This window comes from Paramisgurnus dabryanus, chromosome 3 (genome assembly GCF_030506205.2).
Source record: "Paramisgurnus dabryanus chromosome 3, PD_genome_1.1, whole genome shotgun sequence".
NCBI classification, from domain to species: Eukaryota; Metazoa; Chordata; class Actinopteri; order Cypriniformes; family Cobitidae; genus Paramisgurnus; species Paramisgurnus dabryanus.
Window position 1 is genome coordinate 41,541,916 of NC_133339.1, and position 72,089 is coordinate 41,614,004.

At 35.5% G+C, this 72,089-nt stretch overlaps 2 long non-coding RNA genes across 2 annotated transcripts; both read left to right on the plus strand.

The window, feature by feature from the left end:
• Positions 1 to 1,209: 1,209 nt before the first annotated feature.
• Positions 1,210 to 59,692, plus strand: LOC135744991 (uncharacterized). The gene is made up of 4 exons (XR_010530912.2): positions 1,210 to 1,500; positions 49,104 to 49,262; positions 55,301 to 55,395; positions 59,478 to 59,692. It is a non-coding gene; the product is annotated as an uncharacterized lncRNA (long non-coding RNA).
• Positions 44,572 to 47,467, plus strand: LOC135744958 (uncharacterized). The gene is made up of 5 exons (XR_010530895.2): positions 44,572 to 45,675; positions 45,996 to 46,088; positions 46,229 to 46,349; positions 46,430 to 46,545; positions 46,685 to 47,467. It is a non-coding gene; the product is annotated as an uncharacterized lncRNA (long non-coding RNA).
• Positions 59,693 to 72,089: the final 12,397 nt, after the last annotated feature.

Sequence of the window (72,089 nt, forward strand, 5' to 3'; positions counted from 1 at the left end):
ATGCTTCTACTGTACATGTACAAAAGCTATGTAGCCTGAATCTAAACTATTCCTTTGAAATAACAAACCTTCTCCTGTACAGAAAATAAGGACAAGCTACTGGAATGTTTACATCAGATAGAGTTAGAGAGGAAGCAGAAAGAGGAGTGCAAGCTGACTGAAAAGAGAGCAGTTAAAAGGAAGCAAATATTTAGTCCAGAAAATAGTCCAACATCAAGTCCATAAAAGAGACCTAAAAAAGTACATTTTAACTTCCGGATAATATCTATTTATCATTATATTTGTTTGACAATTGCATGCTACTGAAGTTATCAAACTTTATATTTTGTCTCTTAATTAGGTGGGAAAACCACAAAAAGACACACTGTTGTTTAATAAAATACAGGAAAAAAAACAATACAATAAATGATATGAGAAGGGAGATCAAGGCCCTCAGAACAGAGAATCAGGAGCCTTAAGGCCCTGAACTTTAAACTAGCATTTTTTCTTTAATTTTAAGATATGTATTACAGAGTTTTTTAAACATTCAATCAGGGGCATCACTAGGCCCTTTTTAGGGGGGCTTCAGCCCCCCTAAAATTCTGCCCAGCCCCCCTAAAAAAATATTTGATTCATTAATTTGTGATTGCTTCAGTCCCCTATCTATAAAACTCTTTAGAAAAGGCGGCATGCTGCATCAAGTTTCGGCTCCTCCCCTGATCTGAGTCAGCATGGATTTAGCCCGCAGGGGGGCCGAGCAGAGCGAACATCAGGAGTACAGGGTGTGTGCAGGGCGGACTGGCGGCTGTTCTGACCTGCCGGCAGCTCAGGTTGACATGTGAAATAATATGATAAGAATAAATGATGACGGACCTCTTAAAGGGGTCATATGATGAAAATGTTAGCATTGCCACTTTGTAGGTGTGAGCAAAAATAGGTCATTGAAATTTGGCTTTCATTATGATGTCATAAGGATATCTTATTAGAATAATACCGCCTCCTTAATCTGAACTCTCCAACCACTGCACTGCCGTTTAGTGCAGAGAGAAAGAGAGAGAAAAGAAGGACTTGACAGCACAATTGAGTTTGAATTACAACAAATCACCATCATTGTGATCAGTGTTTGCACTTCATCCGCTCATTTGCATTTTAAAAAACACACCCAAAACGACACATTTTTGGACTTGACAGCACAATAGAGTTTCAATTACAACAAATCACCATCATTGTGATCAGTGTTTGCACTTCATCCGCTCATTTGCATTTTAAAAAACACACCCAAAACGACACATTTTTGCTCAAACCTACAAAGTGGCAATGCTAACATTTTCATCATATGACCCCTTTAAAATCTACGAGTCATTAAATCGCGGTGCGAAAATGCCACCACATGACCTAATGGCGGCAACCCGCTGCCTTTTTGGCTTTAACTAACAAATATGCAGCGCAAAGGAGAAGCAGAGAGAGAGACAGACGCAAGATGTTGCAAAATCACAGAAATATTCGCCAAGAAGGGAGCAGGTCAGTCAAGTTACCATTAAAAGCACACATCTACATATTGCTGATTGGCGTGATGCATTGCTTTATATACAGTGAGATAATTTCACCGGGTGATTGTGAAGTTTATCCTTTTATAAAACTTGTTTTTTGTGGAAAAACTGGATCAAAAGTGCAAATCAAGCTTTTTATGGCCATTTGACCTTAAATTTGCAGTTCTTTAAAATATATATTTTTTTAAATCTAATAATATAAGTAAAGTATAGATTGTTAAATAGCCTATGTTTGTTTCATTTAAAATATTAACATTTCAACATTTGAACTTCTTCCTTTAAAAAAGTGTATGCCAACTGTATTTGTCTGTGGTATGGTAGTATACATTATGTATTCCTAGTAAGTTTTTGAGGGTTTACCTTACAGACATAGGGGCTGTTTCCCAGACAGGGCTTAAGTCTAGTTCAAGACTAAAATGCCTGTTTGAGTTTTAGTTCTTAACTAAAAGTAGCTTGGACTAACATATCTTAAAAACACCAGTCACATTGTTTTGTCTCAAGATGCACACCTGTAATATTTTTGTAAGGTATGTTTGTAAAAACTACATAAACATCCTAATATAACTAAGGCCTAGTCCTGCATTAATCTAAACCCTGTCCTGAAAACCACATCATACTGCATCTTCCCAACTCACTTTTAAGGTATATCACTTGTTGGTCAGTCCCCATTTCTATATTTTAGATCTGTATAAATTTGTTCCCAGATTAACACAGCGGCTATATCAATTAATAATATTAACCTATAAGATAAAATGACAGTAAAACAGTAAAAACAGTAAAATGATATGTTTGTTCTGGAAACGTGTGTCGTGTATTTGCACAGTGAATAATGAATCAGGAAGTCTTCATTGTAAAAAAATTCTCCATTCCCAACTGAATATTTTCTAGTCCCATATATGAAACACAGGGAATACAATGGAATAGTGGATTGCAATAAGGTTAGTAGTATACAACCCTAATAGTCAAATAATATTTTTTTTATCATACCTAAAATGAAAATCCTAGAATCGCCCCTGCATTCGATTCTATTTATTCAACATTAGAGATTATTAACAGATTTGAAGAGGCGCTACCTAAAAGCAGTGTAAACAAGCATGCTGCACCAACCAGCAACATAACAGTTGCGGTTTGTACACAGCAAAATCCCCGGTGTTAAATAAACACTGCTTGGTGTATATATAATCCACTCCCAGATGGGTGTGTAAAAAGACTGGTGTTAAAATTTAACACTGAAGCAGTGTTGAAGTTAATGAGATAATGAATTGATGATTAAGACATTAATGGTGAACACCTGCTGGTCATTCTGTGTCAAATTAACTAAATTTTCCTGGATTTTTTTCTGGAGAAAGTAATACTAAAATTATGAAGAAAGACAAAATGCAATAGATGAATACAGCGAAATCCCCATTATTAAATGAACATTGTTGGGTGTACAGCAAAATCCCCAGTGTTAAATTAACACTGCTCGGTGTTTATATAATCCACACCAAGATTGGTGTTAAAAAAACACTAAATCAGTGTTAAAGTTAATAAGATAATGAAGTGATTGAGTCATTAAAAGTGAACACCTGCTGGTCATTCCGTGTCAAATCAACTCAATTTTGGAACTGTTCCTGTCTTAAATATTTTATTTTGTTGACTCTTTTTCTGGAGAAAGTAATACTAAAATGTTGAAGAAAGCCAAATTATTAAATGCAATAGACAAAATGACTAGAGTTCAATGAACACTATCATCATCTCTGTTAGAAAACTAAAATTACAACTTGCTTGCAGAGTTACATGGATGATAGGTTTAACTTCTAAAGAAATCTGGTTAATAAAGTAAGTCACCATTGGTCCGATTAATGTTTCCTTTAGTTGGGTACTTGGGTCTTGAAGTTTAGTATTAGTTTCTTCTACTAATTGTGGCAGTGTGTTATAAAACACATCTGTTAAAGCAGAGGAAGATGAGAGAAATGTAGTCTATTACTGTTGCTATGTTAATTATTATGAAAGTATAAGTCTAGGGATTCAATGACATCATAAAAAAAGTAATCACTGAATATTAGTGTTTAATTTATGTTCTGCAAACCCTGTGAGGCTCCCATGAAATCCAACAGCGTTGTAAAAGTCCACATACCCTGAAGAGTTAAATATTGTTTACCCAAATCTAATCTGTGGTATTCTTCTTCTTCTTTGAGCTTATTGGCGGCTAGCATTCTTAAAAGAGCATTACCGCCATCTACTGTGGGCATTGGATCAGAGACACTATAATCCTTCCCCCAGACCATTCAGGACTCAAGCATTCGATGTTGCTGCGTGTTCCAGCTCCTCCATCTACAGCTCAAGTCCGTCACAGTCCAGAGAGGATTAATAATAATAATAATAATAATATCTATATTCTATTTATTAAATTAGTACTATTTCAGAAATCAATTAATAAACTAATCCCTTCCTCTAGATCCAGAAGCTTCTTTAGATCTGTGGTATTAGTCAGACACACTGAGACATGAACAATCAGCCTATAAAACACAATCATGGTGACAATCAACAACAAAGCTTCATGTCGCAATGCATGCTGGGTACCAAACTCAATCATACATCCCATCATGCATTGCAACATGACAAAAATTTAGCAACTTTCTTACCATTAACTGTCACCATTGTTGAGATTTGTATCCGAAATCATGAAGTCTCTCTTAAGCAAAAAACAACAACAACACACTAAAGCATTACGGCAGTCTTATTCAATACAATGTCATTTGCGGAGAGCTTTTTTATATGCCTGTTTCTTCATAATTAATTTGTGATCAAATGTTTTAATGATTTGTGGAGTAGAATATAATAAAAATAAACTGAGTTGGTCTGGAAGGTTTTCCCTCTTCATGAAGCAATGAACAAGTGGTCTTACTAAAACACCGTTGTTATTGCTAAAAGAGGAGAGTTAGATAAGTGAAAGTCGACGACGACGACGCATTACGGCAGTAGTCTGGGTGCGGTAACGGGAAGATCGGTCTGGCGTTTTTCCGTTGAGGAGCTACTATGCTAGACCAAATGCTGTTCGAACCAATCAAATTGTTGATGTTGATGTTTTTGCCGTCCTTCCTATTCGACAAAAGTTGGTCGCAACTGAAATGGGTAACGTTATCACGGCGATGCAACTCAGCGTGCACGACGAGATGGATATTATTAGCGATCGTTGCCAGCTTCTTTTCGGAAGCTCGGAATCGTAGTTGCTGAATAAGTGGAGGGACATACTAGGCTCTAATATTTTCAAGCCAACGTAATGGGTATCGTCGTGGATGAAGTGCACCTAACGTACAAATGGTAAGAGATAGTCTTACTCCTTGACTAAGTAAATACTTCATGTTGTGATATAAACGAAATGTTGTAAACATAATAGGTGTTGATGTACATTCGCTAACTCAGTATAATCACAATGTTAGTGTCATTGTAGCGAAATAACTAGCAGTTCGATCAGGCTGCAAAGACGTAATTTCAACATACGTCACACTCCGTTGCTCTGATTGGTCGTAGGTCTATCCAATTGAGTGCAGAGGCATTTTTCAGTTGAGACACGTTTCATAATTATAGCTCAATGGAGCGGTATCAGACTCAAATTCTGACTAGAATGAAGTATGACAACGTCAGGCTATTACGGCAGCCTTATTCAATACAATGTCATTTGCGTAGAGCTTTTTTATATGCCTGTTTCTTCATAATTAATTTGTGATCAAATGTTTCAATGATTTGTAGAGTGGAATATAATAAAAAAAACTGAGAAGGTCTGGAAGTTTTTCACTCTACATGAAGCAATGAACAAGTGATCTTACTAAAACATTATTGCTATTGCTAAAAGAGGAGAGTTAGATCAGTGAAAGTCTTCTTCTTCTTCTTGTATGATTTGCGGCAGTTTAGACACTGCTATGGTGTATTACTGCCCTCCACAGTTCATCTGAAGAACTTTTCCTCACAGTTTATATCCTTGAGTAAAGACCGGTGTGGAGTAAAAAATTTATTAAAGCCTTTGCTGTTACATAATCCATATTTCCAAGAATCGTTTTTAAAGATAAAGATGATATTCCTGAATCCATCAGCTCAGAAAACATGCGAGTTCTTGCATCATGAAGATTTTCACATTCCATTACTACATGTTTCACAGTTTCTAATTCTCCACACTCACATCTACCATCAGGATGTTTGCCTACTCTTGCCAGCCCAAAATTCAGTGCACAATGTCCCAGTCTTAATCTAGTGATTACCACACGATCCCTCCTCTCTAATCTTGTGTTTGGTGTGTGCATTAATGTGGGTTGTTTTGAGAAAAAGTGTCTGCCTTTATTTCCCTTTTCCCATTCTTTCTGCCATAATTCCTTTATTTTTTCCCGTATAATAGTTTTACACTCTATTCTTCCATACATCACTTTCAGGTCAACTTCGCTCTTATATGTGGCCTTTTTTGCCATCTCATCAGCTTCTTCATTTCCATGAATCCCCACATGTGCAGGTATCCATATAAAACCCACTGTATTTCCCTTTTTTATCACCCGATTTATTGCTAGCAGAACTTCAATAACTAAATATGGTCTAGCCTCACTTTTCCTGCTCTTAATGGTCATTAGAGCTGCAGTAGAATCTGAGCATATCACATTTCTCCCAGGTCTTTGTCGTTCCATCCATTCAAGGGCCCACAAAATTGCTACTAATTCTGTAGTTAAAACCGACATGTTATCTGATAATCGAAGACCTTGTTTAACACATAATTGGGGAATACTTATCCCTATTGCTGTTTTTCCATCAATTGGGTTCACAGAGCCATCAGTATATATTTGCTCACATTGTGTCCAATTTCTTTTAAGATGATCATAAACCGTAGCTACTATATCACCACTGTCTTCTTTTACCTGTTCCAGCATGGTAAAATCAAATGTAGGCTCAGGTAAGATCCATAATGGGACTGGTGACCAACATACTGCTGGTCCTATCATGTAGCTTTTCAAACCCATTTCATGAGCTTTCTTATCGACAAAATTAATCATATTCCCCTTCCCAGTGCCGGTCCTAGATGCTGGGGGGCCCTAAGCAAAGCTTTGTGTGGGGCCCTCTGTCAGTGCATTCAGACCCTTATAGCATAGCACACATACATCTCGGAGACGTCTATTTGATGTCTGCGTTTACATCTGCAAGATGTCTTATTTAAATTGTTTTCTAATCTGCAATACGTCTGTGAGACGTCTCCTAAAAGATGTCATATAGACATATTGAAGATGTCTGCAAGACGTTTTTGATTTAGAATGTATGTAAAGCAGCTCTTTTCCTTTATAAGATGTTTTTACACACCAGATGTATTCCAGATCTCCAGATCTTTACCAGACATCTCACAGACGTACCTGTGCTATCTGGGTAAAACCCAGTCAATGTTGCTGTTAGTTAGTTGTTAACTAACCACATAGTGTATTATCTTATAGCTGTATAATATTCCCATATGCACATTACTTTGAAACCCTGACTGATAAACTTGCTGATTATAACATGAAACATGTATTTGCTGATAAGTTGTTTTGATTTAAAATGTGTTGTGAGAAGCACTAAAAAATTTACCTGATCTAAATGAATGTAATGAATCAAATTAAATTACATATAAATACATACTGTTAATACACAGGGGTTAAATTGGGATTTGTTATGTGGGGGGGGGCTCTGTGGGGAGGGGTACTTCGAGGGGTAACATGTTTAATACTGATGACAGCAAAGCCACTGGTGTGTTTCAATGACATTCTGGACCTCTGATAGGATTTGATAAGTTTCAGCTTTAAAAGAGCATTTCACCCGTAGAAACATTAATCTTTATTGAAAGTGTTATATTTGTAGTCGAAATGTAACATACATTTAGAATTTGGTGCCTATTTGACAGAGAAAAGGGGTGTTTGTAGTCTCATTCCCTCAACAAAGACATTGCACTTCCTTCTTTCAATGATGCAAAATGATGATTTTTACATCATTGAAAGAAGGATGTGCAACACTGAAATCTGTATTTCTCCAGTCTCAGCGGCAACTGAGGAAATGATGCATGACCATTCAAAAACATGACTGGAGTTCTAACTATACAAAGCTTAATGCAAATGGGTGAAGTGTCCCTTTAAAGCTGTCACAGAGGTTGACCCCAAATATTTTAAAAATAGTGTCTGATTTTAAATATTGCAAATCTATGAGTTTGACACCCTATATCCATTTGTTGCACATGTCATTATGCACAACTGATCAAACTTTAAAGGAAGTTAAAAGAATCAATCTCCTTGAATAATTCTAGGCATAAGATGCCCAAAAAGACTCAATTAACAAGATAAGGTACAACACACAGTACTGTATCAGCAACATGTCTTAGAAATTAGCCATAGAGATTCCCTATGCTGGTCAGCAGCTACAATCATATAGTTAGGTTTGATTTGTGTAATCAAAATACATTATTTTATTATCTATACAATGAGTTATATCCAGTGTTATCCAGTTAACATACTGTAATTAAACGAGTGACATATACTTTAATCCTTTACAAATTTCAAGTCTTCTATTAAGTTTTCTCGACGTGGGCACCATTCTTACCTCTCTCTCTCTCTCTCTCTCTCTCTCTCTCTCTCTCTCTCTCTCTCTCTCTCTCTCTCTCTCTCTCTCTCTCTCTCTCTCTCTCTCTCTCTCTCTCTCTCTCTCTCTCTCTCTCTCTCTCTCTCTCTCTCTCTCTCTCGTCAAATTATCCTGCACGAGAGCGCGTTCTTGAAGTTCAAAGGAAAAAGCACGTGTTTTCGCGGCAATTGTGTCACCCAATTCGCGTCATTTGAATCGCCCCATGCTAAGACGCGTGTCTTTACATTGACTTAATCTGCTCGCGCAAATCCTTTATCTTGTTCCCTTGCTTCACGTTTTTTTCCCTTTATTCTGCTCCAGACGGATAGCTTTGTCTTTGTTTTAAATCAATGGTGGGCATATAATATGCGCATCGTTACCAAATCACTCTTCTGCGTCATGCACTCGGCCGTTTCTAAATTTGAAGGCTGCAACCTCCGGATCATGTCGCATATGCGCGCTGCATACGTCATCAAGCCTGATTTATTTAAGTTAAATAAGCATTTCATTTGCAAGTCATAAGCATAATATAACAATTAACCATTAACTAAGAATAATAGTCAACATTATAATTGTTAATATTCTAAAATACGTTTTTATGACGCATATGCAGCCTACAAATGTGACCTCTGAAGGCTGCAGCCTTCGAATTGAGAAACTGCCTGCATGTTGTCCGAGTACATATCAGTGATTTAAGAAATCATTAAGTATTTTTAAAAACCCGCACAAATTCGGAAGTTTGCAAATTATTTAAATTATAGCGTCTTGTTTTCATTAAACATAATAATAATTTTTCTTTGATATAATGGTTTTAAATAATTCTGAGATCAAGGGGGCCCTCTAGTGGTGCGGGGCCCTATGCAAATTGCGTACTTTGCGTATAGGAAAGACCGGCACTGCCCCTTCCTATCTCTTCCCCCACAACTCTGAAACTCCCAGTGTTCCTCTAGTAGACTTTTGGCTGGATTTTTACAATTAAAACTTCTAAGCTTAGTCCAATAGTTCAGAGATAATTAAATTCTCCTTAACTCTAAGTTAGTCTCCTCCATTTCAACTAGAAGTGCATTAATTGGCGTTGTTCTCATTGCCCCACTACAAATTCTTAGAGCCTTAGCTTGGACCACCTCCAATTTCTTTAAAACTGATGGTGCTGCTGCCCCGTATATCATGCCTCCATAATCAATATTTGACCTAATTATTCCCCGATAAATCATCATTAATGTATCTCTATCCCCACCCCAATCTCTTCCTACTAAGCATCTTAAGATATTAATAACCTTCTCACATCTTTTAACTATTTGATCTATATACACCCTCCATGTCATTCTCTCCTCAAACCATACTCCCAAAAATTTAAATGATTTGACCCTTTCAATAGGTGTATTATATATCTTCAGTACCTGTTCTAATTTTTCTCTTTTAAAACCGAATACTACATATTTAGATTTTAACACTGATATTTTAAAACCCCATTCCTCTGCCCAAGTCTCTACTGTATTAATTGCCTGCTGTATTTGTTTATATATATACCTAATGTTTCTCCCTCTCTTCCATATTGCCCCATCATCTGCAAATAACGACAAACCAAAGCTCCCTTCCAACTTACAAAAAATGTCATTAATCATCACATTAAATAATACTGGGCTAATTACACTACCCTGAGGGGTTCCATTGATCACCTTTTCCTCACTGGACAACGTTCCATTAACTTTTACTTGAATAGTACGATCCCTCATAAAATTATTTATCCAATTTAACATCCTACCTCTAATCCCTGCATCATGCAACTTAATCACTAAGCCCTCCTTCCATACCATGTCATACGCTTTTTCAATATCCAAAAAAACTCCCACAACTGATTCCTTATTTGCTATAGCTCTTTTAATATCCATATCCAACAGTAACACAGAATCCATTGTGGATCTACCAATTCTAAAGCCGCTTTGATAAGTAGTGAAATACTCCTGCTTTTCCAATATATATACCAACCTATCAGTAACCATTCGTTCCATCGTCTTACATAACACCGATGTAAGAGCAATTGGTCGGCAAGAACTCGGTTCTCCTGCATTTTTACCAGGTTTCAATATCGGTATAATTATTGCATGCTTCCATTCCCTTGGCAATATTCCATACTCCCATATACAATTCATTAACTTTAACATTTCTTCCAATGCTGACTCATCCAAGTTACGCAAAATCTGACATCCTATCCCATCTCTCCCAGGTGCTGTGTCTTTTCCCCTTTGGATAGCTTGCTTCAGTTCTTCAATAGAAAAGAAAGCATTCCCTGCATTTATATTATCTATGTTATACTCTAATTTAAATTTATCATTCTTCAATTTCTCCTCTCTTTTCTTTTTACTATCCGGACTCAAATTCTTTGAACTATGTATTTCCTTAAATACCTTAACCAACATCTCTGCTTTATCCTTCACTGTAAAAAATTGTGCCGTTAAAAAACAGTAATCAACTGGCAGCTTGGTTGCCAGCAAGATAATGTTATTTTACGGTTCTGCCTCTGTTAAAATACAGTTCTACTTCGTTAATTTACAGCTCCCCTATTTTAACAGTATGTTAATGTTATAATGCCCTGAAAGCAACTCATTTCATTTAGGAAACCAATTGCAGGATCCATTCAAGTTTATAAATATATATATATATTTATATGGTGGTGTTAGTATTATGAACTTAATACATTTGAGTCCATTGAACACAAATATTACTTCTAAAATTGAACTGCAAACATTTAAACTTTCACACAAATCTCATGTAGTTCACCATAAGCAAACTACAAAGTTACTGCTTAAAAATAAAACAACAGGCAGCATAACATCAATGATCTACTGCCCATCCTTGACCTAAACAACCACACTACTCTTCAGCACAATGGTAACCCAAAAACTGAGCCAAATCCTGACAAAACAAAACATTAAACACTAACCGATCTCTCACATTATCATCTTGTGTAAATCCCCTGATCAGTTTTTAATTTCACATGATTTAAAAAACAAAATACAAGGACTTTTCTCTAATGTCTGTGTAAAATTAACATATTTCTGTATGCAAATTTGACTGTTAGGTTTTCTGTTTTTTAACAGCACATTCTGTTAAATAACAGTAATCAACTGGCAGCTTGGTTGCCAGCAAGATAATGTTTTTTTACGGTCTCCTTCGGACTGTTAAAAAACATTAGCATTCTGTGTTTTTATATCTTACATATTTAACCCTTTAAACCCCATCGCAAAATTCTTGGTGTCAAAAGAACACTGCTTAATGTGTCCACACTACAAAGAGTAAAAGACACAGAGCCAATGTTGAAGTGAATGAGATAATGAAGTGATGATTGAGTGATTAATGATGAACAGCTGCTGTTAACAAACACAATCACTGAATGAAAGATGAACAAGAACCGAATTAAAGAGAAAACAAGCAGAACTCAACTTACAGACTTAGAAGAGACTCAGACTTACTCAGATTTCCTAAGATCTCACAAGAAGATCATCAAACAACTCCACAAACAGCATTAACATCTTCACTTATTACAAACCAGTTAGATTTTATTTTATATGTACATTAGCTCTTACTGAGAAGTAAATCATAATGTGTGGTTTCCTGAACAGGTATTATCTTAAACCAGGAATAGTTTAATTAGGAAATATAACAAGTTTTAACAAACATGCCTAACTAAAAACATTACTTGTGCATTTTCAGGCGAAACAAAGGGCACTGATGTATTTTAAGATATGTCAGTGCAAGTTGTTTTGAGTTTGGACAGCTCTAGTCTATAGTCTAATAGTCTAATCACTAAATAATAGTTACCATTCTTGTGATCAGCGGTTGCTTTAGTAGGACTCTTGATCCTTGGGTTTGCTATTTGGTGTTATATTTATTCATGCTTATCAATGTGATTTGAAAGACATTGAATATGGCAAAAAAGTATAAATAAATTACTGTCACTGACTAATGACAGTTAGGGTGTTTGTCTCATGAGTCAAAAGTTATTTACTGATTTATACAGAAGCTCATAAGTGATTAGATGGGTGTCAAGCCCATATAGTAGTCTTATAATGTGACAGCAACCGAGTGTTGATGTAGCCAGAGGAATTTTAAAAACATTTGGATTAAATGAAATAAAAATGCAAGCAAAATTCATACACAGACATCAAGAATCAGGCTATGAATCTCAACAATGGTGACTATCAAATGAAAAGCTTCATGCTGCAATGCATGCTAGGTATCTGCATAGTACAAAACTCATTAGGCCGATGAACTGTTTTTCCATTTTCTTTTGTCACCCTAGTTGAGAATCGTAGGCTGATTCTTGATGTTTGTGAGTGTCATCTGAGAACTGGTTTCAAGTTTGCAAAAATCCATTTGTAGACAACTCTGTCAAGCTATCAGATTAGTGGACTAATAATAATTCTTATGATTCTGATTCAAATATGTAAATACTTAGTCATAAACATTCCTAAGTATTATTAATTGTTATGATTCAGCTCCATGAATCTGGTAAAATAAACTACTGATCTACAATCACTCATCCAACCTCACGAGACTCTATCATCTCTTGGGTTTCTTTGCCATAACAAACATGCATCATAAAGACACAGTTATAGCAACCTGACTGTAAACCAAGTCAAGAGCCCAACTAATGAAAACAGTGATCACAATAATGGTGACTTTAAAGAAATTGCTTGTAAAGTCTAGTAAACACCTGTTTGTTCTCAGTAAGAACTTTTGTAAATGTATAACAGAAATCAAGTCAAAGTGGTTTCTAAGTGAAGATGGTAATGGTGTTTGTGGAAATGTTTAATTCTCCTCTGGTGATATATGGAGAGATTTAATGTGTTGTGTTATTTTCAGTTGATGTTCATCTAAGTCTTTGTGTCTGTAAGTGTTTCTGCTCATCTCTTCTCTTTTTTTATTTCTCTTTTCTTTAGTGATTCTGTTTATTAGCAGCAGGTGTCAATCATTAACGCTTCAGTATCTGAACTCACTGACTTGATTTCAGGTGGATCATTAGGAAACTTATGTAGGGAATAGTGAATAAGGGTGTATGGTGTGATTTGGGACACAGTCTTAAACGGTGGACTCTCAGGGCTGTAAATTCACATTATTCTGAGAACTGTTTTTTTACAGAATGCAGAATTTAACAGTATACTTCTGTTTTTGTTAAAAAACAGAATCATACTGTTAAATTTGGCTGTTTTTTAACAGCAATTTTTTACAGTGTTGCTATTAATTGCTTCCTTCCCCTCACACTGTAAAACTGGCACTTTTATTGACCTGTATATTCCTGACATCCTGTGTATTAGCGACCATATTTTCCTAATATTTGTTTCCATTCCTAAGGAACTACAAAACGTGCGCCAACTCTCCCTCTTTGCCTCTTTTATGATTTTTCTAGCTTTTGCCCTTAATTTCTTATATAAAATTGCTTGTCTTTCTATTGGGTTTTTCCTCAGTCTTCGATATGCCTTATTTCTATCTCGAACAGCAGTAGTACATGCTTCATTCCACCAGGGCACAATCTGACGTTCTTTTGGTAGTTCTGCTCTTGGAATAAACTCATCTGCAGCCATTATTATATTGTCACAAAATGACCTATTCCACGTATCTAATTCTTTTTGAGACACGTTATGTACGATTTCCTGAGTCCTTTCTTTGAATTCATCCCACCTTGCTTTTGAATAATTATACTTCTTTGGACTGTATCCTTGTTCCTTAATTAATTTTCTCCCAATCCTACTTAAAATTGGAACATGATCACTTCCAATAGTATACCGATCCATTATATCCCATTCTCCCACTATGGCAAGTTCAGGGGAAGTAAAGGTTAAATCTATACATGAAGTTAAATCGCTACTTGTTCGAAACCAAGTTGGTCTTCCATCATTCAACACTACCAACCCAAATTTATCAATAAAATCTTCCAGGACTATTCCATTTCTGTCTCGCGTTCTACTCCCCCAAATTCCATTGTGTGCATTAAAATCTCCTGTCCAGATCACTGACTCCTCAACTTTAGTCATTATTCCTTCCAATATTTCTTCCTCTAACTGCAATCCTGGGTTATAATAATTAATTATAGAAATCTTTCCCTGCTCTGTCCATACTATAACAACTACACATTCAAGCTTTATGCTTATCTCTACTCTTCTATATTGCAAGTTATTTTTTATGAAAGTTACACATCCGCCTCCTACCCTATTTATTCGATCTGCTCTACAACTCACATACCCTGGAATAACAAAATCTAAACAAGGTTTAAGCCATGACTCCTGGACACAAATTACATCAGGTTTTTCGGCAAATGCATCAATAAATCTTTTGAATTCTTGTCCATTGGCTACTAGGCTTCTAGCATTCCATTGCAGGACATAAAACATAAGATACCAGACTATACAAATCAATATATACTTAACTATCCATCTCATCCTCAGTAGTCACATACTCCTCATCTCCCTTGTCTGTCCCCTGTCTTATATAATCCTGCTGACTCCCTGATAGTCCTTCATGCATGAATCTATAAAGCATCTCTGGTTGAATATCCTTAATCTTAAGAAATTTATCTGCTACTGCAATCACTTCTCTTGCAACATCTGATTTATTCCTTGCTGACTCTTTAATTCTCCACACTGCTTCTGAAAAAAATGCCAAAAATGCTTTCTTTTTAATCATTATATAATCTTCTGGGACTTTTAAACACCCTTTTTGTGGCTTTACCGGTTCTGTAGCTTGCCCACTATCACTTGCACCCTCCATCCTTCTCACTGCTTCTGCATATGACACCTTGTTCTCATCTCTTATTTTCTGCACTTTCATAGCTTTTTCATGAGAGGGGCACCCTTTAAATGCAGCCACGTGGTTTCCCTCACAATTACAGCATTTAATCTGATTTGTACAATCTTTTATGTCATGATCTTCACAACATTTTCCACATCTGCGTTTACCTCTACATATTGCTGCTATGTGCCCAAACCTCTGACATTTGTAGCATCTCAGAGGAGGTCTTTCATACTTCCTAACTCTAAAACACAAATAGCCTAACATGACTTTCTCTGGTAAGTCTTTTCCCATAAATGTCAATAATACAGCAGAACTTTCTCTACCTTCTCCTCTTTGATTCTTTCCCATGCGGGTAGCTTTAATCACCTTGCCTCCTTTCAAATTGCTTTTCAATTCTTCCTCTGACATTTCGTAAGACACATTATAAATAACTCCTTTTGTTCCATTTGATCCAGGGATAAAGCCCTCTACACTTTTACCACTAATCTGCTTCACTTTACATGCTTTAGTTTGTTGTTCAGCTGTTTTACACATTATCATCAACATACCATTCGCTAAAGTCTTAGCTTGCTTGATATCTCCAACCTCCCGTTTCAAAGCACTTGAAATTTTCAATGGACTAATAGTTCCAAAACCCCCACTGTCATCTCTCACTTTAAACAACACTTTGTACTCTTCTTCATTTTGTTGATAGTCCACTTTCCTACTCTTAACGTTTCTATCCATATCACTGTCAGTTTCTTGATTTATTTTACGAATTCTCTTCCCCTTACTACTTTTTACCCGTTCCCATTCCCCTTGGTCTTTACTACCCTCCCCCCCACTCCCACCTGACATGGGCTGGCGTCTGAGTTTGGCAAACAATCCGACTTAGCTTATCGTCTCTGTCCACCTCAGTTGAAACTTCCTTTTTCCACACCAGTAATATTCTTGCTTTTCCTCCACTCTCCTTAGAACGTTTAATCGCGCGACTGGAACCCGCCAAGAACGATCCTCGCGCGTTTACCCACACCTACCATCAGTGAAAGTCAAGGGACAAATGCCTAACTAAATGAAACACTAATCACAGTAATGGTGACTTCAAATGAACTCATAACAAACACAAACTTAAGATTTAATGTGATACATTTTGTGATAAATGTCTATTTGACTTGTGAGAAATCACATCAGAAAGAAGATTTGTCTACTAAATCACGTGTGTGGATGCTGGAAAAGTTGAGCACTTGTATTTTGTTCTGACAGCTGTTTAGAAGTTAAACTTATCCATTTAGAAAATAACTCTGCAAGTTATCATTTTATTTTTCAAACAGAGATGCTGATAGAGAGGCAACGTGAAAGATTGCAGCTTTTGGAGGCATACACCCAACAGTATTCATCTATTGCATTTAATAATTTGTCTTTCTTTATTATTTTAGTATTTTCCCCAGAAAACGAGTCATCAAAATAAAAATGTAGAGACAGGAAAATGTCCAAAATGTAATTGATTTGAATGACCACCAGGTGTTCACCATTAATGTCTTAATCATCACTTCATTATCTCATTAACTTTAACACTGATTCAGAGTTATATTTTTAACACCAGTCTTTTTTAACACCGATCTTGGTGTGGATTATATAAACACCAAATAGTGTTGATTTAACACTGGTAGAGTTAATTTAACACTGGGGATTTTCCTGTGTACCTAAAATAATCAGTGTGATATAAATTAATTATAAGATGACATAATTGAAATAACGGTAATTAAACAAAGCTAACACTTAATATTCAATAAGAAGAAAAATCATTGGCACTATACCTTTTCTAGAAGTGTTCTGCTGTTGCTGTTTGTTCCAAGACCTTTTTGTTGTTTTGTGCGCATGCACAAATGGCGATCAGATAAACCTCGGAATGTTGCACAGTAACATAACCAAGAGTTTTTTTACCAGTAGTTGACCAGATAGCTAATAAAAAATGCAATAAATAACTTTTTATTAGATTTTTGTAATTGTTTTGCCAATAAATAAATACATAAATAAGGATATAATTGCAGAAGTACAGGTGTAATATTCTTTTTTAAATATTATCACAAGAGCATAAGAATAGAAGCACAATTACAACACACGCACGCACACACACGGACACAAACACACACCAAGAACAAGTTCCAAAAACGTTTTCTCTCGTCATTATGAGAACCACAGCGATTTACAGAAAGCTGCGAAAACAGAGAGCAATTCAGTTCGCATGAAAAGGCAAACAACGATAGCAAATGCCTTTGCAGCTAAACTTCCAACGTCAAGTGCAAGAGCCACCGCAATAACGAGAGACATCGGCATTTTTATTGCTGCTGATATGAGGCCATTTTCTGTGGTGGAAAATCTGGGATTTCGGCGGCTCATCCGCACACTGGAACCAAAGTACGCCATTCCGTCGCGCACACATTTTACTCGCACGGTGGTCCCTACCCTCTACAACGAGTGCAAGGTGAACGTTGTACAGACACTTAAAGATGCAGAAACCATTGCCTTAACAACTGATGGCTGGACTTCTAGGTGTACCCAGAGCTATATCACAATTACAGCCCACACGATCAACAGTAAATGGGAAATGGTAAATTTTGTACTGCAGACTCGCCCACATTACGAATCCCACACAGGAGCGAACATCGCTGAAGTTTTACAAGCAGCTGTCACTGACTGGAATCTTAGAAAGCCAAACCACGCCATCGCTATTGTGACAGCTAATGCGCGTAGTATGGATGTGGCTGTGCGCGAGGCAGGATTTGAGCCCCACATCAAATGCTTTGCACATACAATAAACCTTGCTACCCAGGCTGGCCTCGGTGTTGCGCGCGTAGCTCGTTTGCTCGGGCGGGTGAGACGTGTAACTGCTTTTTTCCACTGGAGTTCTACGGCTGCCGCGTCATTGACGTCTAAGCAGAAGCTGCTAGAACTGCCACAACACAAATTAATAATGGACGTCACTACGTGATGGAACTCAACTTTGGATATGCTCGTTCGTTACCTGGAGCAGCAAGCTGCCATAGCAGCAGCGCTCACCGGCCCAGAGGTAAGACAGCATGCCCGTAACATTGATACACTGGATACCTGCGACATCGTGAATGCTGAAGACCTTGTAAAGCTTCTGAATCCTTTAAAGACAGCTACCACAGTCTTGTGTGAAGAGAAGACTCCCACAGTTTCTCTCATTGTACCATTAAAGAACATGATTGAACAAAGCATGGCACCAAATGACAGTGATTCCCCCACTGTGACTGACGTCAAGAGAGCAATCCTCACTAATATTTCAGGGAGATACAGTACAGTGGGGATGTATATAACTACCTGCTAGAAAGCACAGCGCTGGACCCGAGATTCCAGACTTTACCTCAGCTAGACCATGACCAGCGCAGGGCTGTCTTCCAGAGTATAAAGAAAAGGATTGAACAGTTGCTGCAAAATCAGGTGAAATTATTTTTAATTGCTTTTCTCCTTTTTGTGTGTGTGAGAAATGTTTTCTTTCTTGAACATTTAAATTACCCAAGTTTGTGTGTGTGTGTGTGTGTGTGTGTGTGTGTGTGTGCGTGCGCGTGTGTGTGCGCGTGTGTGTGTGTGTTGAAAGGGAGAGGGGGACTGCTTTGCTGCTTATTAAGGTTAAGCCAGTGTTTCTTTTGTTCAAAGCCCACAAATGAGACATCAGCTCACTGTTCCACACACTGGAGAGATGGGGCTCTTGGAGCTGAGGGTGGACCTGAGTCAGAAGAGACAGAACCTGCTACCAAGAAGACTGCACTTGAGGATCTGCTAGGGGATGCTTTCTCTAAGACAGAACAGTCCAGCAAAGGGATTGAGAGGGAAATTGAACTTTACAGAAGAGAGCCATCTATCTCACTCAGTTGTTGCCCCTTAAGTGGTGGAGAGAAAACAGCTCCAAATATCCTTTGCTGTCTCCACTTGTCAAAGCATATTTTTCCATCCCTGCTACCTCTGTTCCAAGTGAACGTGTCTTTTCAACTGCAGGAGACATAGTTACTGCCCAGAGGTCACTATTGTTGCCAGAAAATGTTGATATGCTAATATTCTTAAAAAAGAACATGTCCTTATCCTAGGCTGTTTTGTGTATTTAAAGGAGTAGTTCACCCAAAAATGGTCCCCATTGACTTGACCATAGTAATATTTTTCCTACTATGAGAAGTCAGTGGGTCCCATTTTAAGAGTGGACTACTCCTTTAATCTTGTAGCTGTTTTTCATGCTTGAAGAAACAAATGTTCAGTATTTCTTTGCACTTTAAGTTTTAACACAGCCCTACTGGTTACAGTATGGTTGCTGATATTTGTGCAGGTATATTTGTTATTTATTTTTATTTATTCTGTTTACAATTTTTGTTGCACTTTAAGTTTTAATACAGCACTACTGGTTAGAGCTGAAGATCTTTGCCCGAACCCGACGGGACCCGTCGGGACCCGACGGGCTCGGGCGGGTTCGGGCTTCCTTTCTAACATTTTACACGGGCTCGGGGCGGGCTCGGGCTTGCGCTCCGGCTTTGTGAGGTAAATGAGCGGTCAAGTTCAATCAGTAGCGCAGGATTGCGCTGAATTCATTTACAGTGGATTGGATTTAATGATTTTCCTCATCAAAAACATGTAGCCTAATCTTGGTGAGTAGGTTTTTCAATGTATAACTAAATATGAATCGAGTCTTAAATACATAATTTAGACAGAGGATATAGACTAATGTTGGCAGTAATGGAGAGAAGTGCCGACGCAAATCCCGCGGAGCCTTTCTCTTAATTTCGTTATTGCCAAATACCCATCTTAATTCAGAATGTATTATCTTCATTTAATTGGTTAAGAAATAATAATTTTATTGGCATATTTATAGTGTATTGCATAAGCCTATTTAGAATGAGATGTTACAATGTTACAGATGACTTATTTTATTTCTTTGTTTCAACTTCCAAGTGGCGTGTAGATTATTAGTCATGAATAAATAATGTTGAAACCTGTGTAAATTTCTCATTCTTGACAAAAGCTGTGTGTGTGCGCACATTTAAATAATGTCGGGCTGTAAACGGGTTCGGGCTTTAAATAGCTGTCAATCTAAATGTACGTTCGGGTTCGGGCTGCATTCTGTCGGGCTCCGGACATTTCGGGCCTAACTTTTAAGGCCCGATTACAGCTCTACTACTGGTTACAGTATGGTTGCTGATATTTGTGCAGGTATATTCGTTATTTATTTGTATTTATTCTGTTTACAATTTTTGTGCAATTACTTGCCTGTGATTTTGTAGCAAAACATTTTGCAGTGTTTACTGTTATTATTACTGCAGCATTGGTGCATAATATACTTTATTAAAAATTTTTAATTTGTTTCAAAGTCTCGTCTCGTCTCGTGAACCCAGTCTCGTGTCTCGTCTCGTCTCGTGAGATAAGTGTCTCGTCACACCCCTAATACACATACAACAAGTTATATCCAGATAGCATATTGTAATGAGATGAGTGGCAGGGCAATATACATACTTAAATCCTTCACACGTTTCTTGTCTTCTATCCAGTTTTCCTTAACTGGGCATCTGATGTCTAAGACCTTTCTAATGGTGTTAATGTAGGCTAGAAGTTCTCTCTATCTCTCATCTCTGCAATGCCTAATTTAAACCTGCACTAGCGCGTCTTCTTGTGGTTCTGAGTGTGATGTTTAGGGTGGGACGCTAGGGACATGTCCCTACCAATATTCAGGGAAGACTGAATTGTCCCTAGCAATAATTTCGACCAAACAATTAATCTGTATTTATATATAACCACTGATGTCCGTCTTATTCTTGTGTTTTCTATTTTTTACTTATTATATTTTTTTCAGGAATCATTTAAATGAGATTAGAAATCTTTTGCAATCCCGTTCTGTAAAAATAACGCTCTATGTGGTACACAAACAGTTAACATCTTTCGTTCTCTGCAATGCCCTGCAATTAACTCACATCGCTAATATGATTGGATTAGCATTTCTTGAGTCCCGCCTCTCTGTTTCACATCACTTTATGATGAGCTTGTCTTTAATCGCTACGTGTGATAGGATGGTTTCACTTTGTACAATGCGCCAAAGTTCACTCAACAAGACGCGCGTGATTATTTGGGCTACAGGTAAGTGAGGAAGAAAGTATTATTATACCCACTGTAACTGTTTCATGCACAAAAAAAAGTTGTGTCACATAATGATTCAAGGACAGTGTTTTCACCAATACACGACAATCCCATGTTAACCTGAGGAGTTACAAACTTGTGTCAACCTTTTATAAATGGGGTGGCAAGGTTATTTAGGGGGTCCCTAATCCATGAAAGAAAATAACCCCAACATTGTAAAAACATGAATTCATGTCATGATTGCTGAATACTTTACATTACTGCACTGTGGTCATTACTTGCACAGATGTAGACATAATGTAAGGTTGCATTTTAAACTTAAACTATTTTTTCACACTGATTAACTGTCTGTTAATGAAAAGAAGATTTAACGTGAACTACAGAAACGTTAATAAACGTTGTTCAGGAAACAGCATGATATACATACACAGCAAAATCCCCAGTGTTAAATTAAAGGGGTCATATGATGAAAATGTTAGCATTGCCACTTTGTAGGTTTGAGCAAAAATGCAGTAGCGCCTCACTGCAGAACACGACATCCAGGGGGCGGGGTTGGATTTAGATCCAGGGGCGGAGCTGGATCCCGATCCAGAGATCCCATTGGTCGCCAGTTTTACCACAAGACACGTCATACACGTGTTGCTGCGTTACCATTTCCGCATTTAGTCGTAACTAAATTAAGTTATTATTTTGACATAATAACTAACTTCACTTATGACTACAATAAAAGTAGTGCCTTTAGGGTGAAATGTAAGTTTTTTGCTATAAAGTTTTGGAGTAAAACATTTTGGGTAAGCCTACTACGAGTAATCTTACCACATGCAGTTTAAGACCTATTAATGGATACAGTATTAATATGCATAATTATTAAGATATATAGGCTATGGCATGTTATTTAGAAATTAATAAATTGAATGTTTATCTTGTATGGACTTTGAACTTGTTTTAACGTCTTTGCTTACAGCCATTAGGAAACAGGTTTACTTTTTTTTTTAAATTTGCTAATAAAAGATATCAAATAAATAAGTTTATATATTTACTCGTATAGGAATAGCTGTGTAATAAGTGGGATAATGTACAAATAAATCCCTTCAGTGATATCAAACTGTCGGGAACGTGTCCTTACCTCCCCTTACACCTAACTGTGATACTTTCTAAGGTATGAATCTTTCTCAACTATATTATTAATCAAACGTACACTTAAATTGATAAGAGCAAACGTTGGTGACCACAGGTTGCAACTAATTGCGGGCTGCAACAACGCAAATATACTGGTTCATTTGGCGGAACAAAGTATATAAAATGGGAGGAGTTGGATCTAGATCCAACCCCGCCCCCTGGATGTTGTGTTCCGCAGTGAGGACCATCTCCAAAAATGTGTCGTTTTGGGTGTGTTTTTTAAAATGCAAATGAGCGGATGAAGTGCAAACACTGATCACAATGATGGTGATTTGTTGTAATTGAAACTCTATTGTGCTGTCAAGTCCAAAAATGTGTCGTTTTGGGTGTGTTTTTTAAAATGCAAATGAGCGGATGAAGTGCAAACACTGATCACAATGATGGTGATTTGTTGTAATTCAAACTCAATTGTGCTGTCAAGTCCTTCTTTTCTCTCTCTTTCTCTCTGCACTAAACGGCAGTGCAGTGGTTGGAGAGTTCAGATTAAGGAGGCGGTATTATTCTAATAAGATATCCTTATGACATCATAATGAAAGCCAAATTTCAATGACCTATTTTTGCTCACACCTACAAAGTGGCAATGCTAACATTTTCATCATATGACCCCTTTAACACTGCTCGGTGTTTATATAATCCACACCAAGATTGGTGTTAAAAAAACACTAAATCAGTGTTAAAGTTAATAAGATAATGAAGTGATTGAGTCATTAATGGTGAACACCTGCTGGTCATTCCGTGTCAAATCAACTCAATTTTAGAATTGTTCCTGTCTTAAATATTTTATTTTGTTGACTCTTTTTCTGGAGAAAGTAATACTTAAATGTTGAAGAAAGCCAAATTATGAAATGCAATAGATGAAATCACCATATATAGTTAAATGAACACTATCATCATCTCTGTTTGAAAACTAAAAGTACAACTTGCTTGCAGAGTTACATGGATGATAGGTTTAACTTCTAAAGAACTGCTGTAAATCTGGTTAATAAAGTTAGTCACCATTGGTCCGATTAGTGTTTCCTTTAGTTGGGTACTTGGGTCTTGAAGTTTAGTGTTAGTTTCTTCTGCTAATTGTGGTAGTATGTTATAAAACACATCTGTTAAAGCCATGGGCGGATCTACCGGGGTGGCACGGGGTGGCAGTTGCCACCCTAAATAAAAGCATTGCCACCCCATATGCCACCCCAGCGCGGGTATCCTAATATATATAATTTATACCCGAGTAGGCTCTTTTAACCAGAAAGGCAATGTAGTTTTTCTCTGCGTGTGTTTGGGGGTGGGAGACACATATCTGACGATGATTGGTGTGTGTGTCTTAGACGGGGTGGGACAACCACATAGCTGATGGTGATTGGCTTAATTTCCATCGTTAGCCAACCAGAGGCAGCAGAGTTCATACACAAGCATGCAGTCAGTCCGAGCAGAAAGTCTTTTACAGTGTAAAAAAAAGTCCGCGCAGATTTGCCAACTTGGTGACTTTGTCGCTAGATTAAGAAACTTTTTAGACCCCTTTAGCGACTTTATTAAAAAAGCGACTAGGACAAATCTAGCGATCTTTTCTGGCGTGGTTGGAGACGTTTGGAAACTGCGGTGAAAGGATGCATCGCCCCATCCAAGGCACTCACATGCAGCCCGGTTCTCGCGCTGCAGTCCATCCCTTTCGAGTCGCACAAACCCGCAACAACAGAGCGATGACAAGTACAACGATCTCAAAACAAAGGTAGCGGACGCAAGCACAAAGTATAAAAAGCACAAACGTTACTTTTCCATCGTTGAGGTTAAAGGCAAGAATGTTTATGAACGTGCAACTTATGCCCATGAAGAATGAGTCTCTTCACGTCTGTAGCGAGGAATTCTGATCTAATAAACCACCTCACATCATCACATGCTGCCAAAACAAATTCTCTTTAGTGTCTTAAAGTGATTAAGTTGAGCATCACATCAGCAAATCAGAGTACTAAATACAGTCATATTTATAGATAAATGTTGCATCAGGATAAAAATACAAAAATTAAACTGATGTTAAATATTGCACGAGGTAGTTGCTTGGTAGTTAAAACAACTGAACTGCAGGTTTGTGTAAGGAGTAAATATATTTTAAGCAGTTCTTTCTAGAGTTAGCCCGTCATGTCTTAGCTACTGCAGCAATCAAAATATTCCATACGTGCATATGAAATCGCTCGTTATGATATAGTCTGATGTTTTTATTGTCTTCGTTAAGGAGACAAAACTATTCAGTGTTGTGTATGTTTAGAAAGCTTGAAAGACAACTTAATGCGGCATTTTCCAGGATATTATGAAAAGAAAGGCTGATATCCATTCTTTTTACCAAAAATAATAGAAAAGTCAAATACTATGGGAGTGGAAGGTACAAATAAAACAGAAAAATATGTTGTGGAAGGGAGAGGAGTAGATGAAGCCATGAAGGAAAGAAACATATGGATGGCAAAGAGCTAAAAAGAAGTGAAAAGACAGAAATCCATCATGAAGTGAGTGAAAGGATTAAAGAAGAGGGTTATGAGAGAAAGAGATGTTTGCCTTTCAATTATGTTTTACATTAATATAAACTAGGCAATCCTATTTTATTTATATAACTGTCTTTATACCATTATGTTCAACCAGTCAGTGTTTTGAGATATTGATAAGCTGTATGTATTAACTTAGTATTAAGACAAAGGGTGCTACAGAGATGCTAAAGGTAGCTGCTTGGGTACTCACTTATAGGAACATTTGTTGTTGCGTTTATTAATGTTATAAAAATTTGAGGTATTTGAAAATAGTATATACAGTATATAATTTCTTGAATCCACGACAACCATGCAAGGACGCTTACTTCATTGCCACCCCTTGTAGTTCTCATGCCACCCCCTTGCCACCCCATAAATAATTTTCTAGATCCGCCCCTGGTTAAAGCAGAGGAAGATGAGAGAAATGTAGTCTATTACTGTTGCTATGTTAGTTATTATGAAAGTATAAGTATAGGGATTCATTGACATCACAAAAAAGTAATCACTGAATATTAGTGTTTAATTTATGTTCTACAAACCCTGTGAGGCTCCCATGAAATCCAACAGCGCTGTAAAAGTCCACATACCCTGAAGAGTTAAATATTGTTTACCCAAATCTAATCTGTGATGTTAGGCAGACACACTGAGACATGAACAATCAGCCTATAAAACACAATCATGGTGACAATCAACAACAAAGCTTCATGCCGCAATGCATGCTGGGTACCAAACTCAATCATACATCCCATCATGCATTGCAACATGACAAAAATTTAGCAACTTTCTTACCATTAACTGTCACCATTGTTGAGATTTGTATCCGAAATCATGAAGTCTCTCTTAAGCAAAAAACAACAACAACAACACACTAAAGCATTTCGGCAGTCTTATTCAATACAATGTCATTTGCGGAGAGCTTTTTTATATGCCTGTTTCTTCATAATTAATTTGTGATCAAATGTTTTAATGATTTGTGGAGTAGAATATAATAAAAATAAACTGAGTTGGTCTGGAAGGTTTTTCCTCTTCATGAAGCAATGAACAAGTGGTCTTACTAAAACACCGTTGTTATTGCTAGTGATGTTACGTTCGTGAACGAATCGTTCTTTTTGAACGAATCTTTTATGTGAACGAATCGTTCTCGTTCACGCCATCCATTGACTCATATTTCTCGTTCACTGAAATTTCCCTCCCTTCTTGAGGAGCACGGACAAATGATGCGCGGCTTTCTTTCCGCCTTCAAAGAGTGACAAAACTACGAGCCAATGGCAATCGAGTATAAGCTGTGGCCGAGCATATGATTGGCTCAACGTACTGAATGAATACGCCCTTCACTGACCGAGCCGCTGTTGTGAGTCTGAACGAACGTGAGAGAGATAGAGAGATCGCGTTCTTAAACAAACTGAATGACTGGTACAGGTTACAACCTAATGAATGAGAGAGATCGTATAGATAGCGAGTGCAACGTAAACAATCTTGTGAAAGAATCATGTGGTTTTATTTTAATAAAAGTTATAGTAACCATGTTTAGGCGGACTATTTACCTTAATACAAATGATAAGCAAGGTAATTACTGTTGAATAAATTGGTATTTCTGTTTAATATAGTTTTATATGTCTATATAGTTTAATCCACCCTTTCACCGAACTTAAATCAGTCATCTGCGTCTGAACGAAGTCTTGAACGACATGACCCGAAATTATATGATTCGTGAACGAGGATCTGATGACTGACTGAACCAGAGGAGGCATGCACGGGAGTCTTTATTTACAACAAATCCAGATTAGATGTACTATGAATGTACGTGTGTCTTAATATATTCGGTAACTTGATAAAATTATGCTTAGTATTTCACAATTTGAGCTTTATTAAAAACTAATGAGTTTTTGCAAAAAGTCATTCATTGTCTTAAAACACATAATGACACACATCTTCGCCACCTATTGGCGTATTTTTGTAAAATTAAGAAATGGTCACTGAACGAATCAGTAAACGAGTCTGAACGAATCATTTTGGTGAACGAACTGAAAATGAACGAGTCACCTAAATGAACGAAAATTTCCATCACTAGTTATTGCTAAAAGAGGAGAGTTAGATAAGTGAAAGTCAAGGGACAAATGCCTAACTAAATGAAACACTAATCACAGTAATGGTGACTTCAAATGAACTCATAACAAACACAAACTTAAGATTTAACCCTTGTGTGGTGTTCGGGTCTGTGGGACCCGTTTTTAATGTTTACTTAAAGAAAAAATATGCAATTAATTGTTGTTTCAACCTCAGATTCATTGGCCTTGGCTCATTTTCTATAAAGAACATAAAAATAAACAACTTTATAATGACTGTACACTGTACACCCCACACATTTATATTACATATGTGGTGTTCGGGTCCACTGGACCCGGGGGTAATAAGAGAGTGAAAATTGAATGTGCTATGTAACTTTACTTTGTTATTCTCATCTGGGACTCCTGTGAGTGCATGAGTGTGTTTGTATATATGTCTGTACATATGTGATGGATGCATGGCAGAGTTTTGTCCTTCATCACTTGCTGTAACAGCGCAAATATACAACATGTTATATATCAAGCATGAACACTTGTCTGCCCCCACTGTCCCAAAAACTTTACCTTTTGTCTAAAAGGAACAATTCTACATTTTACTATTATATTCCTTACAAAATATAGCCATGGTTGTATTATAGTAAAAGTGTAGTAATCATGGTAAATTGGTGTATTGATTACCATTCCTTGCCTGAACACATAGTTTTACCACAAAACCTATGGTGTGTGTGTGTGTTTGTGTGTGTATGAGTGTGTGAGAAAGAGTGAGAAATAGAGAAAGTATAATTTCATATCCAAGCATTTTCATCATTTTAGGTTGTAGCCAAAAGCAACACATTGTACTGCAGTGTGTGTGGACATAAGATAGACAGGAAGACACAGTATACGTCTATAAAATGCAAGAAATGCATATCAACACAGCTACACAGTAAAAATCTGCTTCTTATGTGTTGTGTAGGCTGACATGAACAGGTTATGTGTTCAGTGTCGATAATGTGTTATAATACCGCATCTTTTCAGATGAGGCTTGTGCTGTGTAGACGGACACAAATGTGTACAATTTCAAACTAAGTTCAAATAATTAAATGTCAAAGTGATGAAAAACTTATTTGAGATGAAAAAGTGATGAAAATACTTATTTTATATGAACATCTGGGGGAGAATAGAACTTTCTTCTCTTACACAGTAAAACTCCCAGTGTTAAATTAACACTGCTGGGAGCATATATGGTCCCACTCTACAGAGTGTTAAATTTACACTGAATCAGTGTTAAAGTTAATGAGATAATGAAGTGATGATTAAGACATTAATGGTGAACACCTGCTGGTCATTTCATGTCAAATCAACTTAATTTTAGAATTGTTCCTGTCTCTAAGTTTTTATTTTATTTTTCTGGAGAAAGTAATACTAAAATAATGAAAAAGGTCAAAATATTAAATGCAATAGATATATAAAAACTGCTGTGTGTATATATGAGTCTATCTTACAGAGTTTTAAAAAGTTACACTGAAGCAGAGTAAAAAGCTGCCATCTTTAACTTTTGCCTCTCTATCATCATCTGTGTTTGAAACTTAAAGTTACAACTTGCTTGTAGAGTTACATGGATGATAAGTTTAATCTCTATACAACAGCTGTATTTCTGGTTAATAAAGTGAGTCACCATTGTCCCGATTAGTGTTTCCATTAGTTGGGCACTTGAGTCTTGAAGATTAGAGTTGGCCTTCTTTTGTTTATTAAACACATCTGTTGGAGCAGATGGAGGTGACACAGATGAAGTTATAAACTGTTGGTGTGCTACAGTAGTTGTTGTTAAATATTGTGATTCACTGATCTCAAACTAAAAAAAACACTAAATGTAAGTTAAAATTTTTTATGTTCAGTCAAACCTGTGATGTTCCTATGCTGTAAATCCATACCCTTAAAAGTTAATTTTTTTACACAAATCTAATCTGTGGTTTCAGTCGGACACCCTGAGACATCAACAATCACCCTATAAAACACAATCATGGTGACAATCAACAACAAAGCTTCATGACATCAACAATCACCCTATAAAACTCAACCATGGTGACAATCAACAACAAAGCTTCATGCCGCAATGCATGCTGGGTACCAGGATTGTAGAAAACTCTTTCATAACTCCCATCATGCATTGCAACATGACACAGTTGTGCAACTTTCTTACCATTTACTGTCACCATTGTTGAGATTTGTATCCGAAGTCATGAAGTCTCTCTAAAAAAAAAAAAAAAAAAAAACTATAGACTCAAAGCACCCTTATCCAAAACTGTGTCATTTGCATAGAGACACATTTTTTATGCTTTTTTCTTTACCTTTTTCATATCATATCATATATTAATATTTTTAAAACAAGCAATTTTAGGTGGGTTGATAAGATTTTTTCTACATCAAGCAACAAACAAGTGCTTTTATTGAAACACTGTTGCAATTGCTAATATTGGAGAGTTAGTTTAGTGAAGGTCAAGGGACAAACACCTAACTAAAGGAAACACTAATCACAATAATGGTGACTTCAAATGAATCTAAAACACAAACTGGAGATTTATTGTGATAATTTTTGTGATAAATATCCATTTGACTTGTGATTACATCGTATCAGAAAGAAGATTTGTCTACTAAATCACATGTGTGGATGCTTGAATAGTTGAGCACTTTTATTTTTTCTGACAACAGTTGTTTAGAAGTTAAACTTATCATCGTCTACAAAATAGCTCTACAACAAAGTTGTAAGTTTGGGTTTCAAACAGAGATGATGATAGAGAGGCAAAAGTTAAAGATTGCAGCTTTTTACTCTGCTTCAGTGTAACTTTTTAAAACTCTGTAAGATAGACTCATATATACACACTGCAGTTTTTATATATCTATTGCATTTAATATTTTGACCTTTTTCATTATTTTAGTATTACTTTCTCCAGAAAAATAAAATAAAAGACATGAACAATTCTAAAATGAAGTTAATTTGACACAGAATGACCAGCAGGTGTTCACCATTAATGTCTTAATCATCACTTCATTATCTCGTTAATTTTAACACTGATTCAGTGTAAATTTAACACTCTGTAGAGTGGGACCATATATGCTCCCAGCAGTGTTAATTTAACACTGGGAGTTTTACTGTGTATTTCATATTATCACAAAAACAAATGGCACTTTAATCTATAAATAGTCCTGTACCAGTGGTAAATGACAAACATTAACCATAAATTATGTCTATATTACTTGCAATAAGGCTAAAGTAATCATCTGTAAACAGTTATACATAAATTAGTATGACTGCATTGGTTTAAGATACGAATAATACACTGGGTCCACTAGACCCACAAACATTGTCTAAGTAACAGAAATATGAACACCACACGAGGGTTAATGTGATACATTTTGTGATAAATGTCTATTTGACTTGTGAGACATCACATCAGAAAGAAGATTTGTCTACTAAATCACGTGTGTGGATGCTGGAATAGTTGAGCACTTGTATTTTGTTCTGACAGCTGTTTAGAAGTTAAACTTATCCATTTAGAAAATAACTCTGCAAGTTATCATTTTATTTTTCAAACAGAGATGCTGATAGAGAGGCAACGTGAAAGATTGCAGTTTTTGGAGGCATACACCCAACAGTATTCATCTATTGCATGTAATAATTTGTCTTTCTTTATTATTTTTGTATTTTCCCCAGAAAACGAGTCATCAAAATAAAAATGTAGAGACAGGAAAATGTCCAAAATGTAATTGATTTGAATGACCAGCAGGTGTTCACCATTAATGTCTTAATCATCACTTCATTATCTCATTAACTTTAACACTGATTCAGAGTTATATTTTTAACACCAGTCTTTTTTAACACCGATCTTGGTGTGGATTATATAAACACCAAATAGTGTTGATTTAACACTGGTAGAGTTAATTTAACACTGGGGATTTTCCTGTGTACACTGTAAAAAATTGCTGTTAAAAAACAGCCAAATTTAACAGTATGATTCTGTTTTTTAACAAAAACAGAAGTATACTGTTAAATTTTGCATTCTGTAAAAAAACAGTTTTCAGAATTATGTGAATTTACAGCCCTGAGAGTCCACCGTTTAAGAATGCGTCCCAAATCACACCATACATCCTCGTTCACTATTCCCTACACTAGTTTCCTAATGATCCACCTGAAATCAAGTCAGTGAGTTCAGATACTGAAGCATTAATGATGGACACCTGCTGCTAATAAACAGAATCACTAAAGAAAAGATAAATAAAAAGATAAGACATGAGCAGAAACACTTACAGACACAAAGACTTTGATGAACATCAACTGAAAATAACAGAACACAATAAATCTCTCCATATATCACCAGAGGAGAATTAAACATTTACACAAACACCATTACCATCTTCACTTAGAAACCACTTTGACTTTATTTCTGTTATACATTTACAACAGTTCTTACTGAGAACAAGCATGTGTTTACTAGACTTTACAAGCAATTTCTTTAAAGTCACCATTATTGTGATCACTGTTTTCATTAGTTGGGCTCTTGACTTGGTTTTCAGTCTGGTTGCTGTAATTGTGTCTTTATGATGCATGTTTGTTATGGCAAAGAAAACCAAGAGATTATAGACTCTTGTGAGGTTGACTGACTGATTGTTGATCAGTAGTTTATTTTACCAAATTCATGGAGCTGAATCATAACAATTAATAATACTTAGGAATGTTTGTGACTAAGTATATACATATTTGAATCAGAATCATTGCAATAGTTATTATTATTAAAGTAATCGGATATCTTGACAGAGTTGCCTACAAATGGATTTTTGCAAACTTGAAACCAGTCTTCAGATGACACTCACAGACATCAAGAATCAGCCTACGATTCTCAACTAGGGTGACAAAAGAAAATGGAAAAACAGTTCATCGGCCTAATGAGTTTTGTACTATGCTGATACCCAGCATGCATTGCAGCATGAAGCTTTTCATTTGATAGTCACCATTGTTGAGATTCATAGCCTGATTCTTGATGTCTGTGTGTGTAGTTTGCTCGTGTTTTTTAATTTCATTTAATCCCAATGTTTTTAAGATTCCTCTGGCTACCTCAACACTCAGTTTCTGTCACATTATAAGACTACTATAAGGGGTTGCCACCCATCTAATCACTTATGAGCTTCTGTATAAATCAGTAAATTACTTTTGACTCATGAGACTTACACCATAACAGTCATTAGATAGTGATAATACTTTATTTATACTTTTATGCCATATTCAATGTCTTTCAAATCACATTGATAAGCATGAATAAATGTAACACCAAAGCACAAACCCAAGGATCAAGAGTCCTAGTAAAGTAAACACTGATCACGAGAATGGTAACTATTATTTAGGGATTAGACTATTAGACTAGAACTGTCCAAACTCAAAACAACTTGCACTGACATATTTTAAAATACATCAGTGCCCTTTGTTTCGCCTGAAAATGCACAAGTAATGTTTTTAGTTAGGCATGTTTGTTAAAACTTGTTAAATTTCCTAATTAAACTATTCCTGGTTTAAGATAATACCTGTTTAGGAAACCCCACCGTATGATTTATTTCTCAGTAAGAGCTAATGTACATATAAAATAAAATCTAACTGGTTTGTAATAAATGAAGATGTTAATGCTGTTTGTGGAGTTGTTTGATGATCTTCTTGTGAGATCTTAGAAAATCTGAGTAAGTCTGAGTCTCTTCTAAGTCTGTAAGTTGAGTTTCTGCTGGTTTTCTCTTTTATTCGGTTCTTGTTCATCTTTCATTCAGTGATTGTGTTTGTTAACAGCAGCTGTTCATCATTAACTCAATCATCACTTCATTATCTCATTAACTTCAACATCGGGTCTGTTTCTTTTACTCTTTGTAGTGTGGACACATTAAGCAGTGTTCTTTTGACACCAAGGATTTTGCGATGGGGTTTAAAGGGTTAAATATGTAAGATATAAAAACACAGAATGCTAATGTTTTTTAACAGTCCGAAGGAGACCGTAAAAAAACATTATCTTGCTGGCAACCAAGCTGCCAGTTGATTACTGTTATTTAACAGAATGTGCTGTGAAAAAACAGAAAACCTAACAGTCAAATTTGCATACAGAAATATGTTAATTTCACACAGACATTAGAGAAAAGTCCTTGTATTTTGTTTTTTAAATCATGTGAACTTAAAAACTGATCAGGGGATTTACACAAGATGATAATGTGAGAGATCTCTTAGTGTTTAATGTTCTGTTTTGTTAGGATTTGACTCAGTTTTTGGGTTACCATTGTGCTGAAGGGTAGTGTGGTTGTTTAGGTCAAGGACGGGCAATAGATCATTGATGTTATGCTGCCTGTTGTTTTATTTTAAAGCAGTAACTTTGTAGTTTGCTCATGATGAACTACATGAGATTTGTGTGAAAGTTTAAATGTTTGCAGTTCAATTTTAGAAGTAATATTTGTGTTCAATGGACTCAAATGAATTAAGTTCATAATACTAACACCACCATATAAATATATATTTATAAACTTGAATGGATCCTGCAATTGGTGTCCTAAATTAAATGAGTTGCTTTCAGGGCATTATAACATTAACATACTGTTAAAATAGGAGAGCTGTAAATTAACGGAAGTAGAACTGTATTTTAACAGAGGCAGAACCGTAAAATAACATTATCTTGCTGGCAACCAAGCTGCCAGTTGATTACTGTTATTTAACGGCACAATTTTTTACAGTGTACCTTCTTCAACACTGGGATTTTTTTGGCGAAATTAAATTAAGAATTAAATATTAATTGCATATTCTTCAATGTTATAAAGTAAATATGGATTCATATATACAATGTGATGTTCTTTTTTTTTTGACAAAGACTTAAACAGTTACTGTTTATTAGGCTCTAGGACATAACGAATTGTTTATTATTGTACATTAAATTTGGGATGGCACCGGGGGCGGCGAGTCAGATGTCACTGAGTAAAGTGCATACTGAGTTGTCTGTTGTTTATGTCAAGTAAACGGTGATAAACAGTTTTTGCAATGGGACCATTTTATTTATGTCCCCACCAATGCCAGAATCAAACCTACGCCCTTGTTTACACGGGCTGTGTAGTTAAACGATTGAGACGCTCCATGCAAAAAAAGTGGTAAAACCCAACCCTGCATTCCATATTGTTGTCACAGGTACCCTTCACATGCGTGAACACTTGTTAAAAAAACTGATCGTGCAGTGTCAAAAACTCCATTTGATGCCCCCTGATTGCCCACTCGCCCAATCCCGTGTATGGATAATCCAGCTCGACTCAAATGTATAAAACATGCGCCGTTACAGACATACTAGCGTTTCTTTTGTAAAGAGACAACGCTGTACTCAAACAACAAGATATTTATTTACCGTTGCAAGATCCTTACAAAAAAATCCTGCAGGAAAAATTCTGCACATTCCTACAGGATCCCACAGGATTTTCGTGATCATTTTCCTGCGGGATCCTACAGGACTCCTACTGGTTTCCTACAGGACTTCTGCTACAGGACTTCTGTGTGTTTCCTACAGAAATCCTGCTGGTTTCCTACACAGGAAAATCCCCAGTGTTAAATCAACTCTACCAGAGTTAAATCAACACTATTTGGTGTTTATATAATCCACACCAAGATCGGTGTTAAAAAAGACTGGTGTTAAATATAAAACTCTGAATCAGTGTTAAAGTTAATAGTCCAGGCAAACTAACTCATTTTGGAGCAAAAAATAGAAGTAATTGTAAAAGAATTTTTTTCAGCATAGATCATTTCTATGAGGTGTCCAGAACAACATACTAAAAGTCCTAAGAAATCCTAGTTGAGGAAATATGTTAATTTCTCATCAATCCGAAATGTGTGCCAATAAGGCCAGACGACAATACACCCCAATGGGGCTATTTTTTTCCTTTACTCCTATCAAAATGAAACTTTACACAATGAAAGTACCCATGAAAAGTAAATTTTTTTGTATTACAAGTTGCTTTGAAAATTAAATTTAATATGCATATGAGCTATACACTAATCGAATATGCCCAAAATACACCCAAAAGTAACTTTTTGGTATTACAAGTTTCTTTTGAAATGAATTTGAATATCCACATGAGCTTTACACTTATTTAATATGTCCTAATTTGCATAGGCAGAAACATCATTCATATGTTTGATAAATATATCAGCCCAATGTTCATCCAATCATCCTGCTGCTTTTAGACTGGCCTCTAACCTGAAAACTGCCTGGCTTGGTAAGTCCTGCCAGCTGTATAACCCCCACCGGTATAATCTTCAGGGTCACGGAGTAACACAAGCCTGAACAGAAGGGGAGAGTTGTGTTTTTTGTGTGTGTTTTTGTTATTACATTTTTTTATGTTTTTTATCCAGCCTGGATCCTCAACCCCTTCTCTGTGGCTTTTGGTTCGGGCACCCCCATATCATTTCCTGGTTTGTTCTTTACTTGGTTCTTCCACTCTGGGTTATATTCATCTGATAAAATTGCCTCACTAAAGCAATCTGAATTGCAGCACTAGCAAAATCTGTACAATTTAAATGCATGTTAAGCTAAAAAATAGATCAATACAGTAAATTTATTAACAAAACACAAGAAAGACTGATTCCTTTTTTCTTAAGGTCACTAGTATAACAGCATAAATGTACCTGGGGTTTCCTTGCAGCATTGATATGGGTAAAAAAAATTGCATTACAAAATACATTCATTACAATGCAGTGCAATTGGCCATTTATTTTGTTGGGGCACTATTATGAGTCAGTGCTGAAACAATTTATATAAAATCCTCTTATGTTTCAGAATTTAAATGACATTTTTATTAAGAATGTGTAATTGATTGTTTTCCATACTTACATTTTAATTAGGGAACGAAAACCTATACCATATTATAGATTTTTATTTAAAAGCAACTAAATGATTTCAGACTTTTTCCATTCAAGATGACACATCGAGCTCTTCAAACAATCCAACCACAATCATTTTGAGGCTGTAATTCTACATCTCGTCTATTTGGCATAGGAAAGGGATGGCACTGAAAAAAGTAAAGAATGACACGAGCTTTCTCAAACAAGCTAAGGTGTTTAGCCAGTCACAGGAAAATGTGGGAAAAGGCATCATCATTGCAGGTGAAAAAGCTCTAGTATCACTGTATGGGGGCAAAAGGATGAATCACTGGACATGCTGAGATAACAGGCAATTCTTTATTAAAGTAACTCAGAACTCATCTCCAGTGGAAGCTCAATCTCTTCCTCCAACGTCAGCAGCTGCAAAGTTCCATAGTCGTTGGGTCTTTTACCAAATGATGAAGTGGAAAGGGGGAAGTGAACCTATGGACCCAAAACCTTGGGGGTGCCATGTTTTGGATGGGAGATTAATGCCAATAATGACTGATCAGCCAAGCAGCGTAACGAGCCAACACCATGTCAATTTTTTCCCAGGCTGGGAGGACCAGCTTAAACCAGCTACTGCCACCTTAAATCAGCAAAAACCAGTTACCAGCTTATGCTGGTCTTAGCCGAATTTTTGTTAATCACTGCTGTGACTAAACCAATATGCATAGGTCTAAAAGGTACCAAATTGTGAAAAGCGCTATATAAATAAAATTGAATCGAAAAAAATTAAACACATAAATAAGATGCTCACTTACATTTTAGGCTATAGCGTTACATTATAACCACATTATACTTTATAGCGGCATTTTCCGGGCTTCAGATCTGGATGGCATGATGCACACAGCAGCTCTAAACTTCAGCTCAATCATTACATTTGCAGAAAGATTGATCCATACCATTTAAAATCATGTTTACTTACTGCTGCACTTTTCGAGTTGATAGTTACGTCCACTGTAGTTGCAAGAAAGACTGCAGCACAAAGAGATGCACATGCAAAAAACATGGACCAACATTGGACTAACATTTGTGGAAAATGTTGTGGTAATAGCTGTACAAACTCACAGTTGCCTGATTTATCAGATGAATATGACCCAGAGGGGAAGAACTAAGCAAAGAACAAACCAGGAACTGATATAGGAGGTGCCAGAACCATGAGCCACAGAGAAGGGGTCGAGGATCCAGGCTGGATTTAAAAAAAGATGTAAAAACAAAATCACCAAAAAACAAAAACACGAAAAAGGCCTCCCCTTCTGTTGCTACCTTGTTGTGGTGGGGAGGCTTGTGTTCCTCCGTGACCCTGAAGATTATACCGGTGGGGGTTATACAGCTGGCAGGAACTACCAAGCCAGGCAGTTTTCAGGTTAGAGGCCAGTCTAAAAGCAGCAGGATGATTGGATGAACATTGGGCCGATATATTTATCATATGAATGATGTTTCTGCCTATGCAAATTAGGACCTATTAAATAAGTGTAAAGCTCATGTGGATATTCAAATTCATTTCAAAAGAAACTTGTAATACCAAAAAGTTACTTTTGGGTGTATTTTGGGCATATTCGATTAGTGTATAGCTCATTTGCATATTAAATTTAATTTTCAAAGCAACTTGTAATACAAAAAAATTTACTTTTCATGGGTACTTTCATTGTGTAAAGTTTCATTTTGATAGGAGTAAAGGAAAAAAATAGCCCCATTGGGGTGTACTGTAGTATGGCCTTATTGACACACATTTCGGATTGATGAGAAATTAACATATTTCCTCAACTAGGATTTCTTAGGACTTTTAGTATGTTGTTCTGGACACCTCATAGAAATGATCTATGGTGAAAAAAATTCTTTTACAATTAGTCTGTCGTAAAACGCTATTTTGCCTGGACTATAATGAGATAATGAAGTGATGATTAAGACATTAATGGTGAACACCTGCTGGTCATTCAAATCAATTACATTTTGGACATTTTCCTGTCTCTAAATTTTTATTTTGATGACTCGTTTTCAGGAGAAAATACTAAAATAATAAAGAAAGACTAAATGCAATAGATGAATACTGTTGGGTGTATGCCTCCAAAAGCTGCAATCTTTCACGTTTGCCTCTCTATCAGCATCTCTGTTTGAAAAATAAAATGATAACTTGCAGAGTTATTTTCTAAATGGATAAGTTTAACTTCTAAACAGTTGTCAGAACAAAATACAAGTGCTCAACTATTCCAGCATCCACACGCGTGATTTAGTTGACAAATCTTCTTTCTGATGTGATGTCTCACAAGTCATATAGACATTTATCGCAAAATGTATCACATTAAATCTTAAGTTTGTGTTTGTTATGAGTTCATTTGAAGTCACCATTACTGTGATTAGTGTTTCATTTAGTTAGGCATTTGTCCCTTGACCTTCACTGATTTAACTCTCCTCTTTAAGCAATAGCAAAAATGTTTTAGTAAGACCACTTGTTCATTGCTTCATGTACAGGGAAAACCTTCCAGACCTTCTCAGTTTAATTTTATTATATTGTACTCTACAAATCATTGAAATGTTTGATCACAAATTAATTATGAAGAAACAGGCATATAAAAAAGCTCTATGCAAATGACATTGTATTGAATGAGACTGCCGTAATGCTTTAGTGTGTTTTTGTTGTTGTTTTTTGCTTAAGAGAGACTTCATGATTTCCGATACAAATCTCAACAATGGTGACAGTTAATGGTAAGAAAGTTGCTAAATTTTTGTCATGTTGCAATGCATGATGGGATTTATGATTGAGTTTTCTACAATCCTGATACCCAGCATGCATTGCGGCATGAAGCTTTGTTGTTAATTGTCACCATGATTGTGTTTTATAGGCTGATTGTTGATGTCTCAGTGTGTCTGACTAACACCACAGATTAGATTTGGGTAAACAATATTTAACTCATCAGGGTATGTGGACTTTTACAGTGCTGTTGGATTTCATGGGAGCATCACAGGGTTTGCAGAACACAAATTAAACACTTATATTCAGTGATTACTTTTTTAAGATAACATTGAATCCCAAGATTTACACTTTCAAATTAATTAACATAGTAAAAGTAATAAACTTGACTTCTCTCATCTTCCTCTGCTTTAACAGATGTGTTTTATAAACACACTGCTATGAGCAGAAGAAAATTAACACTAAACTTCAAGACCCAAGTACCCAACTAAAGGAAACACTAATCGGCACAATGGTGACTAACTTTATTAACCAGATATACAGCAGTTCTTTAGAAGTTAAACTTATCATCCATGTAACTCTGCAAGCAAGTTGTAATTTGAGTTTTCAAACAGAGATGATGATAGTGTTCATTTAACTATATATGGTGATTTCATCTATTGCATTTCATAATTTGGCTTTCTTCCTCATTTTAGTATTACTTTCTCCAGAAAAAGAGTCAACAAAATAAAATTTTTAAGACAGGAACAATTCCAAAATTGAGTTGATTTGACACGGAATGACCAGCAGGTGTTCACTTTTAATGACTCAATCACTTCATTATCTTATTAACTTTAACACTGATTTAGTGTTTTTTTTAACACCAATCTTGGTGTGGATTATATAAACACCGAGCAGTGTTAATTTAACACTGGGGATTTTGCTGAGTACAGGACTCCTGCTGGTTTCCTACAAGAATCCTGCAGGTTCCTACAGAAATTCTCTTGGTTTCCTACAGAAATCCTGCTGGTTTCCTACAGGAAGCCTGTAGGTTCCTACAAAAATCCTGCTGGTTTCCTACAGGACTCCTGCAGGGTTTTCTATAAAATCCTGCTGGTTTCCTACAGGACCCCTGCAGGGTTTCCTTTAAAAACCTGCTGGTTTCCTACAGGAAGCCTGCATGACGTATGTAGGAATTATAAAGGAAACCTACAGGAATCCTGTAGAAGACTTACAGGAAACCTACCCACTAATGTTAAAATCCTACAGGACTTCTGCAGCAATCCTAAAAGAATCCAGTCGAACAAAACACTTCTTAAAGTCAAGGTTATGCGCGTCATATTTAATAAACACATCAGAAAAAAATTGAGAAAGACTTCATAAAATGTAACTGATTAGTATTTATTAACACACAAGGGTCTGGAAAATAATAATATATAGGGGTGCAACGGATCACATTACGGATTTTGAGGCACGGATCGGATCATTTTTCGGATCAGCAAAAAAAAGTATGGGAAAATTCTAATAACAAATCAAGAAATTACAAACATTTATAGAAAGAACAAGGTTGCACATTAAGTAAGGTCTAAAATCATTAGTTACAGAAATCAAATGAATAATAACACTGCATTTATTGTATTAATTAAATGTAATTATTATTTTTTTAAAGCTTCAGAAGTGATTTTCTCTTTGTCTTGGGTTCTTTGATTAACATTAATGACACAGACTTAAGTAGGTCAATTGAGCTTACTGTCTCTTTAAGACCAAATATGCACAGACTGCATCTCTCCGTTTGTGCACTACCGAGTCCCCTTAAACGAGCGCACAGACACAGACAGAGGGCGAATTACAGACGGCGCAGCATTACAGTCGTCCCACATAAAAACGTTACGTTGTTTTTCATTGCTCTATTAGCCAAATGTATTTTAATACACTACAGTATGAGAGAGAGTAGCGCAACTCTCTGAAATTTAATCATCAAGAGTTCTGATCTTTGAAGGATGATGTCTGACTCGAGCTGGACCGGACGCATTCAACCGCACGCGTGCGTTTGTGCGTAAAGTAAACTGATCACTTTAGCGCCGTTTTGCAGTTAAACTGTTTAAAATCACTTGAATGTCAACATTTGCAAACCTTTATAACACTTACAAATGATAAACTTTCCCTATTTAAATTTGCGTAGTAATCCGCGAATCACATGCGAGCCGAACCGTGGGTCGTGATCCGTACGGATCACGGATCAACTGCGATCCGTTGCACCACTAATAATATATAAAGATGAACATTCTGAGCAGAACTTGTAACCATCACAGCAAAAACAACACTGCACTCTAGAAAGAAATAAAGAGACATTATAGCTATAATATAGGTAACACAGCATAAAATTACATGATAAAGTGAATGCCCTCACTTATGAGCCTCACCTCTCAGGATTGCATTGTAACACAGTCCCTTTTTTGTTGCCTAAGAAAGTGAAAGATAAATAGACCTATAAAACATGTACACACACATTTATGCTTTTATACAGTTGTTATAAAACAAAATGTGTAATTATTAATTATTGAAAAAGAAACAATCTATTCAGAATATGAAACCTGTTTACGAGTTTGTGTTCATCGTTCATTTTTTCTCGTATAGAAGCCCTTAGAAACTTCCGTGGAGTTTCTGGAAATTTCTTCTGAACAGTGTCTGAAAGAGAAATTACAGCAATAACTTCAGTGCGAGAATAAAATAGTAATATCCAGAGACATTTGAAGAGCTTAGATTAAAAAGCCGCTAAACGCCACTTCCATCAAAAATGTAATAAAAGAATGAGATTTAATGAGATAATGATATTTGCAGTATCCATTAAGAGTTTGCTATTAGAGCAAACATACAAATATATAAAAAACAATATAAAACAAAAATAGATAAAATACATCACTGTAAAAAATTTCGCCGTAATTTTACGGTAAAGTACTGGCAGCTGGGGTTCCAGCAGTGAACCGTAATTTTACGGTTTAATTACCGTATTCTAAATTACGGCTGTTCTAAATAAGCTTGACTTTTACTGGGTCTAATGGAGGCTAGGCTGTGTGTAGCCAGTGTGCCTCTTCCAAAAACAGCCACAGCTAAATCTTTAACCATGGCTGACCATGATGTGCCTCCTCTTCCACATGCTTGGAACGTCTCTTTCACGATGTTTAATTTTTTGTGGATTTCAACCTGTACAAAAAACACATTTATTATAATATAGCAGGTAAAATTAGTAGCATGTTTTTAGGTAGAATTGCATAAATTTCTTGAAATCTGCACTGTATACATATAATGTACTTATTTTTCAGTATAAACTTATGCTTTACATAATCACACAATTCAAAGTGTTTTAAAAAGGATATTTAAAAATAAATTTCTCACATGTTCCAGTTCAGAAGATCTGAGATCTGAATTGGTTGGTTGAAGGGCAGCATTTCAATAAAGTAAAATTTGTGACCCAGTAAGTAAAAATATACTTTCATTTTCCACATCAATAAATTGCTCCAAAGCTAACAAAAGGTAGATGATGTTGTAAGGTACTAGCCATCTTTAAATGTTTCAAATTTCGAATGTTCTCGCCCAAAATCTGGAAGTGACACTTTTTAATTTCATTCGGTGTATAACGTCTTACTAGTAACAATCCCATTCATGATATCAGAAATTAAAATTGTCACTATTGACAATCGAATTATTGATATCAAGAATTAACATTTTAACTAGTAACAATTGAATTCTTGATATCAAGAACTCGATTGTTGATATCAATAATTTAATTCCTGATATCAAGAATTGAATTCTTGATATCAACAATTAACATTGTTACTAGTGAAAATGTAATTCTTGATATCAACAATTGAATTTGAATGGCAGCCTATGGTGACATTTCACTAGTGAAAATACAATTACAGATATCAATAACTTAATTGTTGATATCAAGAATTTAAATGTTGATATCAAGAACTCAGTTCTTGATATCAATAATTAAATTGCTGATATCAATATCAATATATATATATATATATATATATATATATATCAACCCAGTCTCACCCCATGTCGTCAATATTTGACGACACTTGACCATTCGTCAATATGTGACGCGGAGGGTATACCTTTCGCGTCATTTTTTGACGAACTGGGGACTTCAATACTATTACGTCCGTTGCATTCTCTTCTCCTATTTTCTTACCAATTTCGCGTCGGTTTAGGGTTAGATTTACATAATGACATCCCTACCCAAACCTAACTCTAACCCCAACGCCAGGTGACAACTGTTTCTAACCCCAACGCCAGGTGACAACTGTTTAATTTCGCGTCCCTGTTTAATTTCGCGTACACTGTTTAATTTCGCGTACACTGTTTAATTTTGCGTAATCTAACCCTAAACCGACGCGAAAATGGTAAGAAAATAGGAGAAGAGAATGCAACGGACGTAATAGTATTGAAGTCCCCAGTTCGTCAAAAAATGACGCGAAAGGTATACCCTCCGCGTCACATATTGACGAATGGTCAAGTGTCGTCAAATATTGACGACATGGGGTGAGACTGTGTTACAACCATATATATATATATATATATATATATATATATATATATATATATATATATGTCTGTAATGCTGCCTAGTTTTATTTAGTTTTTCTATTGAAAGAGAACTGAATATTTAAACAATGCTTAGAAAGGATTTGTGTGTAATTTGAGTTTGAAAGAAATCCGAAAACTTAAGAGAATGATCTGCTTAAAGTTAATTAAAACCGCTATTTTAAATGCTGAAGTGATTTTTTGTTTTTATTTATTAGTTAAAATATGTATAACTTAATGTTTTAACTAATTGAAAATGCTGAATAATCGTTCAAAACGTGATTAGTCAGTGAAATAATCTGTGATTAGTCGACTAATCATTCTCATAACCGATAATCGATTATCAAAATAATAGTTTGTTGCAGCCCTACCCAGTAGTGTAGTGTGCAGTGGCGGATTTTATAACACAGTCCAGCAAGGACGCTCATGAGTGCGGAATTGTCGACTGATTTTTTACCGCTCATTTGCATGACGTGTCAATCGTTTTTGACACCATGCACATTATCTTCCGAGGTCTAGCAGCTTTGCGTGAAGTTAAACAACTTGAAAACGTCCTCGAGAATGCATAGGGTCATTAGACATTGCAGAGAGAGAAAGCGAGAGAGAGAAGAATACGTTTAAAAGTTCAATAAAGTAATATATGTTACCAATAAGTCAATTACAACCTAACTATAGTTATTGTATTTACTAGCTGCTGACCTCATATTTTTTGCTTCAAAAGTTCACAAACAATTCATAAATGTTTCCTAGTTAGAAAAAAGCTTTTTATTTTATTTACTTTTTGTTATTGCAGTTTAATTGTAAAGTTGTTACTTCAATTAAAAGCAACTACACAGCAAAATCCCCAGTGTTAAATTAACACTCCTCTGTGTTTATATAATCCACACCAAGATTGGTGTTAAAAAAACACTGAATCAGTGTTAAAGTTAATAAGATAATGAAGTGATTGAGTCATTAATAGTGAACACCTGCTGGTCATTCCGTGTCAAATCAACAAAATTTTGGAATTGTTCCTGTCTTAAAATGCTTATTTTGTTGACTCTTTTTCTGGAGAAAGTAATACTAAAATGATGAAAAAGCCAAAATATTAAATGGAATAGACAAAATGCCTAGAGTTTAATGAACACTATCATCATCTGTGTTTGAAAACTAAAATTACAACTTGCTTGCAGAGTTACATGGATGATAAGTTTAACTTTTAAAGAACTGCTGTAAATCTGGTTAATAAAGTAAGTCACCATTGTGCCGATTAGTGTTTCCTTTAGTTGGGTACTTGGGTCTTGAAGATTAGTGTTAGTTGTCTTCTGCTCATTGTGGCAGTGTGTTTATAAAACACATCTGTTAAAGCAGAGGAAGATGAGAGAAATGAAGTCTTTAACTGTTACTATGTTAATTATTATGAAAGTATAAGTCTTGGGATTCAATGATATCATAAAAAAGTAATCACTGAATATAAGTGTTTAATTTATGTCCCGCCAACCCTGTGAATCTCCCATGAAATCCAACAGTGCTGTAAAAGTCCACATACCCTGAAGAGTTAAATATTGTTTACCCAAATCTAATCTGTGATGTTAGTCAGACACACTGAGACATGAACAATCAGCCTATAAAACACAATCATGCACAGCAAAATCACCAGTGTTAAATTTTCAGGGATGGTGTTAAATACACAGTGTTGATGCTGTTTTAACACTATCTGGTAATAAAATAACACTGCCATTGCTAGGCCAGTGTTATATTCACGACAGTGTCAGTGTAAAACAAGGGTGTTATCAGATTTCACTCTGAGCGGTGTAAATCAAGCCACGCCTCCACTAAACATATCCTGTCAGGGATTTTACCGCCATTTTCTTTCACAGGAGGACTGAAGAGATCAGGTAAATCAGTCTCATAATATTCACATGGTTTAGCTAAATTAAACTGTTATTTCTCTGTCTGACTCTACGCAGCCATATGCCAAAAAACCTAAATAAGATATTTTTCCCATTTTATTTCCCCTTTGTTCGTTATTTGGTTCAGTTTAATCAGAGCTACCTTGTGTTACGTTGTTCCCTTGTTAGTTTAGTATAAAGTTAAACTGCTAGCTAAAAGTTTAAAACCAAGAAGGATAATTTTAACAGAAGATATGAACGAAAGAATTGAACCATGATAAAACGCGACATGCACTACAAATTGAAGGTATGAAATTAAGTTAAATGAAAGCTCGTTTATTCACCATATGATGCTCGTTATAAGGTAATCATATAGGCTAGATACCGTGAGTTAACGAGGTCGTTTACATGCACGTGAGTGCACGGATATCGGTTAATTATTCAAATTACTGAAAAACACGGAGAAAACCGCAACCGCATCGTCATGTGTTTTTCTAAGATGTATGCAAACAGGGGAAATATCGCCAAACCAACAATTAATTTGACCAAAACCTCACAATATATCATCATTTGTATGCACAGATTGGATGCATTCTGTGTTGTAAGCTTTTCGTGGCGCTAGATGTCAGACAGATGCAAATGGCAAATACATACGAAAGTGTAAAACGTGTATGGCGAACATTTGTTTTTCTGTCATTATAGATGCTAGTTTGGTGAAAGTACACACTGAGTGCTTCAAATCATTCAGAAGAGATGCTGTTTTTAGGGCAGTTTATTAAAGAAGACCTGACATAGATGACTTCCAATGAGAAACGACTGCTAATACTTATATAAATTCATTACAGAAGGTAAGTTTATATATTTATACATATAAATCATTTTATTTGACATAACTGAACAGTTAACCAATCTTTTTAGTATATGTAGTTTTGTACATATTATTATTATTATTTATCTGGAAAGAAACTCACATGACCTGATGCCAACTTTAATAAAAATATATTATCTTCTCATACATCGTTTTGCTATTGATGTCATATTAAATAGCAATCAAATTGATTACTATTTTGAAAATGTATAAATGAAGATTCATATTGTCTTGAGTGCTGTTTTTAATATGAAAAGAATGTTGAGTTTTCAGAGTCTTTATTGTCATTTTTTGTGATAGGACCCTACCAGACTTGAATACGGCATACCCATGAATTCTGGAACTGTTATTCCTTAACCCAGTTTGGAGGATAAGAGCTTACCAACTAGTTATGTGAGTACACACAGTACATTTGTACTGTACACTGTCTCTAACATGATTTATTATACTGAGATGATTTTGATTCAAATAACGGTTAAAACTGCACCCTTTTTGGTATTTTCTTGACTCTTTTTGTCTTTGAAAATCTGCAGAAATATGCTGAGGTGATGTATTGCAAAATAGCCAACATACAACAATTAAAGGATAATTGCAGACTACATCCTGATGAAGATATGGATGACCCTCTGTCTGGTCAACAGGAGTTTAAATATGGTACGTGTACATGGGTTTGCTACTTTTACGGTTTTAAAGTTTAACTGTATACTCATGGTGTTTAAATTCTGTTTTGCTAGGATGGGGCAGTTATGTGGCAGCTCTTCCCTGGCTCATTCACCTCTTGCCTTTCATTTGTGAAAGGAAGAAAGACTGGAGAGGGTCAATGTGCAACTGAAGCTACTGATTGTGCTGTGTAAGTTTTTTAGTATTTTGTTCTAGTTATTTATTCAGCAGTTAGTTTGCTTGCATTGTTCACCCCATGTAAATGCATACAAGTTCATAAATACACATCAAATACATTCATCAAATACACTTTTTTAAAACACTCTTAGGTGATGAGCATCAATCCATGCTTTGAGGGGGATGGATCAGCACAGCCCTGCCTGCACTGCGTTGGGAACAGAAGTTGCATCCAGAATTTTTGCATCATTCTGGACCAAAAAGCCATTCCCTCCATGATGAAGACCACTGATGCAGCCTTCCACTACATCATGAGTAAAACGACTACAGAACTAAATACCAGGTTGGAACGTATTTAAGAAAAATGAAACGTCTTTTGAATTGAAATGTCTGTTTTGTTATGGAAAAATCTTTAGTATTGTGAAGGATAAGCATTTCTGCCTGCCAGTAAGGTAATTGCAGTGTATTTTAATGTTCAAGTTTTGAGTAGGGTGGCTAATTTTTTTTAAACTCTCATTTGATTTATTAAAGACCTTATAATAAGTGGTTTTCATGTCACCTCGCTGTGGTATAAGATAACTTTCATTATTCCATACTGTATTCTCTTTCTAATTGTAGCTGAGGTATTTAAATAAGCAGTGTTAAATGCAAAGTGTTGTGTGTATCAATGTAAATATTAAATGTGATGTACTTTAATAAAAAGAGGTTTTGCAATATTTCTTGTCATTTGTCTTTTATAGAAACAACCCATTAGCAACAAAAGTGGCTATTAATCAGTATTTTAACACTTAACATTGTTGAATTCACATTACACCGGTGTTGACTTTAAATTAGGAGTGTTAATTTTTAACACTGTATTTCTGTGCCAACACCAGTGTAGTGTGGAAACAACAATGAATAGTGTTGAACAAAGTGTAAAATTTAACAATATTGAGTGTTAAATTAACATCTAATGAGTGTTGTTAAATTAACACTACACTTTTGACTAAATTAACACAGTGTAGTGTGGACACATATACACACTTTTCCAGTGTTAAATTTGACACCCTGGGTGTTATTTTAACACCAGTGATTTTGCTGTGTGGTGACAATCAACAACAAAGCTTCATGCCGCAATGCATGCTGGGTACCAGGACTGTAGAAAACTCATTCATAAATCCCATCATGCATTGCAACATGACAAAAATTTTGCAACTTTCTTAACATTAACTGTCACCATTGTTGAGATTTGTATCAGAAATCATGAAGTCTCTCTTAAGCAAAAAACAACAACAACAAAAAAACACTAAAGCATGACAGCAGTCTTATTCAATACAATGTCATTTGCATAGAGCTTTTTTATATGCCTGTTTCTTCTTAATTAAGTTGTGATCAAAGGTTTCAATGATTTGTAGAGTAGAATATGATAAAAATAAAAAATCTGAGAAGGTCTGGAAGGGCCTCCCTCTACATGAAGCAATGAACAAGTGGTCTTACTAAAACATTGTTGCTATTGCTAAAAGAGGAGAGTTAGATCAATGAAGGACAAGGGACAAATGCCTAACTAAAGGAAACACTAATCACAGTAATGCTGACTTCAAATGAACTCATAACAAACACAAACTTAAGATTTAATGTGATACATTTTGTGATAAATGTCTATTTGACTTGTGAGACATCACATCAGAAAGAAGATTTGTCTACTAAATCACGCGTGTGGATGCTGGAATAGTTGAGCACTTGTATTTTGTTCTGACAGCTGTTTAGAAGTCAAACTTATCCATTTAGAAAATAACTCTGCAAGTTATCATTTTAATTTTTTAAACAGAGATGCTGATAGAGAGGCAAATGTGAAAGATTGCAGCTTTTGGAGGCATACACCCAACAGTATTCATCTATTGCATTTAATAATTTGTCTTTATTCATTATTTTAGTATTATTTCCTCCAGAAAACGAGTCATCAAAATAAAAATGTAAAGACAGGAAAATGTCCAAAATGTAATTGATTTGAATGACCAGCAGGTGTTCACCATTAATGTATTAATCATCACATCATCATCTCATTTACTTTAACACTGATTCAGAGTTATATTTTTAACACCAGTCTTTTTTAACACCGATCTTGGTGTGGATTATATAAACACCAAATAGTGTTGATTTAACACTGGTAGAGTTAATTTAACACTGGGGATTTTCCTGTGTAGTTTGAGACTTATATTCCCTTGTCCTTTTTGAACTATACTAGAATCCCCCACCTCACCCCGCTGTAAAAAGTAACTCTTTAAAATTTTACTGAGTAAAATGACCTACTTTTTCCTTTACTTATGTAGATTTTTGACCCAGTAACTTTACTTGTACTTAAGTAAAATATAATTAAAGTAACAGTACTTTTACTAAAGTAGAATATTTTCTTACTCTTTTCACCTATGTTCAAATGTACTTGCTGGTTTTTAAGTGTATTTTTGGTACATTCAATACTTTTTTACTTGGGTTACTTTTCAACATTTTTAATTGCAAGTATCCACAGTACATGGATTATGAATGGAAGCAGCTATCTGTTCCAAAGTAATAATCATTTATTTTTTACTATAGGTCCATTACCTAAGCCTCCTCTGAGGCAAAACACCTGGGGATGCCATGTGCAAGGTCTTGCAAACAATTGGAAAGAACAGTGTTTGGTATTAAAACAGCATGAAAGGAAAAAAGGGGAAAGGAAATTTGGAGAGCTAAACATTTGCAGCGTGATCATTCGTAAGTAATAAATTTTTTAAACTAACAGAACTAACACTTAATAATAAGCTGCATTGTCATTTATCATGTCCAACCCAGGCTCACTCGTGATACATTCCTCTGCCTACATGTCTGCATAACCTGAAATTCGTTACTCCTGGTAAAAATCGTTGCAGCTTTCCATGGAATGTCCACTAGAGGCATTGTGTTTGTTCATTTTGACGCAGGATTTTTTTAAGTTACGAAGCAGACACACACAGAAAGTTAGGCAGATGTATCACTATGGAAGGTTTTTTTGGTCTTTTTTAAATTAATTAATTAAAGTATAAAATAATTAATTAAATTATAAAATAAAAAATAAAATCGCAAAATATGTCCCAAATTTGAAAATTAAATGCTAAAATAAAAATTAAAACATTATATTAAATTATTTCATTTTCATTTTTAATGTGATGAAGCATCATTCCGGCCAAATTAAAAAATAAAATTAAATTGATGATTTGACATTTCATTTTCAATATAATCTTGAGTCAAGACTGACAATATTAAAATAAAAAATCAAGCTTGAAAAGGAATCTGTAAATAAAGTTCAGTTTTAATTTTATGTTCTCTTTAAATTATTTGTTTTCATTTTCTTTTTCTTTTTCTTTTTCATTTTCATTTTCATTTTCATTTTCAACTTGTATGCCAATTTAATGTTAATCAGTGGGTGGCGTTTATTTACTTGCTCAAAAAAGGGGATTGGCTAACGCTGCTTTGCCAACTCAGCGACTGTGTTTCTAAAATAGCGACTTTATTGCTACATCTAGCGACTTTTAGGCCCATTTAGACAAACTTAGCGAATGTTTGGATGAATCTTAGCATCACATCTGTACAGATAGGCTACTGTGTCGCTTGTACTGGCCCCGGTGAAATGTGCGTCTGGTGTCTCTGTGCATGAAGCTGGGCAGTGTAGGAGCTGACGCGTGGATGAGATTCGCGTTCATTGTTTACATTTGAAAGGAGGAACAAACAATAAAAAGTGGCTGGTCCGCTGTTATATATGCGTATTTTCACACATCTGATCCGGTGAGGCGTCAGCCATTCTCATCAAATGCATAAACATAACACAGTGTGATTATCGTGCAATACATAATTATGCCAAAATCCGTTAAGGACTGGAGTATCATATGCTCGCAAAATTGGCGTATATATAGCACTATAATCACACTGCGTGTTATTTGTATGCATTTCATGAAAATGGACATGAGTGACCAGTCACTTACTTTTGCAGCGGGCACACTGGCAGAGCAGACCTTCAGCCTTTGTGGCATATTTGTAAGCGGTCCTCATTTGTAACGCTGATTTGTGAGTAGGGCTGTGACCATACGGGATTTTATTTTACCGTGGTGAAGAAGCAACAGAATCACGCGGTTAGACTGTTAGCACAACAACCCACCCCATATTATTAAAACAACAAATTATATTAGCAATAACAATGTGAAATAATATGTATTTCTATATGTTAACTTTTGTTTTTATATCTTTTGAATATACAATGATTTATAGACCTTTTATGTCATCGTTTATAACCCATTTTATACAATACATTTCATAGAATAACAACCTGAAAACCTGCAGAAAGAACATGCAGAGTTTAAGATTGTTTCTGATGAGTTGTGCAAAACCTGATTCCTATTTCTTTAGACATTCATTTTCGGTAAACTCTCCGTGAATAGAAACACACTTCTCCAAACATGTTGCAACTTTTAATAATTTATTGTACAAAAAATGGGTTACAAACAATGACAAAAACTGTTCCATAATTGATATTAAACTCAAAAGATATAGAAAATAAATATTATTTAATGTTATTATTGTTAGTATGTTTAATTAGATTTTCTCAAAGTGGATACAAAACGAAATCGACAATTGCATCATTACGTAAATAACTGCGCAAAACTTATGGATACTCCAATCATTGCTTTCAGAAATTCGCTCACAGTAGCTCCAGATATAAGCACAGCATTCAACCAAATAACGAGTTGTGCTGTCAGTATACGCGCTCCTGCCTTCATAACGATAGTTGTCATGTTTGCCCATTATAGTTTTAAATTATTATTATGCTGTCATTATCATCACCAGCACAGTGCTTCTCCTTGAATGAGAAAGCTTAATATGCGCGTGGCTCGGACTCCTTGCACATGAAATTTCATGGGCATGGCTCTGACATTTTCTTGCAGAGATATTGTTATTCGCGAAGGGGTTTAAAACCAGGGAGTGAGTTGGTACAGTTCAAGAAATCAGAGCACTTGGGCATGACGCGCTTTATAAGGTTGCGGCCGTGACATCACCGCAGCTGGCATCTTATTACAGCAGTGATGCAGTATTACTGTGATATCGTCACAGCCCTTATGTGCGTAGCTCGTCTTCCACGCTTCAGCTATGGTCAGAAGAACTGTATGTTGTGTCCAGTGCAGTGTACAGAGTAGACTCCGAGAGACTCGCATTTCACAGAGGACGCAAGTTCTGATACTTGTACAGACAACACATAGGCTAAATAAACAGATAATGTTCATTTAAAAGTAAGTGACTGGTCGGTGTATCAGCTCGTTAAACTGACGCCTCACCGGACCAGATGTGTGAAAATACGCACATATTGAACAGCGGACCAGCCACTTTTTATTGTTTGTTCCTCCTTTGAAATGTAAACAATGTACGCGAATCCCATCCACGCGTCAGCTCCTACACTGCCCAGCTCCATGCACAGAGACACCAGACGCACATTTCACCGGGACAGCGCCACCCGGCACTCGTGGGCCAGTACAAGCGACACAGTAGCCTATCTGTACAGATGTGAAGCTAAGATTCATCCAAACATTCGCTAAGTTTGTCTAAATGGGCCTAAAAGTCGCTAGATGTAGCAATAAAATCGCTATTTTAGCAACACAGTCGCTGAGTTGGCAACGCTGCTTCAGCCAATCCCCTTTTTTTTAAGCAAGTAAACGCCACCCATTGATTAACATTGAATTTGCATACAAGTTGAAAATGAAAATGAAAATGAAAACGAAAAAGAAAATGAAAACAAATAATTTAAACAGAACATAAAATTAAAACTGAACTTTACATTTTAATTTTGTCCCTATTATTGCTTGGGCATGAATAAAAACACAGGAAAATCCCCAGTGTTAAATTAACTCTACCAGTGTTAAATCAACACTATTTGGTGTTTATATAATCCACACCAAGATCTGTGTTAAAAAAGACTGGTGTTAAAAATATAATTCTGAATCAGTGTTAAAGTTAATGAGATAATGATGTGATGATTAAGACATTAATGGTGAACACCTGCTGGTCATTCAAATCAATTACATTTTGGACATTTTCCTGTCTCTACATTTTTATTTTGATGGCTCGTTTTCTGGAGGAAATACTAAAATAATGAATAAAGACAAATTATTAAATGCAATAGATTAATACTGTTGGGTTATGCCTCCAAAAGCTGCAATCTTTCACGTTGCCTCTCTATCAGCATCTCTGTTTGAAAAATAAAATGATAACATGCAGAGTTATTTTCTAAATGGATAAGTTTAACTTCTAAACAGCTGTCAGAACAAAATACAAGTGCTCAACTCTTCCAGTATCCACACGCGTGATTTAGTAGACAAATCTTCTTTCTGACGTGATGTCTCACAAGTCAAATAGACATTTATCACAAAATGTATCACATTAAATCTTAAGTTTGTGTTTGTTATGAGTTCATTTGAAGTCACCATTACTGTGATTAGTGTTTCATTTAGTTAGGCATTTGTCCCTTGGCCTTCACTGATCTAACTCTCATCTTTTAGCAATAGCAACAATGTTATAGTAAGACCACTTGTTCATTGCTTCATGTAGAGGGAGGCCCTTCCAGACCTTCTCAGATTGTTTATTTTTATTATATTCTACTCTACAAATCATTGAAACATTTGATCACAAATTAATTGTGAAGAAACAGGCATGTAAAAAAGCTCTATGCACATGACGTTGTATTGAATAAGACTGCCGTCATGCTTTAGTGCTTTTTTGTTGTTGTTGTTTTTTGCTTAAGAGAGACTTCATGATTTCTGATACAAATCTCAACAATGGTTAATTGTTAATGTTAAGAAAGTTGCAAAATTTTTGTCATGTTGCAATGCATGATGGGATTTTGCAGCATGACGTTTTGTTGTTGATTGTCACCATGATTGTGTTTTATAGGCTGATTGTTGATGTCTCAGTGTGTCTGTCTAACACCACAGATTAGATTTGGGTAAACAATATTTAACTCTTCAGGGTATGTGGACTTTTACAGCACTGTTGGATTTCATGGGAGCTTCACAGGGTTGGCGGGACCTAAATTAAACACTTATACTCAGAGATTACTTTTCAAATGATATCATTAAATCCCAATACTTACACTTTCATGATAATTAACATAGTAACAGTTAAAGACTTTCACTATGAGACATTTCTCTTATCTTCCTCTGCTTTAACAGATGTGTTTTATAAACACACTGCCACAATGAGCAAAAGAAAACTAACACTAATCTTCAAGACCCAAGTACCCAACTAAAGGAAACACTAATCGGCACAATGGTGACTAACTTTATTCACCAGATTTACAGCAGTTCTTTAGAAGTTAAACCTATCATCCATGTAACTCTGCAAGTTGTAATTTTAGTTTTCAAACAGAGATGATGATAGTGTTCATTAAACTCTATGCATTTTATCTATTGCATTTAATATTTTGGCTTTCTTCCTCATTTTAGTATTACTTTCTCCAGAAAAGGAGTCAACAAAATAAACATTTTAAGACAGGAACAATTCCAAAATTTTGTTGATTTGACACGGAATGACCAGCAGGTGTTCACTATTAATGACTCAATCACTTCATTATCTTATTAACTTTAACACTGATTTAGTGTTTTTTTAACACCAATCTTGGTGTGGATTATATAAACACCGAGCAGTGTTAATTTAACACTGGGGATTTTGCTGTGAACCCTTTAAAAAAAAGTATTTACAGATTCCTTTTCAAGCTTGCCTTTTTATTTTAATATTGTCAGTCTTGACTCAAGATTATATTGAAAATGAAATGTCAAATCATCAATTTAATTTTATTTTTTAATTTGGCCGGAATGATGCTTCATCACGTTAAAAATGAAAATGAAATAATGTTTTAATTTTTATTTTAGCATTTAATTTTCAAATTTGGGACATATTTTGCAATTTTATTTTTATTTTATAATTTAATTAATTATTTTATAATTTAATTAATTAATTTAAAAAAGACCAAAAAAACATTCCATACATCACGAGTGAGCCTGGGTTGCACTAAAGCCTATGTTATAGTTGTGCGTAAGGTCTACACCGTAGCTATGCTGTAGGTTATCCGTAGCCTGTATGTAGCACTGCGTAGCCTGACGTGCACCTCACCAAAATGTTAACAGCGCGTCAGTTCTACGCGGGCCGCAAGCACTGTGATTGATCCACTACAACCCCTCCTGTCAGATATAAAAAACATGTGTCGTAGGTATTTCCGTTTGCGACGGTGAGAAAAAATATGGGCCAAGTTGAGGAGTGTTTTAACTCAAACTGCAACAAAAGCTGCCTAATTTTTTCCCATCACTGCCGGTCTTCTTAAAACATACACAACAAGCTGCTTCTTGTTCGTTTGTGAGTTAACTGAGCAAGCTGCTGCTTCTTTGGCGGTTGGGATGCTTCTGTGGTTTTGGCGAGGATACTGCCCACCAGGAATCTGCGCTTGTGTTTGTGCATGTTTTTGCATGTCGACGCAGAATTTTATATGAAAACCAACACATAGCCTACGCTGTAGGATGTACGCACAACTATAATTAGCCCTTAAGCATCACCTGTTCTTTTAAGAAATGTTTCTTTAAAGGGGTCATGACAAATATTTTGTTCTTTGAGGTCCACAAACTTTTTGCCCAAAAATGGTAGTTTCCACAGGTTTTCACAAAATAAGGAGATTGTAAAGAAATGCTAGTTTTTTATGCTTGTTACTTAAATGTTACTTATTTTATGCAAAACTTTTTTAGAGCCCTGCCAAAAGATCCACCCAAAAGTGCCAGTTAAGGTGTAAGAAGAGTGCATTGCAGACACCTTGAAGTATGTTCCTCATCGTGATTCAAGAGTGAGTCCCCCCCCCAGAAGTATTAAAAAAGAGTTATACACAAAATTTTTGAATAATAACACATTAATTAATCAAAGAAGCAAAAATGCATGACAAAAATACAGTTTTTTTTCAGTTTACAAAAACGAGATGACTGAAAGTGCATATTCGTTATTTTACAAAGGAACAATGTTTTGTTTTTATTGTGAGTGTACACACTGTTGAATGTCTAAATCCTATCCATGTGACCAAAAATAAGTAAAGCAGTGGCGACTGGTAACTTCTCTTCAAAAATATGTGTTTGTTACACAGCAAAATCCCCGGTGTTAGATAAACACTGCTTGGTGTATATATAATCCACTCCCAGATGGGTGGGTAAAAAGACTGGTGTTAAAATTTAACACTGAGGCAGTGTTGAAGTTAATGAGATAATGAATTGATGATTAAGACATTAATGGTGAACACCATCTGGTCATTCTGTGTCAAATTAACTACATTTTCCTGGATTTTTTTCTGGAGAAAGTAATACTAAAATTATGAAGAAAGACAAAATGCAATAGATGAATACAGCGAAATCCCCAGTATTAAATGAACATTGTTGGGTGTATGACTCCAAAAGCTGCAATCTTTCACGTTTGCCTCTCTATCATCATCTCTGTTAAAAAAAACTAAAATTATAACTTGCAGCGTTATTTTCTAAACCGGGATGATAAGTTTAACTTCTAAACAGCTGTCAGAACAAAATACAAGTGCTCAACTATTCCAGCATCCACACACGTGATTTAGTAGACAAATATTCTTTCTGACTCAATGTAATCACAGAATGTATCACATTAAATCTTAAGTTTGTGTTTGTTATGAGTTCATTTGAAGTCACCATTATTGTGAATAACGTTTCCTTTAGTTAGACATTCGTCCTTTGACATCCACTAAACTAATTTTCCTCTTTTAGCAATTGTAACATTGTTTTATTAAGACTTCTTGTTCATTGCTTGATGTAGAGGGAAAACTTTTCATAGTATTTAAGGTTGTTTATTGATATTATACTCTGCCAATCATTAAAACAATTGATCATGAAAAATGATGAAGACAATAATGCAAATACAAAAACGCTTTATGAATATGACACATTTCTGAATAAGACTGCTGTAATGCTTTAGTTTTTTATTTTTTTGCTTAAGAGAGACATCATAACTTCTGATACAAATCTCAACAAGGGTGACAGTAAATGGTAAGAAATTTGCACAATTTTGTCAAGTCACAACGCATGATGGGAGTTATGAATGAGTTTTATACAATCCTGGTACCCAGCATGCATTGCGGCATGAAGCTTTGTTGTTGATGTCACCATGGTTGTGTTTTATAGGCTGATTGTTGGAGTCTCAGTGTGACTGGGTGACACCACTGATTAGATTTCCATGAAAAATCTTACCTCTTAAGGTTATATGGATTTCATGGGGTGGACCGAATATAAAATTATACACTTATATTCAGTGATTATTTGTTTGTATGAGATCATTGAATCACAATACTTATATTTTCATAATAATTAACATAGTATCAGTTTAAGATTTCATTTATCCCATCTTCCTCTGCTCTAACTGATGGGTTTAATAAACACACCACCACAATGAGCAGAAAAAACTAACACCAAACTTTAAGACCCAAGTACCCGACTAAAGGAAACACTAATCGGCACAATGGTGACTAACTTTATTCACCAGATTTACAGCAGTTGTATCAAAGTTAAACTTATTATCCATGTAACTCTGCAAGCAAGTTGTAATTTTAGTTTACAAACAGAGATGATGATAGTGTTTATTTAACTGTGGGGATTTCATCTATTACATTTAAATATTTTGTCTTTCTGCATTATTTTAGTATTACTTTATCCAGAAAAAGAGTCATCAAAATAAAAAAAATAAAGAAAGGGAAAATTCTAAAATTAAGTTGATTTGACACAGAATGACCAGCAGGTGTTCACCATTAATTTCCTAATCATCACTTCATTATCTCATTAACTTTAACACGGCTTCATTGTTATATTTTTAACACCAGACTTTTTAAACACCCGTCTGGGAGTGGATTATATATACACCCACAGTGTTTATTTAACACCGGGGATTTTACTGTGTGAACCATGTGCATTATGCGTCTTGTTAAAATAAGTGCCTCCTGCACACACGTCGAAATGCTTACTTAACAATAACTCTGATTACACATGAGATTAAGTATCTGACAAACGAGAGCGTCTCTTTTATCATAAACCCTTTAGACACCTGTGCACTTATTTTGACAAGAAGCATAATGCACATACATTCACATGATGCGCAGAACAAACATTTTGAAATGACGAATCACACACATAACGGGCTACACACGTGACATGCTTCGCATCGTGCAGCCTCGAAAAAGTCGTCACCAGCCGCCACTGATTTTATGTAGTCTCTGCTGTTAAAACGTCAGAGTCTGTGAACGCTTTGGAGCCTCACACATAAAATAATATCAGTTATAGTATTGACATTACAATTTAATTATAAAATGCTTCACAGTCACACACGTTTAACAATCAGCAATGTGAGCAAGACGTGTTTGAGTCGTGACTCACTCGGATCTTTCACCCGGATCTTTAAATTAACTCATGAGTCGCAAGTCTCTAGTATCATTAACCCGGATCAGTTGAGTCCTACTACAATTCAATGTAAAACCATAAACAGCCCCACCACACACACAAACCTCTTTCAACATTATTAATGAGACTTCGCACGCTCTACAGATCCACTTGTAACCGGCTGATCTGCGCGAGAACTGACCCGAGATTCTCACTCAGAGCCGGAAACATTCCAAACTCGAGAGACCTGCTGATCCGCGCGAGCCTCTTACTGACCTGAGTTTCTCACTCAGAGCCGGAAACAATGCGGACTCAAGAGACATGTTAATCTGCTCTGACTCGAGAATCTCTCAACTCGTAACTTGCTGATCCGCACGAACTGTCTCTTGAATCAGAGCCGGAAACACTGATCATGATCTGCCGGAGAGATTGCAGACTCGAGACTCTCCGGCTCGGGTGGCTACATAATCAGGACACAGTTTTTTCTATATTTTGTCTATATTATTATGCTATTATTATTATTAGGCCTATTTTTTAAATGGTCGACCAAACACACCAAACCTAAAACCTATAAGCATGTTATTTTTAGAAGTGAAAGGCTTTTGTTGTGGATTTGCTTTTCAGGAGACTTCAGTCGCTCTATAGATCCACTAACCGGTTCCGACTGATCCGCGCGAATTAGTGGTTAGTAGATTTGTAGAGTGAGTGAAGTCTCATGAGTCCCATGGTCTGCGAGTCTGAAATGTTTCCAGCTCTGAGAATCTCGAGTCGCGTGGATTAGCCGGTTACAAGTGGGTCTGTACTGAGTTTCCTTGGCGATTTAGCAATACTGACTCAAGTGACTCAATGGACTCACACAACCCGGATCACTTTAGTGACCCAGCTAACAGAAAAAAGTTCTAAGAACGTTCCCTGAAAGTTCCCAAGGTTCCCAAAAACGTTCTGCCAATGGAAAAAGTGTCCAGTTTTCTTGACGTTCTAAGAACGTTCTTGTGTTGTCTCAACGTTAGAGGAATGTTACATTTTACCATTTATTTACCAAGAAATCGAGTTTGCCAGGCACCAACTCCTCATGCTGGCCAACACATTTTTGGTGCATGTGAAACATGATGCTTAACAAAGATACTGGAACAGGAGCTAACTATAAAGCCTTGCTTGCATAATAAATTATAGTTTAGCAAATTGTTTCATTGTAAAGATGAAAACATTTGCATTTGTGTTCACTGACAGATGTACGTTTCTCTTGTTTTTTACGGAAATTAATTTTGGCTAGACGTTTGTCATTTTTAATGAATGCCATAAAATTTGTTTTAATTTGTAATTGTGTAAATGTAAAAAAAAATATAAAAATATATTGTTTCTGAATACCAGAAAACTTAAAAGGATTAGCTAATAGTTTATAGTTTATAATGGCTGTTTTGACAATTAAGATTTTATATTTGTCGTACTCATTGCACTGTACCTAATAAATTTTATTCTATTTACTTTACAGATGGAGCATGAAGACACAGGCCATGGACAGTGCTAGTTTTCAGCACTCACATCCCACACACACACACAAATTTATATAAGTTCTCACTGATTCAATGTTTTTATTAAAGCTAGTTACATTTTGCTGTAAATTTATATTTTATTGTCGTAAGTATTATGTTATTAAGTATTATGTTACATTTTATATCATTTTTATCTGTTAATGAGTTACGTTGCACCTGGAATGTTATCATTTAATAAAATTATTTTAAAAGAGAATGATGGATCACTGCTAAGCTCAAAATATTTTTTTATTAATCTAAACTTTGTAATGTTCCAAATAAATGTTCTCAGAAAAACTGGACATTTTAACGTTCCAAATGGAATGTTTTTGGAATGTTATATTTTTTATGAAATTTAGGTGCTAAGAACGTTGTAGGAACGTTATGCAAACCATAAAATAACGTTCTAGCAACGTTAAACAAACTGGACATTTCAACGTTCTCAGAACGTTCCAAGTAAACATTTGTAGAACGTTATATTTTAGAGAAATTTAGGTTGTAAGAACGTTGTAGGAATGTTATGCTAACCATAAAATAACGTTCTAGCAACGTTAAGCAAACTGGACATTTCAACGTTTTTGGAACATTCCAAATAACGTTCCCACAACCAAAACGGAATGTTAGGAAAACGTTCTCAGAACATAATTTTTTTGCCAGGTAGGCAGATACATGTTGGATATGCTAATGGTATGGCTATAGTATAGTATAATCTCCTAATTTGATCTCTACACAGCAAAATTCCCGGTGTTAAATAAACACTGCTTGGTGTATATATAATTCACTCCCAGATGGGTGTGTAAAAATTTAACACTGAAGCAGTGTTGAAGTTAATGAGATAATGAATTGATGATTAAGACATTAATGGTGAACACCTGCTGGTCATTCTGTGTCAAATTAACTAAATTTTCCTGGAATTTTTTCTGGAGAAAGTAATACTAAAATTATGAACATTGTTGGGTGTATGACTCCAAAAGCTGCAATCTTTCACGTTTGCCTCTCTATCAGCATCTCTGTTAAAAAAACTAAAATTATAACTTGCAGCGTTATTTTCTAAACCGGGATGATAAGTTTAACTTCTAAACAGCTGTCAGAACAAAATACAAGTGCTCAACTATTCCAGCATCCACACACGTGATTTAGTAGACAAATCTTCTTTCTGACTCAATGTAATCACAGAATGTATCACATTAAATCTTAAGTTTGTGTTTGTTATGGGTTCATTTGAAGTCACCATTATTGTGATTAACGTTTCCTTTAGTTAGACATTCGTCCTTTGACCATCACTAAACTAATTTTCCTCTTTTAGCAATTGTAACATTGTTTTATTAAGACTGCTTGTTCATTGCTTGATGTAGAGGGAAAACTTTTCATAGTATCTGAGGTTGTTTGTTTATATTATACTCTACCAATCATTAAAACATTTGATCATAAAAAAATGATAAAGACAATAATGCAAATACAAAAATGCTTTATGAATATGACAGAGTTCTGAATAAGACTGCTGTAATGCTGTAGTTTTTTTTTTTTTTGTCTTTCTATCATAAAATCTATTTTTTTCATTCAATAATAGTGAATTTTTCAATCATTAATAGTGAATAAATACAAAGCTTTTACGACGATTATTATGTGCTATTTATTTGAAGGGGATGCCCTTTATCAGTTTCAGCACATGCCCTTCAAAAGGTCTGTGCACGGCCCTGCCGGACAGATTTTTAGATTTATCCAGGACTAGGCCTTAATTATAATAGGTTATTTTTACAAACAAAGTTTTTACAAACATGCATTACAAAAAACATTACTTTTGTGCATCTTGAGACAATGGCACTGATACATTTTAAGATACGTCAGTGCGAGATGTTTTCAAATTAAAGCAACACTAAAGAGTTTTTGCTCTTTGCTCCCCCTACAGGTTGGAAGCGGAATTGTCCATTACCACTGTCGTAAATTATTTAGCCTACTGCAGGAAAGCGTGCTCTCGCTTTTTGCCACCTCCGAAATGAAACACTTCCTTTTCTTTGCATGCTCCTCCATGATGACAATTGAAAAGCTGCATGAACGCTAGGTAATGGTATCTTTCTTTTATATGTACTTGCCGAGTATGCTCCACCCAGAGCCTGCAGGATGCTCCACTGCCGTAAAGCAGGTTTTTGTAGTTTTCACTCAAACTACAGGACTGCGACCCGACGGTTGGAAACTTCTTTAGTGTGGTTTTGGCCGATAGAGGGCTGCAAAACAAATTTGAAAGTGCTGTTCACCCTGTTTCGAGTGGATGAGCGACAGAAACTTTTTTGGAAACGTTGTTTTAAGGTAAAAAAAGAACTCTTTGGTGTTGCTTTAAGGCATTGCAAACATGCATTTTAGTCTGGGACTAGGATAAAAAAAAACTACTTGTTTTTTTTACAATTACAATTTAACCCTGTCTTAAAATGCTTAAAATATTAACTATCACAATAAATAAATTTAGAACTGCAAATAGCACAAACAGTGCATTCCAAAGAGACTGTCAAAAAAATTTACCGAACAAACACAGCAAGATTGTTATTATTTTTTAAATGAATTTACAAACTGGAAAAAATATAAATCCTTCAGAAGCTACAACATTTGTATAAACTGTTATCAAAGTTTCAACAAAAATTAAATACAACAGCCGTTCTCAAAATCGACTCTGAGCAGCAAACTGTTATTGTATTAATAAGAGAAAATACTTTAACAGACAAACAGAAGTCAAATATGAGCAGCACAATCTTTCTGACCCTTTCACAATGACCATGCACAAACATGTCATTAAAACAACACTTTAATAATTTAAGTTAATTTTCAAAACTGTGCTACTCATCGAGTGGTTTGTGGTGTTCGTTGATGATTAAAAACAAATATATTGGCGCAATGTATGATTTCAATCCGTGTTATTTGCTATAGTGGAACTATATTTTTAACATCTCAGGATCAGTGCTCATTAATCTTAAATTATGTTATTGATGCATGAGAGGCTTCTCTCTGTGGTGAGGTGTCAGGCACCCACTGGTCATAACTTTGTAGACCTGCTCTCAGAAGTCTTAGAGCGGCTGAAACTAGACAAGGACATGTGTATAGGGAATGCAACAGATGTAGCATCCAATATGCAGAGCCAGTACAAAGGTTTTTCGGCACTGATGACATACCAGTCTCCTACTCATGTTCATGTGTGGTGCTATGCTCATGGGCTTAATCTTGTGCTAGCTGACACAACTTAAACTGTCTTCGAAAGTGGAACACTTTTAAATCTACTGAATGATATATCTATGTTTATCAGGGAGTCCTATAAGAGGGTCAATAAATGGGAAAAACAAGCACAAGACAAAAGCCACAGACGCATCTCTCCAAATAGTGAGACATGGTGGTGGGCCAAGCATGAGGCTGTCATTGATACAGTGCTTACACTGGCAGCCATAGAAAAGAAGGAAAATGAAAAGCCAACTGTACGTGCCAAAGCTTGAGGCTTTAAAGAGGTCCTCCTGAGGAATGAAACAATGTGAACAGCACAGATATTCCTAAGAATTTTTGAACGAACCACTCCACTTTTTAAGTACCTGCAAACAGAAGGGATGGATATTCTCTCTGCCCACCTTATGGTGATTGTCACACATGAGAGCCTCAAAAAGATCGCCAGGGCCTTCATAACTGTAAGGGCAGCTGCAGATAAGTTTGACAAATGAAAACATTGAACAAAGGATGGAAGGAACAGATACTGAAGTGAAGGCTGCATTGCCTCCGAAAAGAGCAAAAAAGAACAAAGCAGAGTTGGAGAGACGGCTGAAGATAAGGGCCGTTTGAAGGAATTTGGGGCCCCAAGCAAAATGGACATGAAGGCCCCCCAACAGGCACGCAAGCCTACAGGAATCACAACATAGCCATACAGTAATGTTTTTTATTAATATAATCCATCCATCCAGGTACGTCACTGAATGTCTGACACCTAGAAATTTACTGTATATTACAAATTCTGAAATGTCCATGGGCAAAAATGACTGGTATTTATACACCTTGGTGGGAATTCCATAGTGTTTTTTATCTAACAATATGACAGCGCACACTTATCAGTTTAAACTCTGGGCTGTGCAGGGTATCAGCTAAAATTATAGAGCTTATGTTACCTTGTGCTATATAGAGGAAACATCAGCACTGAGAAGTGATGCATCTGTTGATGTTGAGGATGAAGTTGATAGTGAAGCTTGGAAAATAATAAAAAAATCTGAAATTACCCGTAAAGTATGTTTCACCATTTCACTGTTAGCATATTGAAATAGATCACTATTAACAACTCAGCTCAGTGAGAGAAATTCATGCTACCTTCATCACTGGAGGTATCTTTAGGAAGAGCCTATGGGCTGAGAAATTTAAGCAAAGCACCTTGAGGGAGAAAGAAAAGATGGTAACACTTTATAATAACAATTATTAAAAGATGGTAAATTGCAGCCCAGTCTCACGAAATTTCATTATATAGTCACGTATTTTTTTTATTCTTTTTTCGTGCTATTATCACGAAATTTCGTGTTTTTTCGTGATCGTATAACGAATTCCTGTTTTCGTGTGATTATCACGTATTGGTTACTCAACTGTTTTGTCCTATTTTCTTACCATTGTCGCTTCGGTTTAGGGTTAGATTTACATAAAATGACATCCCTAACCAAACCCAACTCTAACCCCAACGCCAGGCGACATATAAAAAAATAAATCAGAAAAAAATAGTATGAACCAATATATAAAGTGACATTCTAATGCAAGCACCAAATCTAACCCTAAACCGAAGCGACAATGGTTTAAAAATAGGAAAAAGCAGTTGAGTAACCAATACGTGATAATCACACGAAAACAGGAATTCGTTATACGATCACGAAAAAACACGAAATTTCGCGATAATAGCACGAAAAAAGAATCAAAAAAATACGTGACTATATCACGAAACTTTGTGAGACTGGGTAGTAAATTGATAGTTAATTTATATTTAGCTAATTTTCATTTAACTTTTTACTGTTAACAAACAATACTAACAATAGTAGTGCTGTAAATTAGCAGTTTATTATAACACACATTATATCTATCATATAATATATTAGGTATTGGGTAATGATTAAAAATGTTTGTAAACATTTAAGAATCAATTTTTAAAACATCTTTAAACATTACATAGATAGACGGACCAGATATTCCTAACACTTTGTTAAGGGTTACCAGTTGGTTTGTAAACTGTCTATAAACATTATCTGGATGGTTATTATAAAGTTGCAACAGTTGACTATAATACCTTGTTAAATAGTTAATAAGCAGTACCAGTAAAACATGTGAGTTGTCCTGATACTTAAAAATGTAAATTGTGTAAAAACTGCCACACGAAATAACTGTTATATGTACCATTGGTAACTTACAAAATTTCAAGGTTTTATATTGCATTAATTAATTTTACCATGGACATTCGAAAATGGATTAAAAAGAAATTACAGCAACTGCCACTACCCCTGGGTCTGAACTTCAAATGAGCAGTGTTGTGCCAATATGTAACGTTAGGTATGCGGTTTTTTGTTGTTGTTGTATTGTTCAGAGCTCTGTATGTTGCCCACTATAGCTGTAGTTTTTGTGGTTGTATTACAGAGATGTTTGTTTAAAACACGTTAAAACTTAATGTACCAAACCTATGTATTTTCTAGCTGGGGGAATTATATGCATTCATGTGATCGCCCCTCTGGTATTTTAGACGCCCCCTCATCAGCGCTCGGCTGGCGCCGGCACTGCTTGAGGGGGATCCCGATGACAGTGTCAATGCATTGACTATCAAAGGAGCGCTCACACAGTGTGTCGAAGCATTTTATTCTTAACTAGTCGTTGTCTTGAAGCCCAGGCCAGTTTCGGGGCCCCAAGCAATTGCTTGGTTTGCTTGCCTTGTTGCGACAGGCTTGCTGAAGATGAGTCACTAAACGAAACTGAGAGAGCATATGAGGTGAATATTCTGGCCACAGCTATTGAGGCCATTCACAGAAGGTTTATGACACATGGCACTCTCTTTGCTGATTTGACTCGGCTGGACCCTAGAAACTTTCATCGGATCAGGAACACTTCTCTTCCCAGCAACGCACTCCAAGACCTCAGTAAATGTCTGATTAAATTTGACAGCCGAGCTACAGTAGAGAATCTACTGAATTAAAATGTTTAGCTGGACAATGGAGCAAGCTTAAAGCATCACATCTGGATTAATACACGACCAGAACAGTGGAAGATAGGTCTGCAGGACAGGAAGAGGAGACTGATATTGTGAACAAAAGTGTGCCTCCTGCAAAAATTGCCCATTGTGCTGCTACACAGGAAAATCCCCAGTGTTAAATTAACTCTACCAGTGTTAAATCAACACTATTTGGTGTTTATATAATCCACACCAAGATCGGTGTTAAAAAAGACTGGTGTTAAAAATATAACTCTGAATCAGTGTTAAAGTTAATGAGATAATGAAGTGATGATTAAGACATTAATGGTGAACACCTGCTGGTCATTCAAATCAATTACATTTTGGACATTTTCCTGTCTCTAAATTTTTATTTTGATGACTCGTTTTCTGGAGGAAATACTAAAATAATAAAGAAAGACAAATTATTAAATGCAATAGATGAATACTGTTGGGTGTATGCCTCCAAAAGCTGCAATCTTTCACGTTTGCAACTTTAACACTGATTCAGTGTTTTTTAACTCTCTATCAGCATCTCTGTTTGAAAAATAAAATGATAACTTGCAGAGTTATTTTCTAAATGGATAAGTTTGACTTCTAAACAGCTGTCAGAACAAAATACAAGTGCTCAACTATTCCAGTATCCACACACGTGATTTAGTAGACAAATCTTCTTTCTGATGTGATGTATCACAGGTTAAATAGACATTTATCACAAAATGTATCACATTAAATCTTAAGTTTGTGTTTGTTATGAGTTCATTTGAAGTCACCATTACTGTGATTAGTGTTTCCTTTAGTTAGGCATTTGTCCCTTGACCTTCACTGATCTACTGTAACTCTTTCCTTTTTAGCAATAGCAACAATGTTTTAGTAAGACCACTTGTTCATTGCTTCATGTGGAGGGAAAACCTTCCAGACCTTCTTAGTTATTTTTTATTATATTCTACTCTACAAATCATTGAAACATTTGATCACAAATTAATTATGAAGAAACAGGCATATAATAAACTCTATGAAATTACATTGAATGAGACTGCTGTAATGCTTTAGGTTGTTGTTGTTGTTGTTGTTGTTTGCTTAAGAGAGACTTCATCATTTCTGATACAAATCTCAACAATGGTGACAGTTAATGGTAAGAAAGTTGCTAAATTTTTGTAATATTGCAATGCATTATGGGATTTATCAATGAGTTTTCTACAATCCTGGTACCCAGCATGCATTGCGGCATGAAGCTTTGTTGTTGTTTGTCACCATGATTGTGTTTTATAGGCTGATTGTTGATGTCTCAGTGTGTCTGACTTACACCACAGATTAGATTTGGGTAAACAATATTTAACTCTTCAGGTTATGTGGATTATTACAGCACTGTTGAATTTCATGGGAGCCTCACAGGGTTGGCAGAACATAAATTAAACACTTACATTCAGTGATTACTTTTTTATGATATCATTGAATCCCAAGACTTATACTTTCATAATAATAAACATAATAACAGTTAAAAACTTCAGTTCTCTCATGTTCCTCTGCTTTAACAGATGTGTTTTATGAACACACTGCCACAATTAGCAGAAGAAAACTTACATTCAAGACCCAAGTACCCAACTAAAGGAAACACTAATCGGAGCAATGGTGACTTACTTTATTAACCAGATTTACAGCAGTTCTTTAGAAGTTAAACTTATCATCCATGCAACTCTGCAAGCAAGTTGTAATTTTAGTTTTCAAACAAAGATGATGATAGTGTTCATTTAACTATATATGGTGATTTCATCTATTGCATTTCATAATTTGGCTTTCTTCCTCATTTTAGTATTACTTTCTCCAGAAAAAGAGTCAATAAAATAAAACTTTTAAGACAGGAACAATTCCAAAATTGAGTTGATTTGACACGGAATGAGCAGCAGGTGTTCACTATTAATGACTCAATCACTTCATTATCTTATTAACTTTAACACTGATTTAATGTTTTTTTAACACCAATCTTGGTGTGGATTATATAAACACCGAGCAGTGTTAATTTAACACTGGGGATTTTGCTGTGTATGAAATACTCAGACGCTTTAACATGTTGTCAAGTGCTTATCATCTCCTTGGGCTTGCATATACTGTAAGTTCCTTCTGACCCTCTCAAGTGGCCTGTGAAAGAACATTCTCTACCCTCAAATTCATCAAAAGCAGACTTTGAAGCACACAATGTTTATGTTGATTGCCGCCGAGAAAGAAACATCCTCATGGCATTGAAGTTTTTTTTTATTGCCACTGGCACAGTTTAAGCAATTCAGTGTTCTCACGAATACACACAGATAACCAGCATGATCATGTTGACAGTTGAATAATCTCTCTAAATGAATGTGCACATGTATACACGCATATACACAGCAAAATCCCCAGTGTTAAATTAACACTGCTCGGTGTTTATATAATCCACACCAAGATTGGTGTTAAAAAAACACTAAATCAGTGTTAAAGTTAATAAGATAATGAAGTGATTGAGTCATTAATAGTGAACACCTGCTGGTCATTCCATGTCAAATCTACTCAATTTTGGAATTGTTCCTGTCTTAAAATTTTTATTTTGTTGACTCTTTTTCTGGAGAAAGTAATACTAAAATGAGGAAGAAAGCCAAATTATGAAATGCAATAGATGAAATCACCATATATAGTTAAATGAACACTATCATCATCTCTGTTTGAAAACTAAAATTACAACTTGCTTGCAGAGTTACATGGATGATAAGTTTAACTTCTAAAGAACTGCTGTATATCTGGTTAATAAAGTAAGTCACCATTGCTCCGATTAGTGTTTCCTTTAGTTGGGTATTTGGGTCTTGGAGTTTAGTGTTACTTTGCTTCTGCTCATTATAGCAGTGTTTTTATAAAACACATCTGTTGAAGTGAAGTGAAGTGAAGTGAAGTGAAGTGAAGTGAAGTGAAGTGAAGTGAAGTGAAGTGAAGTGAAGTGAAGTGAAGTGAAGTGAAGTGAAGTGAAGTGAATTACTGTTACTATGTTAATTAATATGAAAGTATAAGTCTTGGGATTCAATGATATCATAAAAAAGTAATCACTGAATACAAGTGTTTAATATATGTTCTGCCAACCCCATGAAATCCAACAGTGCTGTAAAAGTCCACATTCCCTGAAGAGTTAAATATTGTTCACCCAAATCTAATCTGTGGTGCTAGACAGACACAATGAGACATCAACAATCAGCCTATAAAACACAATCATGGCGACAATTAACAACAAAACGTCATGCCGCAATGCATGCTGGGTATCAGGATTGTAGAAAACTTCATTCATAACTCCCATCATGCATTGCAACATGACAAAAATTTTGCAACTTTCTTACCATTAACTGTCACCATTGTTGAGATTTGTATCAGAAATCATGATGTCTCTCTTAAGCAAAAAACAACAAAAACACACTAAAGCAATATAGCAGTCTTATTCAATACAATGTCATTTGCGTAGAGCTTTTTTTATATGCCTGTTTCTTCATAATTAATTTGTGATCAAACGTTTCAATGATTTGTACAGTACAATATAATAAAAATAAACTGAGAAGGTCTGGAAGGTTTTCCCTCTACATGAAGCAACGAACAAGTGGTCTTACTAGAACTTTGTTGCTATTGCTAAAAGAGGAGAGTTAGATCAGTGAAAGTCAAGGGACAAATGCCTAACTAAACGAAACACTAATCAAAGTAATGGTGACTTCAAATGAACTCATAACAAACACAAACTTAAGATTTAATGTGATACATTTTGCGATAAATGTCTATTTGACTTGTGAGACATCACATCAGAAAGAAGATTTGTCTACTAAATCACGTGTGTGGATGCTGGAATAGTTGCACGTAGGAGTTTTCCTTACTCAAACATGTTCTGAGGGCAGCAAGAATATGTTCACAAAAACGACCAATCAAAATGCTCGTTACTGGTTTAAGCCCTCAGCGGAGCCTTCAAGGCAGCTTCTGCAGTGAAGCAGTTCGAGCTCACCGTTGGTCAGATGAGTAGCGCAGATATGGTAAGATAGGAATGAGACTGATTTTGAATTCAGCTCGAAACGTTTCGAGCATTTAAGTGACACGTTTTCACGTGTCCGTGGCACGACTTTCTTTTTCGTGCCAGTTTCATGTATTGTTTATTCAATTGTTTTTCCTATTTTCTTACCATTGTCGCTTGGGATTGGGGTTAGAACAACTTTCTGTTACATAAAATGACATCCTCACCCTAACCCAACTCTAACCCCAACTCCAAGCAAGAACAATTTGAATTTTACGTAAATAAATGTATAAACAATGCCATTCTAACCCAAACTCAACTTTATCCTCGCGCGAAAACAGTTTGAAAATGTGACAAAACGCACAAATCTAACCCCAATCCCAATCGACAATGGTTTGAAAAAAGGAAAAAAAATTGAATAACCAATACATGAAACTGGCACGAAAAAGAAAGTCGTGCTACGGACACGTGAAAACGTGTCACTTAAATGCTCGAAACGTTTCGAGCTGAATTCAAAAACAGTCTCATTCCTATGTTACCATATCTGCGCTACTCATCTGACCAACGGTGAGCTCGAACTGCTTCACTGCAGAAGCTGCCTTGAAGGCTCCGCTGAGGGCTTAAACCAGTAACGAGCATTTTGATTGGTCGTTTTTGTGAACATATTCTTGCTGCCCTCATCACATGTTTGAGTAAGGAAAACTCCTATCTACGGAATAGTTGAGCACTTGTATTTTGTTCTGACAGCTGTTTAGAAGTTAAACTTATCCATTTAGAAAATAACTCTGCAAGTTATCATTTTATTTTTCAAACAGAGATGCTGATAGAGAGGCAAACGTGAAGGATTGCAGCTTTTGGAGGCATACACCTAACAGTATTCATCTATTGCATTTAGTAATTTGTCTTTCTTTATTATTGTAGTATTTTCTCCAGAAAACGAGTCATCAAAATGAAAATTTAGAGACAGGAAAATGTCCAAAATGTAATTAATGATGAACACCGGCTGGTCATTCAAATCAATGTCTTAATCATCACTTCATTATCTCATTAACTTTAACACTGATTCAGAGTTATATTTTTAACACCAGTCTTTTTTAACACCAATCTTGGTGTGGATTATATAAACACCAAATAGTGTTGATTTAACACTGGTAGAGTTAATTTAACACTGGGGATTTTCCTGTGTGAGGTACATCATCTCCAAATACATCTGGAAATTAATTTTTCTTGAAAGGATTATAGTTTAGTTGTATATGTACACAAATTAATACAAATATATGAACATTTATACTACAACCTTTTTTAATTCCTGGCATGTGCTGCCTCAGGTGTTATTGGTAAAAATATAAATTATATTTATCAATAGTATTAATAATAATAATAATAATAATAATAATAATGAAATGTCTTAATATTGCATTGTTATATCAGCACCCATGTTCAGTAGCACTTTTTCACACAGGGCCATGTGGGATTTTGTTTTCCCTTCATAATAAAAACCTTAATTTAAGAAATGCATGTTGTGTTTACTTGTGTTTTCTTTGCTTAAAATTTAAATTTGTTCCATGATCTGAAATATTAAAGTGTGACAAACATGCAAAGAAATAAAAATCAGCAAGGCGGCTAACACTTTTTCACACAACTGTATCTAACCAACATGAATCTTTATGATTCTTTATGAATCTATTATTTGTTTGTTTTATTCATATAAAGTCTCTTATTTGTTATTATTGTTTTGGCTGAGGTAAAAGTAAAATTCTATAACTTATATAGATTAAATAGATTTTATATTTAAATTTTAACTATGTACTAAACAGCTGTCTTTTTTTACTTATCAGTGCTACATGAAACAGAAACAATTTCCTTTTAATCAGTTAAAAAAGCAGTGTTGCTTAATGTAAATATCTGTCGTGACATCTCACAACCTGTTTTAATAATTATGTAACCAGAGCATAAGTTATAAGTGTCCCAATGTTAGTGAGCCAGTGTCCTTGCAGTGCCCAAACCCATGTACTGTAACTGTACACCATAGACTAATTCACAACCTAAAGAGCTAAGGACATGATTGAGATACACTCAAAAAATTATTTTGTGCCTTATTTTTGTGTCCAATTTACTTAAATGAAACTAAAGTTTGTAATGAAAGTTAATACACAACATGTTTGATATTACTAACTGGGTCGTGGATCTGTATTTCCCAGTATTAAAAATTAGTAATTGTATGCTTTTTTAGGTAAAGAGGACAACTTCATAGTGTTTAATGTTTGTTTATCTTATTGTTTTAAAAGTTTGTGTTATATTTTTTCTAATTGTTTGGTTACCATCGTGCAAAAAATGGTGCTTGTGGTTAAGTTTTGCATATTAGGTACAATA